The following is a 66,581-nucleotide window of genomic DNA, read 5'->3' on the forward strand; positions in this document are numbered from 1 at the left end:
TTTGGTATCTCTAAGTTTCTTGAAGAGATCTCTAGTCTTTCCCATTCTGTTTTTTGCCTCTATTTCTTTGCATTGATCGCTGAAGAAGGCCTTCTTATCTCTTCTTGCTATTCTTTGGAACTCTGCATTCAGATGCTTATATCTTTCCTTTTCTCCTTTGCTTTTCGCCTCTCTTCTCTTCACAGCTATTTGTAAGGCCTCCCCAGACAGCCATTTTGCTTTTTTGCATTTCTTTTCCATGGGGATGGTCTTGATCCCTGTCTCCTGTACAATGTCACGAATCTCATTCCATAGTTCATCAGGCACTCTATCTATCAGATCTAGGCCCTTAAATCTATTTCTCACTTCCACTGTATAATCATAAGGGATTTGATTTAGGTCATACCTGAATGGTCTAGCAGTTTTCCCTAGTTTAAGGTCAGGAACAGCGGCAATAAGGAGATATCCCTCATCCAAAGTAAGGAGCAGCGGCTGTGCTTTGCTGGAGCAGCTGTGAAGAGATGCCCCACGCCCAAGGTAAGAGAAACCCAAGTAAGATGGTAGGTGTTGCAAGAGGGCATCAGAGGGCAGACACACTGAAACCATACTCACAGAAAACTAGTCAATCTAATCACACTAGGACCACAGCCTTGACTAACTCAATGAAACCAAGCCATGCCTGCAGGGTCTGACAGAATATGGTCCACTGGAGAAGAGAATGGCAAGCCACTTCAGTATGCTTGCCTTGAGAACCCCATGAACAGTATGAAAAGGCAAAATGATAGGATACCAAAAGAGGAACTCCCCAGGTCAGTAGGTGCCCTATATGCTACTGGAGATCGGTGGAGAAATAACTCCAGAAAGAATGAAGGGATGGAGCCAAAGCAAAAACAATACCCTGTTGTGGATGTGACTGGTGATAGAAGCAAGATCCAATGCTGTAAAGAGCAATATAGCATAGGCACCTGGAATGTCAGGTCCATGAATCAAGGCAAATTGGAAGTGGTCAAACAGGAGATGGCAAGGGTGAACGTCAACATTCTAGGAATCAGCGAACTAAAATGGACTGCAATGGGTGAATTTAACTCAGATGACAATTATATCTACTACTGCGGGCAGGAATCCCTCAGAAGAAATGGAGTAGCCACCATGGTCAACAAAAGAGTCTGAAATGCAGTACTTGGATGCAATCTCAAAAACGACAGAATGATCTCTGTTCGTCTTCAAGGCAAACCATTCAATATCACAGTTATCCAAGTCTATGCCCAACCAGTAACGCTGAAGAAGCTGAAGCTGAATGGTTTTATGAAGACCTACAAGACCTTTTAGGACTAACATCCAAAAAAGATGTCCTTTTCATTATAGGGGACTGGAATGCAAAAGTAGGAAGTCAAGAAACACCTGGAGTAACAGGCAAATTTGGCCTTGGAATGCGGAATGAAGCAGGGCAAAGACTAATAGAGTTTTGCCAAGAAAATGCACCGGTCATAACAAACACCCTCTTCTAACAACACAAAAGAAGACTCTACACATGGACATCACCATATGGTCAACACCGAAATTAGATTGATTATATTCTTTGCAGCCAAGGATGGAGAAGCTCTATACAGTCAACAGAAAAAAAGACCAGGAGCTGACTGTGGCTCAGATCATGAACTCCGTATTACCAAATTCAGACTCAAATTGAAGAAAGCAGGGAAAACTGCTAGACCATTCAGGTATGACCTAAATCAAATCCCTTATGATTAAGCCATTAATCATTGTTTATATAAAACTTTCAATGCATAATCATCAAACCATTGTCCCTCTAATTTTACAGGCACCATCAAATATGGTGGTTGCTTTACAATCATCACAGCCTTATAATTATTATAATCATTCCCATCAACACAATTTGGTATAAAACAATTCACACATTTAACATTGTAAACAGTTTCTCCTTCAGAAACTTCCAAATCACTCTGATTTCTGGCCAACAAAAAGGCATGGGAGAATGTACGCAGGCCCATACAATATATCTTTGTTCATTTAACGGTCTATGTAAAATCACAGGTGCCATAGCAGCCAATGTTTTCCATAACTCAAGCTGCATGGGACCCGTTCCATCAAAGCTCACTAAAGGAGGAACCCATCCATTAGCATGCCACCTAGTAGTTACTAAAGGCACAGGGAGAAATGAATTATTCCATGTGGACCTATAAGGTTCTATATAAATCAAGCCCCATTATTGATGCAAAAGATAGGGGCACCCCCATTCAGTCAGAAAATGTCTGGTGGCAGCAATGGGAATAGATAACTTTATGGTGTACATGCATTCTTTCCAAAGAGGAAAGCCAGAAATTCTGCTTATACTTTCCCAGGCCTGTAGTCCTTGTTCATCAGAGTCCAAAGTGGGGAGTGCACAGCTTGGATAGTCCTTTAAATGAGGGGCTCCCTGGTGGCTCAGAGGTTAAAACGTATGCCTGCAATGCAGGAGACCTGGGTTCGAACCCTGGGTCGAGAGGATGCCCTGGAGAAGGGAATGGCAACCCACTCTAGTATTCTTTCCTGGGAGAATCCCATGGACGGAGGAGCCTGGTGGGCTACAGTCCATGGGGTCACAAAGAGTCGGACACGACTGAGCGACTTCACTCACTTCACTTTTTTAAGGCATTAAATAGTCTTTCTTGCACCCCCAGCATCAGTAGCTGTGAAGACCAAAAGTCTCTCTTGCCATCGCTTCTCAGAGAATCAGTAAGCATGCCTTTCAATGAAGTACTAACGCATCCATTAAAAAAATGTCGGGAGCCGCATTAGGCATTACTGACACTCAGGGTCCCCCTCCAAGGTCCGGTCAAAGCTCCTATAAAATCACTGTTTTTCCCTTGGGTCCTGGTGCCCATGAGAATGTGTGCCCCTATTTCCCCCATCTTGTGGAGCTCCTGCAGTCAAGTTCTGCCAACCTTCAAAGCTCAATGTTCCAGAGTCTCTTCCCAGTTCTAGACCCACAGGCTGGAGAGCCTGACATGGGGCTCAGAACTTTCACTCCTGTGGGAGAGTCTCTGTAATATAATTATTACCCAGGCTGTGGGTCACCCACCAGGACTATATCACAGGTCCACTCCTCCTACCTGTGTGCTGTTCCCTCAGGAAAGCCTGGACTTGGGAACTGGATTTCCTTTCTAAACAACAGAGCAAAGAGTATGATTTCACTGTATTATCTTGATGTTTAGGGAGACAAGGAGGAGAGGAAGCACAGCCTTTGTTTCCTGGCAAATGGGCTGACAAGCAGGAGACAGAAAAAGTAGGCTGGGGGGTGAGGAAGCTGAGGGTTGCCTGGAAACTAGACAACAGAAGTGCTAGCAGCCTGGGAAGCATCAAACAGATAATAAACAAAAAAATTAAACCTGCTCTGCTAGCAGCAGTGATTCCAAGCCCATTTTGATAGGCTGAAGTTTTTGCACACATCACAACAAAGCGCTTAGAATGACTCTAAGCAAAAACTTGAAGGCTAAATGCTATCATGGGAATGATGCTGTGTGTTTCTGTTTAAGTAGAAGAGAGACAACTGCCTTTTAGTCCCTAAGAACAAAAAACATTGGATAAAGCAGAGTTTTTACAAACAAATGACTTTCTTGATACTAATGGTTTTCTTCATTTTTTTTTTTTCTGCTAACACAGTAGAGGGATATATCATCTGCAAATTTTTCAATGAAGACTGCCAATTAAAGTCATCTTAGGATTTTGTTGATGGTTCAGATGATAAAGAAAGAATCTGCCTGCAATGCAGGAGACCCAGGTTTAATCCTGTCAACTACAAATTGGCACTTATCAACAGCATTGCCAACAACTGAACAACAAAGGCATTTGCCATCTGCCTCTATGGAGACTGAACCCCCTGCTGCTCTAGCTGTGGCCCTTCAACAGTCCCTGAGGGAGTTCAGGGTGGTGTGAGGCACCCTGTGCTCCAGGGAATCTGGTGGGACAGGTCTTTAGATAGTTGGATGCTTTTAGGAACAAATTTTATTATCTCAATCCTTGCATCTCTTCATAGCTAGAGAGACACTAAATCCCTTCATTTAACATCAGATCCTCATGACTAACAAAAACCTTTTGTAAAATGAGTGCTTCATGCCATTGAACTCCCTCTTCACCAGAACCTTGTGTACTGACTTTCCCCCATTGCCACTCTGGAGCAGTCTCTCAGAGCTATCTCCCGACCTGCAGTCCTCATTTTGCCCCCAAATAAAACTTAACTCACAACTCTCAAGTTGTACATTTTTTGTTAGTTGACAATCCCTAGGTTGGGAAGATAACCCTGGAGAAAGGAATACCCACTCCAGTATTCTTGCCTGGAGAATTCCATGGACAGAGGAAACTAGGGGCTACAGTCCATGGAGTTACAAAGAGTTGGACATGACAGAGAGACTAACACTTTCACTTTAGCCAAAATAAACCTCTTTTTTTTTTTAATTCCCAAGGGCAGATTTGCTTGTGTGAATTATGCAGCTGCTGTTTTACTTTATCAGTTAATATATGATAGACTGTTTAGAAGCCAGAGATTTTGTAAGTGTATGAAAAGGAAATGGTTTTGAAAAAAGAATATGAGATTTATAAGCTTTCAGAAATAGCATTTGGGGAGTTAATGAAGATAAGATTAAGTAGAGAAACATGTAACTCTACAAAACCACCACATAGATTTTTATGGATGGGAAACTCAATTTGTTTGGTCATTCACCAATGCTCTAAGTATACTGTTTTGTTTAATAGAAAGACAAAAAGGCCAAATTCAGGTCAAAGGAAATACTATGACCATTTATGCAACATTCATTTCCACAATCTAGTCAAGGGTCAGCATGCTCCAAAGGAAGGGAGGCTTCAGAATGAATGCATGAAATCTTTATCTTAAGTGTCTTGTTTGAATTAACATAAAAATAATAGCATGCTGGAAGAAACATCAATGACCTCAGATATGCAGATGATACCACTCTAATGGCAGAAAGCAAGGAGGAACTAAAGAGCCTCTTGATGAGGGTGACAAAGAGGAGAGTGAAAAAGCCAGCTTAAAACTCAATATTAAAAAACCTAAGAACATGGCATTGAGCCCCATCACTTCGTGGCAAATAGAAGAGGAAAAGGTGGAAGCAGTGACAAGTTTCCTCTTCTTGGGCTCTAAAATCACTGCAGAGTGTGACTGCAGGCTTGAAATTAGAAAGAGAATGCTTCTTGGAAGGAAAGCTATGAAAAACATTCTCCTGGCAAGAATACTGGAGTGGGTTGCTATTTCCTTCTCCAGTCAAAAACCTACACAGTGTATTAAAAAACAAAGACATCACTTTGCCAACAATGGTCTGTATAGTCAAGGCTATGGTCTTTTCAGTAGTAATGTACAGATGTGAGAGCTGGACCATAAAGAAGGCTGAGTGCCAAAATCCTGATGCTTTCAAACCGTGGTGCTGGAGAAGATTCTTGAGAGTCCTCTGGACAGCAAGGAAATCAAACCAGTCTGAACTAAAGGAACTCAGTCCTGAATATTCATTGGAAGGACTGATGCTGAAGCTGAAGCTCCAGTACTTTGGCCACCTGATGCGAAGAGCCAACTCATTGGAAAAGACCCTGATGCTGGGAAAGATTGAAGGGGGAGGGAGAAGAGGGTGACAGAGGATGAGATGGTTGGATGGCATCACCAATTCAATGGACATGAACTTGGGCAAACTCTGAGAGATGGTGAGGGACAGGGCAGCCCAGGGTGCTGCAGTCCATGGGATTGCAAAGAGTTGGACACGACTTGGAGACTGAACAACAACCATAGAATGCCATGTGAACAAGCAAGAAAAAGTGCAAGTACTGTTTGTTCTATTAGAAATGGATTGTGACAAAAAAAAAAAAAAAAAAAAAAAATCACTGCCCTGTATTGTTAGACAGCCCTGGAAACATTTTCCATAGTGCAGAGAAAATTGTAAGTACTCTTTAAGCATTCCCACCTACAGGACAATTCATTCCTGAAATCTCATATAAACGGGTTCTATATACATAGAGATAACAACCAAAAGTGCTGAAGTACAGGGATAAAAAGGCAGCCACAGTGATAGTTCATACACTTATGGGGACAAGATTATAGAACCATAATTAACCTTTTCTCCCTGAAGTTGCCTACTCATCTTTTTTTCTTTTACAACAGTTAAGCTGTTGTTGAACTTACACTGGAAATATGCCCCTTCCTGATATCTCATGATTAAAAATAAATCCCAAGCAACCCCCAAAACAAGAAACAAGGCTTGTGTTTTTGAGGCAGGGGATACAAACATAGAACGGTACATGAAGGTTGGAGAAGGTGCTCTGCATGCAATCCAGTGCATGTCATCTATGATGAGGAAAAAAAGAGCTATCATCCAGACATCCCTGGCTCATTTTTTCAGGAGGGTAGATAGAACTGAATCCAGCAAGGAACCACAACCTATGCCATCAAAGCCAAGTGTGAATAAAACTGTAGCTTGCCCTCTATCTCCTATTTCTAATGATCTTTCATCTCTACCACCTCCCACTTCCTTTCCCTTCTTCAGTCAGGTATTTGGAAAAACATTATTCTAAGTGTTTTCATAAAGGAGTTTAGGGATCAATTTAAAATTTAAATTGATCTAAAAAAAAGCATATTGCCCTCTCTAAAGTGGGTGGGCCCCACCCAATCTATTCAAGGCCTGACTAGAACTGGAGGCTAACTCTCCCCTTAATAAGAAAGAATTCTTCCTGTTTGCCTGCCTTGAGCTAGGGCATCAGTTTTATTCCTTCCTTCAGGTTCAAGTTGAAATAACAACTTCATGGGTCTCAAACCTGCCAGTTTTTAGCCTGGAATCACAGTATCAGGTCTCCATCACACCCAAGCCTGCATGTGGTAAGCCTCCAGCTTACCAACAGCAGCCTCCATAATTGTATGAGCCAATTATTCATAATGTCAGTATTTCTCCCTCTCTTTCTCTCTCTCTCTCTCTATATATATATATATTTCAAATCATAAAATCAAAATGACATATATATGTAATATATAAGTATATACCATACATAGAATATATGCTATAAGGATAATGTTCGGTTACTCAGTCACGCCCAACCCCATGGATGCAACACACCAGGCTTCCCTGCCCTTCACCATCTCTCAGAGCTTGCTCACACTCATGCCCATTGAGTCAGTGATGCCATTCAACTATCTCATCCTCTGTAATATATTTGTGTATGTATATATAATATAATATATGTAATATATAAGTATATGCTATATACTTATATATGTATAATATATAAGTATATGCTATAAACATAAGCATAATATTATATAATATATAGCATAATTATATTAATATAATATAGTATAATATACAATATGAAATGTGTAATATAAATATAGAATATAACAATAATTTACAACATAATATAAAATATGTAGTCTGACACCCAGGTCTGTGTCCCTCACCCCACCATACCATTCTTCTGAGAAGTAAGACATCTTGGTTTGGAAAAAATAAGGGAGATAAGAACAAGAAGAATCGTGTCCTTCAATACTGACAGATGAATTACCTAATCAAAAACAAAAAGCTGTCTAGAAAATGAGATGCCAAACCATCTCTCACTGAGGCACACAAAGAAAACAGGAACGCTTTTCAGACCACTGCAAAGAATTGCGGCATCTCATAGTGATTATTTTCCCAAACCAACTGTAATGGTTTAGTTGCTAAGTTGTGTCCGACTCTTGTGACCCCATAAACTGTAGCCAACCAGGCTTCTCTGTCCATGGGATTTCTCAGGCAAGAATACTGGAGTGGGTTGCCATTTCCTTCTCCAGGGGTCCTCCTGACCCAGGAATTGAACCGGGGTCTCCTGCATTGCAGGCGGTCTCTGCAGGCAGGCTTCTGCATTGCAGGCCAATTTTTTACTGACTGAGCTACGAAGGAAGCCTCCATCAACAGCGATGGGTAATCAATACTTTAACAAAAAAATTTGCACCAGGAATTCTTAGCAGCTTTACAGCTAAATGAAGAAACAAGAATTTAATGTTCCTTTGTGCTCTGCTTTGATTTGCTGGAAAATCAAATGGCAAGGACTATGACAGCTTCTGTGTTTACACAACGAGAAGTAGGAAGTAATTAATAAGTAGTGTTACTGTGGTCATGCACCTAACATTCCAGGTGCCTATGCAATATTGTTCTTTGCAGCGTCAGACCATCACCAGTCACATCCACAACTGGGCGCTGTTTTCACTTTGGCTCTGTCTCTTCATTCTTTCTGGAGCTATTTCTCTACTCTTCTCCAGTAGCACATTGGGCACCTACTGACCTGGGGAGTTCATCTTTCAGTGTCATACCTTTCTGCCTTTTCATATTGTTCATGGGGTTCTCAAAGCAAGAATACTGAAGTGGTTTGCCATTCCCTTCTCCAGTGGACCATGTTTTGTCAGAACTCTCCACTATGACCCGTCTGTCTTGGGTAGCCCTACACAACATGGCTCATAGTTTCACTGAGTTAGACAAGGACAACATATTAAAAAGCAGAGACATTACTTTGCCAGCAAAGGTCCATCTAGTCAAAGCTATGGTTTTCTCATATGGATGTGAGAGTTGGGCTATAAAGATAGCTGAGTGCCAAAGAATTGATGTTTTTGAACATCAAGTTTCATCATGTTGATGAACATAGTTCAAAATGCTCAATGATGAACATTTTGAACATCAATGATCTTCTTCATCGGTGTTGAAGAAGACTCTTGAAGGCCCTTGGACTGCAAGGACATCAAGCCAGTCAATCCTAAAGGAAATAAGTCCTGAATATTCACTGGAAAGACTGATGCTGAAGCTGAAACACCAATACTTTGGCCACCTGATGTGAAGAATTGACTCATTGGAAAAGAACCTGATGCTGGGAAAGATTGAAGGTGGGAGGAGAAGGGGACGACAGAGGATGAGATGGTTGGACGGTATCACTAACTTGATGGACATGAGTTTGAGCAAGCTCCAGGAGTTGGTGATGGACAGGGAAGCCTGGCATGCTGCAGTCCATGGGGTCGCAAAGTGTCAGACACGACTGAGCAACTGAACTGAACTGAACTGAAGTGAACTGAAGTGAACTATGGTCTTCTTATTCAGTGTTCACAGAGGACTGAAGATCACCTAAAAGATAAACCCTCAGCTTCTTCCCAGGGAGTTGACTATTTCAAAGTTTAGAGCTGTGAGGCAAAGGAGAGGAAGGAAGTATAGACCCACCCCCCACCCCCCACCCCCCCACACCCCCTTCACCCCTACCCCCCCCACACACACTGGCTCTGGCTCTTCAAAAACAGAGCCATTGGCCCTAGTATTCCAGATGCTTGTCTGAGGCTGCTCTGACGAACAGAAGCCTCGCTTCTCATCCTGGGAGACACTGCAATGCCAGGTATCAGTAAGAGGAAAGCAACCTATTAGAGGCATTTACATGCACTTGTTTGAGTCCCTGTTTCCAGTTCTTCAGGGTGTATACCTGGGAGTGGAATTGCTGGGTCACATGGTAATTCTGTTGAACTTTTGGAGGAACTCATTCTCAGAATATTTGGAGCCAATGGTGAACTGAATCTAACTAAAGCTCAAACAAAACTCAGACTCAGCTCAGTTACACAGTAGATGACTGACATAGCCATTACAATGCTGGCCCAACAGCAGAAGGGGTATACACTTTACCAGTCAGCATGATGAGTTACTTCTGGCATTATTTTTGGTGGGTTGTTTTTTTGTTTGTTTGTTTGTTTTTGGCCACACCACACAGCTTGCGGGATCTTAGTTCCCCCAACCAGGGACCCAACTCAAGCCGTCAGCAGTGAAATCAGAGTCCTAACCACTGGATCACCAAAGAACTCCCTTGGTGCTATTTTCACAGCTGTGTTAAGATATAACTTGTTATCGTTCAGTTGCCCAGTCGTGTCCAACTCTATGACCCTATGGACTGCAGCACAGCAGGCTTCCCTGTCCTTCACTATCTCACAGAGTCTGCTCAAACTTATGTTCATTGAGCCAGTGATGCCATCCAACCATCTCATCCTCTGTCACCCCTTCTCCTCCTGCCTTCAATCTTTCCCAGCATCAGGGTCTTTTCAATAAGTTGGCTTTTTGTATCAGGTGGCCAAAGTATTGGAGCTTCAGCTTCAGCATCAGTCCTTCCAATGAGTATTCAGGGTTGATTTCCTATAGGATTACATGCCTTAAAATTCACCCATTGTAAGTGTACGATTCAATCATGTTTAATCTAATAGAGCTGTTGCATTCACCAACCCAATTTTAGGATATTTCCATCAACTCTTCAAAATTTCCTCAAGCTCATTTGCAGTCAAAGCTACTCCCAGCCCCAGGCAACCACAAGTGCTTTGTGTCTATGCTGCCCCTTTCTTGACATTTCGTATATATGGAATCAAGGTATAGGGAGATTATAATCTAGATAGTCTTTGGATCTGGTTCCCAAGTGTGTATATTTTTCTACCAATAGCTCAGACGTGCATTAAAATGTAATATATCTTTACTTTCTCTCCAGCCAGCCCTGGCCCTGTAGGAGTGTAGGAAAATCCACTCTTGAACATCTTGGAGGCCTTGAGTGAAGGCTCTCCTTTCGTGGGGTCATGGAACAATCCAAGAGGACTTTTGGTATCCACTGGAGTTCGGGCCAGCTATTCTTCAGCCCACGTTAACTTGATCAGCCCACCGATGCTGGTACTGTCGCCATCTACCATAAACCTTCTACTAAGGAGAAGGCAGGTCACTCTGTTATCTCCAGTGACAAGCCTGGATTCCAGAACCTGCTGAAGCTGTGAGATCAGTTTCCAGGGTCCAACAGATGCCTCATACAGCTGTGTCACTCCCAGAGCTGGCTATGGTCCTAATACTGTAGAGGTTGAGGCGTCACTCTTTGATGCTCAGAAGACCACCAGCCTCCACCCAATTCCCACTCTGGGGGACTCACTCTTCCCCACAACACCATGAAAGCCCCCCACCCCACCTGGGTTCTCTGCACTCTCCCTCCAGGACACCTGGGGTAGACGATGTACTTACTGGGGTTGGGCTTTTCTCTAAAAACAAGAGAAAAGTTGATCTTCCAAGAACCTTGCAAATACCCCTGTGACAGGAAACACAAAGTGATTAGCTGCCTTCTCCAAACAAAAAGGAGGGGCATCGAAAGCATGAAACAAATGAGTATCTCACTAAATAGCCTACCACACTGCTTTGCATTCACCTACCACAAAACCACATCAGTGAACAGCAGAAAGCATATCATAATTTCAGTTTTCTTAGCTGCACTCAGATTCTATCTACTCCTGGAAGCATGAGAGAGGAAGAAGGCACCCCTCTGGACTACTTAGGCTAAGAAACAGAGTTGGTTCTAGCCGCAGCAGTAAGAATAGCAACTCACATTGTGCATCAGGCATGGTTCTGAGTGTTTTACATGTATTATCTCTTAATCCTCACAGTGACATTAGGCAGTAAGCTCTGTATATCCAAATCCTGTATTTAAAGCCCTTGGCGCAAGCTGTTCCTGAATCCAGAATTTTTTGGATTTTACAAGGTAATAAGGTGCACGTAATTTACAAAATATAATTTCCCGAAGAGACTCTGAGACAGATCTCATACAAGCTAAATAAGATGCCTTCAATGAAACAATCATATCAAGTGGTGCAAATATAGACAATAACTTTACATTAGTTTGGGTCAGTTTTGCCACCAAAAGAACTAGGGAAGGCATTGAATTCTCAGATCTTTCGATTTTGGGACCTGTATTAGAGGCCCCATTTTACAGATAAAGAGAATGAAGCACAGCAAGATTAGGTAGTTTATCCAGGGTCACACAACTATGATGTGGTGGGAGTGCTCAGTGTTTCTGGAACAAGTGGTTCTGATCAGTTTCTCTACCAGAAACTCATCTACTCTCAACCTTCATACTCTACAACTAGGGGCAGTCTTGTGTATAACACCGACCCCCACCAGCCATCCCCCCCACCATCCCACCCCCTTGTTGCCCCTCTAATGAGTATTAGATTCTCTGATACTCATTTTCTCTCCTTGGTGGTTTAGTTGCCAAGTTGTGTGGACTCTTTGGGAGCCCATGGACAGTAGCCCACCAGGCTCCTCTCTCCATAGGATTTTCCTCACAAGAATACTGGAGTGGGTTGCCATTTCCTTCTCCAGGGGATCTTCCTCATCCAGGGATCAAACCTGGGATTCCTGCATTGCAGGTGGATTCTATTTAAAGTAATGGAAGTAACGCACCAGAGTTGACTCGCCCCTAACAAGCCCAATAGGGACTGTCTGGAACTGGGTGTGGGGCAGGCCCTGATGTGCTTGTCCCCTCTACCTTGAGTGAGCTTCCCTGGTAGCTCAGAGGGTAAAGCATCTGCCTGCAATGTGGGAGACCTGGGTTCAATCCCTGGGTCAGGAAGATCCCCTGGAGATGGGAATGGCAACCCACTCTAGTATTCTTGCCTGGAGAATCCCATGTAGGGAGGGGCCTGGTAGGCTACAGTCCACGGGGTCTCAAAAGAGTCTGACACGACTGAGCGACTTGACTTTCTTTCTTTCTACCTTGAGCCGGGGGTTAAATCTCAGGATGGTGTTAAGGGCCTAGTAAGAAGAGCTGGCCTGGAGCAGGCTGTCTAAATAGAGGAGTTGAATCCTTCAAAATACCAGGAGAGGGCGCATTTCCCCTTTTCCTATTTGGATTAGGGTTGTGCGTCGGGGTTTTTTGGTCTGTTGTTTTATTTTTTCCCCCGCTTCTAACCAGCGAGCAGCTTCGATGTGCATCAATGTGCTTGGTATCCCGCTCATTTAAGAGACGTCAGCCACTTCATTCATAAACTAAATTCTCTCTTGTGATGTCCTTCTTGGTCTTCGGCACAAACCTGCCCCCAGGCCCTCTCTCCCTTAATTTTTGTTTTCTTATTTTACACTGGAGGCCTGTTACCGGGAGAACCGGCCGCACTGGCTTGGCCGAGAGCCTGACCTTGGGATCAGACCCCTGTGTCTGCGCCCTTGCTAATCCCTTCTTGCAGTGCTTAGTTTGCAAACCAGGGCGGCTCTCCCTCCTTCAGTGCTCTCCCTCCTTGAGTGCTCTCCCTCCTTCTGTGTCTTGTTTCCTCCCATTTCACTCTGTCGTGTCCAGAGGCATCCACCCTCCTCTAGTTCAGTATATCAGTACCACTGCTTTTCAGATACAATCCAGGTTAATCCAGTAATCCCACCTGTCTGGAGCATTTGAAGCCTCTGAGTGTCAACGGTTGGCCTGTTTCCCGGCAACAAAAGCCTCAGAAACATCCTGCTGGCTCTGTGTTTTTAATTAAAAGTCTGTTTTAAGGGCAAAATCGGGTGGAAAGCAGTGCGTGCTCAATTAACTGTATCTAAATGTAAGCCCTTTAACAAGAGACTGAGGGTTCATCTCCCTCTTTGGGTGGGATGCAGCGACCCCCTGTGACTCGACTTCTAAAAGGACCTTCTTCGACGACGACCGATTGCTCACATTTCATTTACTTAACAGTTTGCTTTAATCAACCCCGTCCTTCACTGCCGTCACACTAACACCTTGGCGCAGTCCGCATTAACCCGGGTCGGGGCCTTGACCACGAGCGAGCCTTGGGATTGGGAGGACGTGGGCTGGTGGAGGAAAAGGGAGGGGCGGAGCGCTGGGGCGGTTCCTACGGGGGCGGGTCCTACGGGGTGGGCCTGCCGGCGGGGGGGGCGCGGCCTGCCGAGCGGCGGGCCCTGATGGGCGGGGCCTGGGAAATTCCCGGGCGGAGGTGAGCCGGCTGGCGCGGCGGTCAGCTGAGCAGCGCTGGGCGGGGTCGCGAGGCCGTAAATCAACCTAAAGCTCCCCAACCCCCGCCGCTGCCCTGGCCGGTCTCCTGGTTGGCGTCTGCATCTGGGTCCGAAGCCCTCTCCCAGCGGGCATCATGCCGAGGAAGCAGTGACCCGAGAGAGGCCGGAGCCCGGGCGCCGGTGAGCCAGGGCGGGGGGCGGGCAGGGTCTCCCTTTCCGCCCTGGAAGCTGTTCCGAAGCCCCCTTCCCTGCGACCCGGAGCCGGTAGGGACCTGGGTGGCGAGGGGTGGGGCGTCTCCTCCAGTGGAGCGGCGGCGCTCGCTAGGAGGGTTTCCAGGCCCTGGCGATTCCTGACCTGGTGCCAAAGGGCAGCAGGGGCGTCCATCCCAAAGCGCCATTCCCCCTTTTTTACCCGCCAGGCTGGCCGCAGATGACTTCCTCTGTAGGTCATGAAGGTGGTTTAAGGGTGACATCCTTCCGCAGATTGGGGATGATTATACAGTCGGTTCCTCATTATAAGAGAAGGGGTTAAGGACACGCCTTCGAAAGCGGTAAAAACTAGCTCCACGAGAAGACCCAGTACACTGAAGAGCCAGTGGCCGCTCTCTAAGGTGATGGGATTACTTACTGAACAGCTGAAAGGAATCTTCATAAACCGTTGTGTCTGGGGGAGCTTGTGTGTGTGTTTATGTGTGTAGGTATAGATACATACGTAGAGAATATGCATATTTGCTGAGGCGAGAACCCCAGAGGGGTTGTTTCTGTTGTGTAAGCAGTAGGCAGTAAGCATCACTAAGAGAAAATGTAACTCAGGTTCCAGCTAGGCTTCTTCCTCCACCAAAAAAACTGTTGTTGGAAATTATGTGCCACAGAACTGTTTAAGGATGAAGTGGGAAACCGAAACTTTGAACATCAAAAGCCTAGGATCTATCTCGTTAAGCGAGCGGCACTGTTAGCAGTGGGTTTCCCTGGTGGCTCCGTGGTAAAGAATCCTCCTGCAATGCAGGAGATGCAGGTTTCTGGAGAAGGAAATGGCAACCCACTCCAGTATCCTTGCCTGGGAAATCCTAAACAACAATTATTAACAGAAGAACCTCTCATGCTTGCTCCTTGACTGAAGGAGAGAAGAGCAAGGGGGCCCTGGCCACCTCCCCCCAATCCAAGATAGGCCCAGTTTGGAAGGGACTGGCCAGGTGTAGTATTTTTTTCTTTTTTGGTAACTGACCACAAGTTGCATATTAGGTGTGGACTCTGACTAAACACCAAAAAAAAAAAAATCAAACGTTATTTTTACCTTCCCATGCAATCCCCCACCTTAGGTAGAGGCACAGGAGTCTTCTCTTCTCCAAGCCTCACTCTTTCTGAATTTAATAAAGACTTGGAGTGTTTGGTATGTTCTTTGGAATTTATGGAATAGTAAATTCAAAGGAAAAGAGGGAAATTAAACTGTGTTTTGAAAATAAAATGTTTCACTCAGAAAAAAATTATATTGTTTTCTTTTTCATTTTGACATAGGTATGAAAATGGGTTGAGTGGTGAAATATGTGTTGTGAAATGACACCCAGATACCTTTGTAGTGATGTTTTTAAAATAGTACTGATTTTCAAAAGTTTAGTTCAAGAATCTGGAAATGAGTGCCATTGAAAAACTGTAGGAAAAACTCATAATACTAGTTATGTTGGATTTGTTGCCTACTGAGCAGAAAGTGTTTTACAAGTGTAAGGCTTTTACCTCATAACTTGATAGTTTCATTTGAGTTCAACAAATGTTTCCTGAGAGCCTGCTCTCAGTGTGCCAGTCTCTAAGAAAAATAAAATAAACACCTTGACTTAGGTTTGATGGGAAAGTTGACTGGCATGGGATAATACACTACTTTGCATAAAAGAACCAAGCGACTGGAATACGTAAAGCACTATTGGGTACTCAGAGAAAAGTGTAGGTCTTTTTTACATAAGATAGCTATTTGAGCTGGACGTTAAACTGTCCAGTAGATGTTTGCCAGGGTAACGGCAAGTCTAGGCATCTCGAGGAAGGATAGAAAAGCAAAAGGCTAGGAACTGTGAACTCTTTAATGTGCCCCAGGCCTGAGTGGTGTTGGTGACAGGAGATGGTACTGGTGGGTAAATGGGGGCCAGACTCTGAAAAGCCGTGTTTGTTTTGCTCTGGGGCTGGAGCTCTGTCTGCATGGGAAGGGTGAAAGGAGGAGGATGCTCTTGTGTTGGGGAAGAAACCATGGAGGTAGTGGGGGCTGCAATGGAAAGAGAAGAGTCAGACAGTGGAGGAAGCTATGTAAACTCATAGAACATCTATTTGTTGAACCCCCATATGTTTCTGGGACTCTTCTAGGTGCTAGAGACAATGCAGTGAACAGAATAGACAAAAGCCCTTTCCTCTATGGAGGACGACATTACTGTAGGCCAGATAAGACAAGAGGACCTGACCTAAACTGGTGGAGATTGAGAGGAAGTGGGAGTGACAGGACTGGGTGACCCATTAGATTCGCGGGAAGAGGAAATAGGCATCATCAAGTGTAGCTCCTGCCCTGGGAGATGAGGCTAAGTCTTTTTCCATTTTCTGTATGTCCAAAAGTCAGACTACCATTTCCGGCATGAAAGGTAAGGCCTCTTTTGCCCCTTAATAGGATGTGTACTTTGAGTTCTTTTTCCAGGATTGTGATGAATTTTGTTGGTGCAATCTTGGAATGTTACTCAATCCCCTTGAAAAGCCAAACCAGAATCTGCCAATAGCCAGCTATTCTCTATGGTCAGGAAATAGGTTTTCACTGTTTAAAACTAATTTTTGCATGTGAGGGGTGAACCTGGGGGTACTTAGCAAATTCAGAGAATCAGCCACACCAGGGTAAGGGCATGGGTTTATTCTGTATTATTCTTGCTAGTCCAATGTCCAGTGGGTGAGTATAAGCAGATTTTTGTTGGATACAAAATGACTTTCTGGCAGTCACAGCCATCCTGGAATAGAATGGGCAGTTGCTTGCTAAGGTCATGTGCCTGTTTTTTCTGTCGTTGAAGTCATTCAAGCCTGGTCTATATGCCCATCTGCCATGGAAACCAGCAGGACATTCTTGCATCAAATAAGAAGTTGGGCTGGGCCGTTTTTAAGACCAACTCAGGAATGCAGTGCAAGCTCATGCCTATAAAGCCAAGTCACTGCTATAATTACTTGACCTCTGGAATTAAGAAGGATTATTATAATCAGGAATTCAAATAACAAGTTTGGCAATAAAATCTAGAGATTTTGTTTTTGATTGCCACCTTCCAGGTAGTTCCCATTCTTCCTCATTGGTGAAATCTTGACATATCCATGCTTAATTATTAATTTGCCCTTCTGCCTAGAAATGATGCATTTCTGATTCAGATTGGTTGGGTTTCTATGAGAAATTCAGTTACTAAACAGGCAGAACCTTGCAGTAAATGGCTTAGGTCCAGTTTCCATTACCTTTGAGGATGTTTGTGTGCAAGGATTTAAGGATTTATAACCTATCTGCATTTTCTCAATGGAAAGTAGTTCAAGGAGATGCTAAACATTTAGAGAATTCAGCTTTCTCTAACTGGCATTCTACCAGTAGACAGTTCGCACATACACTATATTGTGATAGCTTGTGATGATGGCCCCCCAAATATTTAAAATCATAAAATGCACTTTTGAGTCACCAAAAATCAATTAAATTACTTTTAGCAAAAGTTTGGTTACAGTATTTATATGCTTATGTTTGGCATTTATACTAACTTCTTATTGCTATGATGTTTAAATAACCAAATAATTTTTTTCTAGCAATGCTGCATAACAAAGAATTCACTATAATTGGGACGGGCATTTGTGTAAGTGAGAGAGGGCAGCATGGCCATGGGGGTACTGGGATATATGTGTTGGACAGTGGGAACTAGACCGTGATCTTGATAGAACCTTAAGAATACTTTTTACAGCTCTTTTGAGCTGAAAGCAGCCATAATGATTATCATTTGCTCGACAAGTCAGTAAATCATCGCAGGAGGTCTTCTCAAGGTCACACATCTAGTTAGTGTCTTCCAGTCTATTTTTATATTGTCTTCCTTATTATAACCCTGCTTTTTCTTTTTTTCCTCATGCCCTATTAAAACCTGGGCAACCAGAAAGTTGGTAAGTAGAACTGGTTTTAATTGTTATGGTTGTTTCTCAAGTCTTGGTGGAAATATAACAAAAAGTCAAGGATGAAAAGTATCTAAAGGAACCGTACCTCTTCCCCTTCCCGTCCCTCCTTTTTCCTCCCTTCTCTTCATGCATCCCCTCTCCTCATCTTTCCCTCTGCTTTAGATATTTTTTTTAATCTGTTAAATGTTTCCTTTCACTTTTGAAAAGTATAGTCTAATCCTTGAAAACTTGAGGAAATTTAATATTGACAAGTGAATAAAGCATGTTACAAGGATTTTGCCTTTGTCAGGTATTTAGAATTCTCTGCAAAATAAATAGGAGCACTTTTTATTTAGTAAAAACCCATTTTTATGAAATTTCAGCTCCAGCATAGTTCTGTGAAAAAGTGAGTTTTATGGAAAGCCAGAAACTGGCTTTTTCCAAATTATTATCATCCAAATTATTTTATGCAAAATAACCCAAATAATTTTATTGGGGAAAACAAAAGCAGTGTCTTCTGGTGATCTCATGCCAAGAGACATTACACTTCAGCGGTGTACCTCTTTCTAAATAATCAGGATACGTAAAACACAGCTGCTTTCAAAAGACTTAGAAAGCTTTATCCCTGTTTAACACTTCATAGAATCGCCATCCTCATTAAAGAAGTCCAAGGCTGCCTTTCCTGTGCTGGCTGCTCTAGAGAAGTCAGCAGGCCACCAGTGCCAGGGCCCGCTCTCGCCTCAGTAGTAGCACCATCTCTAATCCTACAGGTATCTGGCACCGTCTCTAATCCTATAGGTGCCTTTAGACCGAGAGCAGGTCAGCAGGCTCTCAGTTCTGGGAGGGCTCCAGAGAGCCCAGGAATTGCCTCCTGCCAGCGTGGGGAGGAAGCGGTGCTCTGCCCTCCAAGGGTTTGTTGCATTCATGTACAAGCACTAATAGCTGGTGCTTTCCCCGGCTTCTCCCCTCACACACTGAGGAACTTAACAAAAACCATAACCAAAGTGTCCCTGGTAGTCTCTTAGAGAAACAGTCGTTTGTACTTGGCCCTCCTGCCAGCAGTGCCAGGTTCTTTTGGCACGTGTGGGAGCTACTTACAGGGCCGTGGTTCTTGGGACACAGTGACAATTAAGTTAGTAGTAAGAAACCTGTTTGTAAGCAATTCATTGCTAAGAAGTAGGGAAAAAAAGGCTTCTGGAAGCCTTAGTTATTTAAGATTGCTGGTAGTGCAGGATGGATGGATGAAGTAGAATCTGAACTTTGGGTAAGTTGAATGGGGCAGCCTTCCATGCTCATCTAGGGCACACACCCAGAGGCTATGACAGTGCTAGATGAGAGAGCACTTCTCTCCTGTCAGCTTCCAGTGACCCTGCAGTGCCGCATGAAAAGACGAATCATCATCTTTGTGAAATGTGGAAATGAAAACATTTGCCCACAGTCTTTGATTTCTGTGCTTGCTGAGGTGTAGTAGGCCGTACAGAAATACAGCTGGGATATACCCATCTAATCTTATTTATGGGAAGGGCATACACACTCCAGTAGTCTTGCCTGGTGAATCGCATGGACAGAGGAGCCTGGCAGGCTACAGTCCCTGGGGTCACAGAGAGTTAGACACAACTGAGCAACTAACCCTGCATTTTATTTGTGGCCACGGTGACCCCTTTACAAATTATATGCTTAAAATAGTCTCAGAATATGCAACAACTAAGCAAGATTTTCTTAGTCTTTTTAGCGTGATTTGCAAACGTAAATTCTGAAAGCCCAGATATTCAGTAGTACCTGCATTGTATGATAGGGCTGGGTTTTAGAATCATCCTTAATGCTCGATTGTGCCTTTCATTAAGTGACCTTGGATGAGCTCCATGAATTCAGCTCTGTCACCCAGGAAATACCCATTTAGTTGAGTTTTAGTGAGGATTAGAACTTGACACTCTGGTGTGATGATTGAGCACATAGTAATTATCTAAAATATGTTAGTTCTCCCCTTCCTCTTAGCCAAAAATATGAGATATAAAATATGGAGATTCTGTAACATTTAATTATTGAGATATAATTCACATACCATACAGTTCACCCAAAATATGGAGATTTGAGCTTAAAACATTTTTCTGGTAAAAAATCAACTTCATAATACTTTGCCCACATCTACAAATACATACACAGAAACCCTCTTAAACACCTCTTGTTAGGATTTCTTACCATCTTGATATTATTCCCATCTCTTTCCTCCTCCATCATCCACCTCCTCACTGTATCCCTTTATATATCCTTATGCACAGACATGTACATACAGACTGAAGCAAGGATGTATCTTTCTTGTTTGAACGGAAGAATCAAGGTTGTTCAAAATGTAATGGGAAAGAAAGTCAGCCCCTTCTAGAATACTTATTAGGATTTGTACATGGGTTTGTGGACTCCTGGGGACCCAATGCAGAAGGAGATGGTTATATTTTCAGTTTGTGATTTTTCTATAGGAACTGCTACCATGTCCCACCAACCGCTTAGCTGCCTGACTGAGAAGGGGGACAGCCCCAGTGAAACCACAGGAAATGGACCCCCCAATCTGGCTCACCCAAACCTGGACACATTCACCCCACATGAGCTGCTGCAGCAGATGAGAGAGCTTCTGATCGAGAACCATCAGCTGAAAGGTAAGCAACATCTAGCCCCATGTTTCTCCATTCACCCACGGCCTTTGGGAACACAGTCCTTTGGTAATAGCTTGTAGGTGAATCCCTTTGTCTGCACCTGGTTCCCTGGGGAGAGATACGGCACAGGATTAGCTCTTAGTAAGACTAAAACTGCTTCCCAAGGGGCTCAGTGGTAAAGAATCCACCTGCCAATGCAGGAGACATGGGTTTGATCCCCGGGTCAGGACAATGCCCTGGAGAAGGGAATGGCAACCCACTCCAGTATTCTTGCCTGGAGAATCCCATGGATAGAGAAGCCTGGTGGGCTATAGTCTGAAAGAGTTGGACATGACTTAGTGACTAAACAAGAGCAAGGCTAAAGCTATTCCCATTGTTTACTTTTGGATACAGGTAAGAATAAAATTATATATCTCTGGGAAATGGCAGAATGACATTTAGCCCTTAAATTTAAAAGGGAAAATAAAAAGGCTGCTATTATTACAGAGTTAGTCCTAAATATTACCTTAAGAGAAGGGATTCTAATATCTCCAGCCATGGCTTTTGGCAGAACCAGTGTTGGAATCCAGGAGTGATGGACCTCAGCCTAGCTAGTTATTAATAGACGTTTTGTTAAAATAAATCAATAAAATCAATTTTATATTCTTGAGACTCTTGAGGGCAGTCGGTGACATTAGACCTCCTAGTCCTGTTTGAAAGCAGAAACTACTCATTTTGCTATGTAGTCTTTCCAGCTGACCCTGGAGCCCAGGCCAACCCTGGCATTTTGAGGTTCAGAGCTATGTGGTGAGGTGATCTATGGGGAGGTTCTCTTCATGACCCTAAGTCCCGTCCCCTGGTGTTTTGACACTCTCCCTCTGAACCCCATGCAGAAGCCATGAAGCTAAATAACCAAGCTATGAAAGGGAGATTTGAGGAGCTTTCAGCTTGGACAGAGAAGCAGAAGGAAGAACGCCTTTATTTTGAGACTCAGAGCAAAGAAGCCAAAGAGCGCTTAACAGCACTGAGCCTTGAAAATGAAAAACTGAAGCAAGAACTCGGAAAACTAACAGGGAAAACTGAAAGAGCATTCGAGGTGAGTGGACTAATCAGTTGTAATTTTATTATGCTCATATTTGCAGTGGGATCTTACTTGTCTAGATTTCGAGATCAAAACTTTCAGTTCCAGCTAGATGCTGGCATTATCTTGAAAGAAGAGTGATGAGAAGATTGCTTGCAATTTTAAGGGTCATGTGCAGTCTCTGGTGAAGAAAAGAAATGGATCAAACTTTGACCTTATTGATTATAGTCAAAAGAGTGTTATGGCTATAAATCAGTATTTTGTGTTCATTATAGATAGTACAGAAAGACCTGTGCCTGGAACCATTCAAATGTTGAACTTTAGTCCTTGATATAGAATTACATTTTTAAAATCTGTCTCTCAGAATTTTCACTTATTGACTTTGTCCTTTCTCTCCACCTACAATAGATTCCTCACTTTGTGTTTTACATTTGCTTTTGAAAAATGGTTTGACAGGTATTATTGTGTGATATGAGGCTGTAAGGTCGCCACATTTCCACTAACTCAAAGAACCTGAGAAATGTTCTTTGATACCCTTGAGAACGGATATCAAAGATGTGAATGAAAAGTCCTGTAGGTTTTCCAGAAAGGTCCCAATACTGGAAGAAGTTGAGATCGGAAGCTGGAGCTCTGGACAGCTTCTTTTAGTGTAGAGGATCTGTTGAAGCAGACTATAGGCAGGACTCAGAAATGAGTCCTTGGTACAAAGAGACACAGGATTCTTCAAAACCCGTGGTCACCAGTTTTTTTCTCTACAAGCTGTGCCTCCCAGGCCCCCACCTGCCCCTTACCTCTCTTAATTTTTGTTTCATGGACCACTTGAGGTGTTTGTTCGTTTTTAATTTAGCCTCTTATCTTCCTGACTTACTGAGGCTCTCAAGACCTCTCACTCACTCACGCTGACCTGTCTTTGCTGCTGCTTCTGCAGGCACCCCTCCCCCAGCCCCTCAAGCCATTAGGGTTGCCCCTGTGTTCTGTGAGGCACAGGAAAGGGAGCAGGAAGTTTCCACTGACATCTGCCTTTCAGTCCTCAGGGTGAGGCTGCGGTATGACTGATTCTGTCCTGATTTCACTGAATTACAGACCTGGTGGCTCAGAGGGTAAAGCGTCTGCCTGCAGTGCGAGAGACCCGGGTCCCATCCCCGGGTCAGGAAGATCCCCTGGAGAAGGAAATGGCAATCTACTCCAGTACTCTTGCCTGGAAAATCCCATGGACAGAGAAGCCTGGTGGGCTATAGTCCATGCAGTTGCAAAGAGTCAAAAACGACTGATCGACTTCACTTTTCACAGACATCATGGTGATCTCTAAAGAATCCTTTTTTTTTTTTTTTTCATTTATTTTTAATTGAAGGATAATTGCTTTACAATATTGTGTTAGTTTCTGACATGCATCGGTATGAATCAGCCATAGGTTTGTGCAGTGGTAAGTCACCGACTCAATGGCCATGAATTTGAGCAAGCTCCAGGAGTTGGTGATGGACAGGGAAGCCTGGTGTGCTGCAGTCCATGGGGTCGCAAGGAGTTGGACACGACTGAGTGACTGAATTGAACTGAAGTCACTTCAGTCCTGTCCGACTCTTTGCGACCCTATGGACTGTAGCTCGCCAGGCTCCTCTGTCCATGGGATTCTATAGGCAAGAGTACTGCAATGGGTTGCTATTTCCTTCTCCAGAGGATCTTCCCCAGGGATTGAACCCACATCTTTTACATCTCCTGCATTGGCAGCCAGGTTCCTTATCACTAGTGCCACCTGGGAAGCCACCATAGGTATACATATGTCTAAAGAATCCTTTTTGACTTTTAACTACAGATTGCTAGGCAAAGGTCATTAGACTTGCTTTGTATTATAAAATGACATATCAGCCTGGGTACATTTCCAACACAATAGAAACACAGGAAAAGGGAAATTGTTGTTTCCCGAAGGCTAATCAATGCTAAGTGCTCAAAAAGTGATGAAAGACAGAAATAATTTAGTTGGGCTTGAGATTCCAGAGAATAAACCCTGGGAGTTTCGTCCAGAAAGATGATGGACAGAGCCTTAACAGTGAAATGAAGAGAAATTTTAAGTGTCGCCTCACAAGGTGTTTTGCAGGTCCATAATTTCGCAAGGATAATTAAGTGTTAGTCATTCAGTAATGTCCAACTCTTTGCAACCTCATGCACTGTAAGCTCCTCTGTCCGGCCAGGCTCCATAGAATTCTCCACCCAAGAATACTGGAGTGGGTTGTCATTCCCTTCTCCAGGGGATCTTCCTGACCGATGAATCAAATACGGGTCTCCTGCATTGCAGGCAGATTCTTTACTGTCTGAGCCACCAGGGAAGCCCAAGGATAAAGAAGAGATCCACACAATTGCAAAAAAGAAAATTAACCTGACTTCTGAGACTCAAGAGTCATGGCCTTATATCCCTGGTCCTCAGACACTTGTTTAAAACTCTGTTTCCTTCTTTTGTGGAAAGATGGTTTTTCAAAGTCCATTCCACTCAGTGTTCCGCTCAGTGTTCTCAGGAAGGTCAAGAGGATGGATGTGAAGGTTTCTCACAGGGCATAGTCTTCCCCTTCGCTACTTGCTTCCTGGTTCCAGCTAGGCAATACCTTTCCTTTTTTTCATTTTTATTCCTTTAAATGTATATTTCTGTGGTCTGAATCATTAGCAGGAGAGATTGCACAAGCTTTGAACTTTTCCTTGCAGACCTAACTTCAGTTTTATGAGTTGCTTTTTCCCAAAGCCTGTGAGAGTTTCCTAGCAAGGGGATGGTCCAGATAAAGGCAGAGCATGATTCTACCAGTGTGACGGGCACTTCCATGTCCCAGTTACTACCTAGCCCTCAGTATATTAACGCTTCACGGACTAGCTGGTTTATGGTCCACACACATACCTTTCTGATAATTTTTTGGTTCTGCTATGAGTCTTGGGCCTGTTTACCATTCCTTATGAAATCTGTCAGAGGGTATCTGTGTGTGTATGTGGGTGAGCAGGTGGGTGGGTGAATTTTCAATGATGCAGTCTTCTGGCAATCTCAAGTATACATATTTCCATAAACCCATGAGGGAAGAAATCAGGAGGCCAAGAAGGCCACAGCTGGATGAGACCACAGAGACCACATGGTACCAAGTCTTTCTGATCCAGGAAAACTGAAGCCAAGACATTAAGGGAATCTGTTCAAGGCAACACATGCTCTCATTAGCAGAGTGCAGACTAGAGTCTGTTCTCCCTTCTCCCAAGTAAAAACAACACATGTCAGCAAGCTCTTTCTTTTATGACTTTGTCATATGTGGTAATTGCAACAGGATGAACACAACAGGTGCTCGACATTAGGAAAATATTAATGTTTATTAGTTTATCAAGGGAAGCCCATTAATGTTTACAGAGGCCAAAATTAATTTTCCACCCTTGGTACCAGCCTCTGAATTTTCAGTTTTCTTATTTCTCACCAGATTCACCTTTAGCAACCTTAAAACACCAGCATAGAATATTATAACAACCAACCTACATGCCTGGGAGGATTTTGGACCTTTCATTGTGTTTTGCCATCACTGTACTGTCATGCCCTTCATGCTTTGGCTTCTAAGGAGAAATGACAAGTATGAGGAGAGAAGAGGTGGAAGGAGGAAAAAGAAAAAAGCAAGAGGTTGAGTTGTGGCAGTTCTTTATCCTTATTTTCTGGGATTTGGGTTTGCAGTTTACTAGTCAACCATTGCCAAAGTCTGGTTGGTTATTTTCATGATAATCAGATTATTTCTTTCAGCATGTTGAGGAAACCTTGCTTGTCATGAGTTTATTTTAACTTCCTATTATTTTCACACGACAAAGTAAATTTTTCCATTTTAAATGGTATGTCAAAATAAATTGCCAAGGAAAAACTAGAATTCCCTACTGTAAAGCACAGCTGTCTTACCAGTAGGCATAGAGGCACGCGAGTTTGATGGCCGAGTCCTTGGCTTGATTCATTCATTCACTTTGCTCTGCATTGTCTCCAGGACATCACTGGGGACCCTAAGGTCCCCAAGGCAGAAGTGGAACAAGAAGTGGAACAGCTGAAGACCCAGGTGGCACGCCTCCAAGCTGAAAAGGCAGATCTGCTGGGCATCGTGTCTGAATTGCAACTCAAGCTGAACTTAGGCGGCTCCTCTGAAGACTCCTTTGTTGAAATCAGGATGGCTGTAAGTGTGTTGGTTTTGGTTTTGTCTTAAGCAAGTTACAAAACCTCACCTAGACAACTGCTAGAAATATCACCGCTTCCTTTCAACACGGGGAAAGCCAAACAGTGGGGAAATTTCAGCGTAGTCAGCATAAATATAAAACATCATGCTTGTGGCTATCACAGCTGAAATGGAAAATACTGATTACCTTTTATGACAAGAGATAGTCCTTTTTTCCCCCCAGTACATCCTGAATAATTTATCTGACCTAAAAAGAGGGAAAAAAAAAAGGTATAAACTTGTTCAGCCCAGGTTTCAAAGCTGTGTTCAGCATTTCACTTAGGTAAGCAGAATCATGATCAGATGCAGTAAAATCAAAAGGCTCGCCACTTACTAATCATAGAACCCTCTTTTCAGACAAAGTCTTACGAGGAACGTAGGTATATTAAAAATAAGAAGTGGAGAAAAGCAAGAGCAGAGGTGCTCTGGTTGTAGCCCCGGGGAATACCCGGCTTCTTCCTCCCCTCCAACAGCAGCTGCTAGGGAAGCGCCAAGAACAGATTCTGAAGCCAACATTATCTTACTGGCTTTTATGTCCAGCCCCAAATGAAGCAAGCTGGGCGAGGCAGCACAGGCCGGCCTGTTCTGATGGGAAGCATGTGTCGACGGGTAGCTGGTGTGTGGGCAGTCCTGCTAGAAGGGAAACATCCTTCTTTGCTACTAGAAAAAAAAAAATGGAATACAGATTAAGGGAGATAAGCACAAGAGGGTCCAATCTTTCACTGTATAGTCAGTCCAGCTTTGTCAGAGCACACGTCTGATACAGTAAGAAAGCTTAACTGTGTCTCTGGAAAAGAAAACCCTACATGTAGACAAATGGGGGTGAGGCGGGGTGAAGTGCACCTTACAAAAAGCTCAGCTACTGGATATGTCTGAAATACCAGAGCATGACTCTCTTTACTTTCTCATAAAGATGAACAGAAGTGAAAAATGGCTCTTAATAACCCTGCCCCCCATGCCTGTCAGAAATTTTAGATGACTAGGGGCTGAAGTCAAGAGAAAATACTAATCAGGAAGTACCCTGTGTCAGAGCACTCATTCTGCACACGAGCAAAGATTATGAAAACATTGATCAAAGAGCTTTCACCTTCTGCAAATAACTGATAAAATTCAGGAAGTCCAAGGAGCATATCAGAAGTTTCCAAATGAGGCTTCTTTCTTTGGGGTGCATGGTTACCATAATGTTCCCCCTCACTGATGAGTGACAGTTATTTCTAGTGTAAACATGTTTTTCTTGCCTTGCTCCTATGAACAGAAAAACACTGCCCAAGACTTAAGAACAGTGTGCGCATACAGAACTATCTAGAACCACCTCTGTATTTTTCCACTAGCTCACTGGACTAGAAATGTCTTTCAAATCGTTGAAGTGGTCTTAGCCCCCACTGCTCCCTAAGTGGCCCAAAAAGCAGATGAACTTCAAATGGGAGCCAGCCTTTCGCCCTGTGAGCCTTGCCCACAGAAGACAGCCTTCTTTCCAAGTGGCTTCAGCAAGCTCTAGCATTTTGCATTTTATTTTCTTATTTTTTCAGATTTATTTGTTTATTTCTGGCTGCTCTGGGTCTTTGTGGTTGTGCACGGGCTTTCTCTAATTGTAGCGAGTGGGAGCTATTCTTCTCATTGCAGTGGCTTCTCCTGTTGCGGAACATAAGCTGTAGGTGCGTGAGCTCAGTGGTTGTGGTACATGTGCCCAGTTGCTCTGTAACATGTGAAATGTTTTCGGACCAGGGATTGAACCCGTGTCCTGCATTGGCAGGTAGATTCTTAAGCACTATACTACCAGGGAAGTCCCACATTTTGCGTTTTGAAGGAGTATGTGGGAAAAGTATGTGGAATTCTCATTAGCTGTGTATGACCTTAACTTGTAGAGAAGGGAACTGCCAACGAGAGAGAGAGAGAGAGAGAGAGAGAGAGGAGATAAGCTTTCCTGTATGTGGGGCCAGGATGACTGTGCTGAATGAGAGGAGCCGGGCCTTCTCGTCTTCGTCTAGATATTTATAATCCTGATGGGGCATGCAGGTTGAGGGAAGGATAAACTTGCATTCCGTTTAAGTGACTGAATTGAAGCATCTCACATTTCTGTGTTTGGTAGATTCCTTGGGTTATGTGTCATCCACATTCTTGATCTTTCGCCTTTTTCTCTTTTGCTGGAGAATTTGTCTTACAGGCATGCTATGTTAAATCTCTCTCATTTCTGCTTTTATAGGAGGGCGAAGCAGATGTGGCAGCAAAAGAAATCAAGACAAGTCCTAGGCCCACGAGAACGGATTCCATTGACATGTACGTGAAGACAGAGTCGGGCTGTCAGACAGGCACGCTGGGCAGTCTTGTCACTTTCGGCTCACCCCTGAGAGGCCAAACATGGTGGGCTGAGAAAGCCACTTACTGATTTACACTGGGGCCTTTCCAGAATGTTCAGTTTGAATGCTACTCATATTTATTGTTGCAGCCCACTAGTAGAGAATAAAAGCTACGTTTGGTGCCTTGGTAGGCTAACTAACCCCTCACCGCTATGTGTAGAGGTGTTTCATCTCCATCAGGTGAGAAGTGAAAACAAGCTTGTTCTCAGCTAAGAGACCCATATTTCCTAATGTGTTTATGAGTGCAGTCTGCCCCGGACCAGGCTGCCCAGCTGATACGAGCGATATTTCCTTTTTATCTTCCCTGTTCATTCCCAAGTACTAGGCAAAGTGACTAATAGAGGATAGTCTTCCATAACAGTGACTGTTGTTGCTCTGGGTGATTGCTGTTTTTTTGAAAGTGCCCAGATATCTTACCTGGGGAATCTTCAGTAGACTTGTGCCTAGTAGACAGCCATCTTAAATTGTAGGGGGACCTTAAGGAGGCGATGGCAGGGGATCTGGGCACCTGAGTCTCTTACAAGTAGCTGTGACCCAGAATGTGCTATCACCTCATCCCCTGTAAGCAGGTTAACTACTGTATGAATCTGCTTAAGAAGATTTACCTGAAATTTCCCTAAGCATCTCTTCCTTCAGAGACTTTTAATATCTTTTTTCTATAACTTGATGAATAGACTTAATAAAAATGTTTTTTTTCCCGTCATTTATGCTGCCAAGCCCTTGTATAAGGCAAAAAGTCAGGATTAGATTTCTTTCACCAAACAGGGCAGTTGGCAGAAATGAAAGTTACTCCCTTTTTTAGTTAGAAATAACTACCCCTGCCCCCCATATTGCTTTTTTAATATCAGAAGACTTTCCTGAAAGTGGTGGGAAGAAAGAAAGCCATGTTTGAAATTTCTAAGCCACTTCCTCTTCATGTATAGCTGTGTGAATACCACTTCTCCTTTTAAACCACGCAGCTGTATTTTAATAACAGCTTCTTTACCTTGTTTGAAAGTATTTTAAGGAGTCAGAGATTGATCTCCAGAGTTGAAGTTTGAGCTTTGGTGATGGGAACTGAGATTGAATCCTGAATCCTGGCTCTTTGTTAGATGCGAACTTGGGTAGGTAACTGAAGGCATAGCTGCTATTAGCATCAGCGTAGCTTTCCAGAATGTTTGGTTACTGCAGTGATGGCCGTGGTTGTCTTCATCATTGAACTGCCTCTTGATTTAATCTGAGTTTGAAGTCAAGAAATATATTTGACATACCAACAGTGCCTACATATCTGTGCTCAAGTTATTAGAAACCAAAAGCAAAAATGCTTTTTCTTTTCCTGACTTGAGAATGTGGTGTTTTCTCTCAAGCTGGAGAAAGACCAGCGGTCTGCATGGCACCACAGGCAGCACCTGTGTGATTGTGGGCCTCTTGGAGATGAGTCCTCTAGGAAAGCAGGGCTGCAAAACTAAGGCTCCCTCGGCTCCACTGCCTCTGTGGGTCCTGGGGTCTGGTGCCATGGACACTGACCACGTGGAGGGAGTGAGCATGTGCGGAGTAAGGTGAGCCTACTCATCAGCCTCACCCCTTCTCCGGACAGCGTGGAGGACCCAGGGGCTGGTTGTCACCAGGCCAGCTGTGCTTGGTCTGTAAATGAGAATTAACTGGAGAATGTTCTGGAAAGCTGTTCCTTTTAACTAGTTCCAGTAATACCCTTAGACTCTGACATTTTCATATTCTCTTGAAACCTTTTAACCTTTCTGTTGTCCTGATGTAGGAGCAAATCTGCAGAAGGTACCAAGAATTATGTGGAGTTTGAGGAATTAACTGTGAGCCAGCTCCTGCATTGTCTAAGGGAAGGAAACCAGAAGGTGGAGAGGCTTGAAGTTGCCCTCAAGGAAGCCAAAGAAAGGTAATAAGGAAGGAAATAAGCAACATGGAAAATACATACATTGCTTTTTCAGTGGCTTTCAGTTCAGTTCAGTCGCTCAGTCGTGTTCGACTCTTTGCAACCCCATGAACTGCAGCACGCCAGGCCTCCCTGTCCATCCCAACTCCCGGAGTTCATCCAAACTCATGTCCATTGAGTCGGTGATGCCATCCAAGCATCTCATCCTCTGTCGTCCCCTTCTCCTCCTGCCCCCAATCCCTCCCAGCATCAGGGTCTTTTCAAATAAGTCAGCTCTTCACATCAGGTGGCCAAAGTACTGGAGTTTCAGCTTCAACATCAGTTCTTCCAAAGAACACCCAGGACTGATCTCCTTTAGGATGGACTGGTTGGATCTCTTTGCAGTCCAAGGAACTTGCAAGAGTCTTCTCTGACACCACAGTTCAAAAGCATCAATTCTTCAGCACTCAGCTTTCTTCACAGTCCAACTCTCACATCCATACATGACTACTGGAAAAACCATAGCCTTGACTAAACGGGCCTTTGTTGGCAAAGCAACGTCTCTGCTTTTTAATATGCTGTCTAGGTTGGTTATAACTTTCCTTCCAAGGAGTAAGTGTCTTTTAATTTCATGGCTGCAATCACCATCTGCAGTGATTTTGGAGCCCCCAAAAATAAAGTCGGCCGCTGTTTCCAGTGTTTCCCCATCTGTTTGCCATGCAGTGATAGGCCTGGATGCCATGATCTTAGCTTTCTGAATGTTGAGCTTTAAGCCTACTTTTTCACTCTCCTCTTTTACTTTCATCAAGAGGCTCTTTAGTTCCTCTTCACTTTCTGCCATAAGGGTGGTGTCATCTGCATGTCTGAGGTTATTAATATTTCTCCCGGCAATCTTGATTCTAGCTTGTGCTTCCTCCAGTCCAGCATTTCTCATGATGGACTCTACATATAAGTTAAATAAGCTTTATTGAAATATAATTAAGATGCCATAAAATTCATCCATTTAAAGTGTATGTTTTAATTTTTTTTTTAGAATATTCACAGAGTTATGTAGTCTTTACCACATTATAATTTCAGAACATTTTTTCCCCCAAGTAAGTCCCTTATTAGCACTCATTCCTCTTTCCTCCTGGTAATCTACTTTTCTGTCTCCATAGACTTACCTTTTCTGGACTCTCATACAAATCGAATCATGCAACATGTGGTCTTTTGTCACTGGCTTATTTTATTTAGCATAATATTTTCAAAGCTTATCCATGGTGTAGCATGTGTCAATCTTCATTCCTTTTTGTTGCTGAATAATATTCCATGGTGTGACTAGACAACATTTTGTTTATCTGTTCATGATTTGATGAACATTTGGGTTGTTTCCACTTTTTTCCTATTATGAATAATATTTGCTCTCTACATTCATGCACAGTTTTATGTGTGGACATAGCGTTTTAATTCACTGGGTATATACCTAGGAGTTAAATTGTTGGGTCACATGGTTACACTCTAATATTTTAAAAAACAACCAAACTGTTAACCACAGTGGCTGCACCATTTTACATTCTCACCAGCATCCACACCAACACTTGCTGTTTAACTTTTTGATTATGGCCATCCTTGTGGATGTGAAATGGTACCTCATTGTGATTTTGATTCTGTTTCCCCAGTGATGAATATGCATGTTGGCTATATATGTATCTTCTTTGCCCATTAAAAAGTTTGGATTGTCTTTTAATTATTGAATGATGTGAGGTATATGATTTGTAAATATTCTCTCCCATTCTGTGAATTATCTTTTCATTTCTTTGATGGTATCATTTGTAGCACGAAATTCTTTTTTATTTTGCTCTAGTCCAATTTATCTGTTTGATATTTGGGTCAGTTCTGCTTTTGGGGTTGTAGCTAAGAAACCACCACCTAACCCACAAAGATTCACTCCTATGTTTTCTCATAATTGTTTTTTAGTTTTAGCGCTTACGTTTAAGTCTCTGGTCTATGTTGAGAGTGCATTTTTGTGCATGGTGTAAGGTGAAGATCCAACTTCATTCTTGTATATGTGGATACCTAGTTGTCCTGACACCATTTGTTGAAAAGATAATTTTTTTCTCACTGACACCCTTGGTGTAAATCAGTTGACCATAAACAAATGTAAAGATTAATTCCTAAATGCTCAGTTTTGTTCAGCTGATCTAAGTGTCTGTCCTAATGGCGATACTACACTGTCTTAATTAGTTTTGTAGTAAAATTTGAAATTCTGAAATGTAGGTCTGCCAATTTTGTTCTTCTTTTAAAAAGATTGTTTTGGTGGGTCCCTTGTTTTTCTTATATAACTCTTAGAATAAGTTTGTTATTTTTAAGCTGGCATTTTGTTAGGGATTGCATTGAATCTGGAGATCAATTTGGGGAACATTGCCATCTTAACAATATGAAGTCTTCTGATCCATGAACATGGTTTCTTTCCATTTCCTTAGGTCATCCTTAATTTCTTCCAATCATGTGTTATAGTTTCCAGCATATAGGTCTTACAGTTCTTTTTCAAAATTAATTCCTATGTATTCCAGTCTTTTGGGTACTATAATACATGAAATTATTTTCTTGATTTCATTTTTGGATTTTTCATTGTTAGTGTTGATGTTCAGTTGCTAGGTCATGTCCGACTCTTTGCAACCCCTTGAACTGCAGCATGCCAAGTGCCTCTGTCCTTCACTATCTCCCTGAGTTTGCACAAACTCATGTCCATTGAGTCAGTGATGCCATCCAACCATCTCATCTTCAGTCACCCCCTTTTCCTCTTGCCCTCAAACTTGCCCAGCATCAGGGTCTTTTCCAAAGTGTCAACTCTTCACGCCAGGTGGCCAAAGTACTGAAGCCTCAGCATCAGTCCTCCCAATGAATATTCAGGGTTGATTTCCTTTAGGATTGACTGGTTTGATATCCTTGCTGTCCATGTTAGTGTAGAGAAATATAAGTGATTTTTGTATATTGATGTTGTAGCCTGCAACCTTGCTGATTCACTTATTAGCACTAATCATTTTTTTTAGTGAATTCCTTAGTATTTTCTTTATACAAGACCATGTCATTTGCGAAGAAATAGTGTTACATCTTCCTTACCAACCACCATTCCTTTTATTTATTTATTTATTTCTGCTTCCATGATTGCCCAGTACAATGTTAAATAAAAGTAGAGAAAGTAGATATCCTTGTCTTGTTCCTGATCTTGGGGGGAATGCTTTCGGTCTTTCACCACTAAATTGGTGGTATTAGCTTTGTTTTTCATAGATGCTTTTGTCAAGTGGAAATGCTCTTTTCTATTTCTGGTTGCAATCTTTATCATGAAAAGGTTTTGCATTTTGTTAAATGCTTCTGCTGAGTCTATGAAGATGATTATGTTTTTTTTAAACCTCTATTAATGTATTATATTGATTGATTTTCTGATGTTAAACTAACTTTTCATTCCTGGATAAATCACACTTGGTCATGATATATGATCTGCTTTATGTTGCTGGCTCGGATTGCTAGTCTTCTTAGTAAAGATTTTTGCATGTGTTTTCCTAAGGGGTGTTGGTCTGTAGTTTGCTTGTGATGTCTTTGTCTGGTTTTGGTATGAGAGAAATACTGACCTCATAGAATGTGACATACTCACACACACTTTGGGATAAAATTTATTTACCTTGTAGAGTTCTGAAGTCAATGAATTTCTATGTGTGAATGAACTTCTTAGGAATGCAGAGTGCTAAACCACATAAGACAGGGGGGCATAATGGAACAGTTTTAGGGTTTGAATGATTGCAACATTTAGTCATAAATATACTATATATAGCATATACTAAAGTATACATAAATATAATATACATACATAATTCTCTCAGACATTATAAATGTTTCATTAGTCTTAAAATTATAGTGCTTTCTAACTGAAGCAGTTGAAAAATTTAAGTATAAGAAAATCTGTTCTTAAAATATGAAACAAAAGTTATTTATTCAGAATGAGGGTTATCTGAAAGAAATCAGTGTTTTTCCAATAACTTATTTGATAGTCAGTTTTTTTCAAAGGTGAAAAGGAATGATGGCTATGAATTGTACTGCAGCCATGAAATTAAAAGAGGCTTACTCCTTGGAAGGAAAGTCATGACCAACCTAGATAGCATATTGAAAAGCAGAGACATTGCTTTGCCAACAAAGGTCCATCTAGTTAAGGCTATGGTTTTTCCAGTGGTCATGTATGGATGTGGGAGTTGGACTGTGAAGAAAGCTGAGTGCTGAAGAATTGATGCTTTTGAACTGTGGTGTTGGAGAAGACTCTTGAGAGTCCCTTGGACTGCAAGGAGATCCAACCAGTCCATTCTGAAGGAGATCAACCCTGGGATTTCTTTGGAAGGAATGATGCTAAAGCTGAAACTCCAGTACTTTGGCCACCTCATGCGAAGAGTTGACTCCTTGGAAAAGACCCTGATGCTGGGAGGGATTGGGGGCAGGAGGAGAAGGGGATGGCAGAGGATGAGGTGGCTGGATGGCATCACTGACTCGATGGACGTGAGTCTGAGTGAACTCCGGGAGTTGGTGATGGACAGGGAGGCCTCGCGTGCTGCGATTCATGGGGTCGCAAAGAGTCGGACATAACTGAGTGACTGAAGTGAACTGAACTGAACCCCATATCCTACCACTGTCTTAATAGAAAAATTCAGAGGTTAATTTCCAGGAGACTAATACTATGTATTCTAATTGAGTAAAACATTTGTCCTGCCTTTTTAAGTCCCCGAACTGAGTAATGATGCACAGAAAAATAAATAAGTAGAAGCATTCATTTTACATCTCAGTTATTACAGGGTCAGCTGATTTTTTAAAAGGAGGTTGTTTTGCTTTGGAAAAAGACCTTTAATAGTGATGAGTAATCAGTGTGTTTCTGTTTTGTTGGCGCATTTACCCTACTGAGTTCTGTACAGCATTCGAAGAAGTCAAGTTTAGCTGGTAATTCATCCTTCCTCAGACAACATGATTAGCTTTAATAATAAAAGTGTAAACTTAGGAATTTGCTGATTATACATCCTGATCTTTTATATGATCTAATATATAATTCCTGCTTTCAAAATAATGATAGCTCTCTGTCTAGAAGTGTAAGTTTTCAGATTATAACTAGGAAGTCAGGCCTGCCTTTGAGATGGGTGTTTCCCTCTCTTACCCTTTCTCAATAACATTAAATTTCCACTTTGTGAGTCAGACTTCTCGCAGTTTTTAACACCTGGTAAGTCAGTGATTGGTTGCCAGAGCCAGTGTTCTCCATGTCTATGTTAGGACAACCTCCTGGCTAAGGTCATACTGAAACCAAGAAATAAAATCACTGATATATCACCTGACTTGATTTACTATGCAGGGTATGATGAAAAGACATTACAAGACCTAACATGTCTTTTTCTCAAATACATAAGTCAGTCTTCAACTGTTTTCATTAGTTATGAGAAATAAGAGAAGTTGAAAAATTTTAGGTGATAGGTGGGGAGAGGGGATAGTAGACTTATTTTTCTTTCACTCTTTGCCAGGATTCATATTTTGTGTAATTTGTGCCTTCTGAGCAAACGTAAACTGATAGCCAGGAAGGAAAGGGAAATTGTAAATGAAGTATGGCCCAAGATAACAAGAGGGGACAGGAAAAAGTCAGCCTAAGATGAAAATTTACCCTAGAAAATTAAGTTGAAACTCACATGTGGGTTGGAAGCCTGCATCATATGTGAGTGGTACAGTGAAGACCCATCCTTCCACCCTGCACCAACCAGCTTTAGAGATGGTGCCTATGCACCAGTTAGGTTTGGCAGTTTGCAACAGATACCAATGCTGTTTATTTTGTATTATCATTAAGTTCTTTTTAAAAAATCAGTTTCGCATTCACATAGTTTAAAGAATTGGTTGCTCCACAGGCTTTTTATGGAAAGATAGTAGAAGTTCTTTGGCTAACTACATCCCCCACCCCACCCCCCCATCAGTTCCTTCTCCTGCTTCTGAACCACTTATAACATATTTATTGATCATTTTTTAACTTTTGGCTACACCCCACAGCACATGGGACCTTAGTTCCCCAACCAGGGATCGATTCCATGCCCCCCTGCATTAGAAGACAGAGTCTTAACCACTGGACCACCAGGGAAGTCCTGGCTTACAACTTATTTAGCTGGTTCTTTTGATGCTTATTCCCATATATCAATATTAAATCATTACTCAGAAAAAATTTTCCCCTATCTTAGACATAATTCTATTGAACTCCCAACTATGAAGGATGAGAGTTTAACTGCTTTTGACTCCCACCATTGTCACCACACCCACTTCTGTACCCTTATTCCCATCCCACGCTACACCACCCTACTCCAAAACTGATTATATTGACATTTAGTTAGATCACTACTCAGTGTTTATTGTTATTCTTATGCAAACATAGGCACACATGCGTGCACACACACACAGTTCTCTGTTGAGCTCTGCTCTATCCCTTGACCACTTTTCCCTTCTAATACTTTAAAAAACAAAAATAAAAAACTCTATGCAAAATTACATTTAAAAATTTGCTTAGTTTCACCATACTCTTCCCCAGTGAGAAAATCTCAGTGACATGCAAATGTGTTAGTGGCCTAATAGTTTCCTCTTCTTGAGAGTCGGCCTGGTTGCTGTCTAGGTCCTGTTCTACTGCAGTTACCTTGGGATCTCCCTTTGGCCACTTGTGGAATTCCTTCAGCTCTGATCTTTTGGATCTCCTGTTTTGTGTATCCAGTGTTCTTACTCACTAAATATCTTTAAATATCTCCACTAACTTACTAAGAAAGAATATATGGGGAGGATATTTTCTGAAATCTGCATATGTGAAAATCTCTCTTTCTACCTTTTTACTTAACAGATAGTTTTGCTAGATAAAGAATTCTATTGATATATTGGATATAATTTTCCTGCCAAATTTTGAAAGCATTAGTACTTCATTGTCTTCTGGCTCCTGGTGTTAAGGCTGAGAAATTCATTGCCATTTTGATTCTTGATCTTTTGGCATAAAACTTCTTTTGTTTGTCCTCTCCCCCAAAGGTTCTTTGCTCCGTCCCACGTTTTCTGACCTCTCACATGTGCTTTGGTGATTGGCCCGTTCTCATCCATTCGTTCTGGACTCTCTTGGCCTCATTCATCCTTCAGTTCTTGAAAAATGATCTTGACTTAATTACCCTCAGTTTTCTCTGTTCTCTCATTCTAGCAATGACTATTATTTTGAATTGGACTCCTGAACCAGTCCTCTCATTTTCTTAACTTGGTGTTCCTCTTTGCCATTTGCCTTTCTTTCCCTATTTCTTTCTTCCTTCCCCTGCCTCCTCACCCTTCACTCACACTGTCTTTTTCTGCTTTCTGATGTATTTGACCAACTTTCATCTTCTGTTTTTTGCTGGGCAGGGGTGGAGGGAGGGTGCAGTTCCTTTGAATGTTCTTCTTCCATTCTTCTTTCGAAGTCATTTTAGTGGCATTCAGGGTGGGAGAAAAATTGCATGCATATTTTTAATCTGCCATCTTTAATCACAAGTTTCTTGTTATTCCATTTGTATTGAGGTAGTTTTCATATGATTTTGATTCAGTATAAGAATGTTGCTATATTTGTTTTAGGACCCCATAAACTTAGATGGATCTTCTTATAACAAGTATAAGGATTGCCTCTCTCCTGAATCCTTATAAAGAGGCACCCACTCTCATGTAGCGCACATGCATACACACATAAAAATACAAATTAAAAAAACAGTTCTGTGCATTACAGTGATGTGGGAAAAGGCAGTGTTTTTCAGTGTTCAAGATAAACTATACCCAACTTATCCCCCATGTGCATTCATCCCTTGAATCAGTTCCAGCCAGTGTCTGGTTGAAAGCAAAACCAGATCTAATACAGTACATATGAAGAGATTTTGAAAACGTTCATCCTTTATCCAAATTTTAGACAACGTTCTTTTTAATGCTTCTGTAATTGTTATTCCTCTGGAAGCCAAAGAAAAAGTAACCTTTCTGTATTCTGTAATTTTTTTAGAATTTCTGATTTTGAAAAGAAAGCCAAGGATCATTCTGAGACTGAGAGCCAGACAGAGGAGCCCACAGAACAAGAGAAAGAAGAGGAGAAAGACACCAAAACTGTGGGTACTCAGAGTCTAAGACTGTTACCACACTCTCAGTGGATGGAGGGTAGTGAGGGCACAGCAGCCAAGTCATGTGATGTGTGGCTTTAGAAATAGAGAAACAATTTGTCATGTTGAATATTTTCTATTTCTCTCCTGTTTCCTTGTCCTGATCTGAATTTCATTCACTGTAAATTGCAGTGAGATGTATTCCTATCCCGGTGATTCTAGGAAATCACTCCTTTATCTCTTCTTGACTGATTTCCTCTCCAGAATTCCTAAGTGAACAGACCCACAAATTGAGAAAGGAATTTTGTCCAATATATAATGAAATCATTTGAAGATATGAATCCAGAAACTTCAGGTAGAATTGAAGGGTCTTTGTTCTCTCCCACTACTCATTTGAATATAATAGTTTGAACAAGAAAGACATTTGTTTACATACATATTTATATAAACTTGTGTGACAACTCAGAAACATGCCTTGTAACCTGCGAACACAGTCTGAAGCTTAGGGAAAGGTGATGAGGGCAGGAAGTTGTAAGACCCACAGTAGCCCACAAGAAAGGCATTTACATGAAACACTCACTTTAGCTAACTTATTCAACAAGCCTGTATCAGATGTTTGCTGTATGCCACGCTCTGAGCTGAGTCCTGTACTTTCAAGAGAATGGAGAATGTGTTAAAAACTGAGATGAAGAGACCAAAACTAATGAACTACTAATTAAAGAGAAGTATTGAGACTTCCCTGGCACTGTAAAACTCATTGACAGTGAGTTTTACACTTCTAGAGCTGCCAGGAAGAAGCCAGTACAGTGAAAACAGCTGAGTAAACTAGAAACACACAACAGTCAGGGAATGTGGGCGTGAGTTGCTAGCTGGGTAAAGTAGATTGTGCTTTGACAGCACCAAGATCTATGATCCCCTGAAGTGTGGTCAGGGTCCATTGTGTCTATGATAAAGGCATTATCACAAGAGTATCCAAATTGATCAGTTAATGCTCTATAAGGAAACAGAGTTGTATCCAAAGCTTTTTTTTTTTTTTCCATGCAAGATATTTGGGGCATTAAGTGCCAAAAGTTTAATCAGTTCAGAGTCTTAGTTAGGCGCCAGTGGTTTACACTGTTTCCTCACAAAGAGGTTCATTTAAGTTCTAATAAGTGCATGTTTGGGATTTCCTGGATCACAGATTGGAAGTGAAGTGGAAACACTGAACCTTCAGGTGACAACCCTGTTTAAGGAGCTTCAGGAAGCTCACACGAAACTCAGTGAAGCTGAGCTAATGAAGAAGAGACTTCAAGAAAAGTAAGAATGAGAGATAATGTTTACACCCCCTTCAAAAAGTGTACTATTTAACAAAATACGTTAATATACAAAAACATCATTTGGTTACTGTGTTACTGAGTAAAAGAAAAAGACACCTAATTAAAATACGAATTCAGAAAACACCAATGTTCCGGTTAATATATAACCATGAAGTCCTTGGGGGAATGGACCCAGGGGACTCTGATTCTGCTTTTCAGGGGCATTTTAAGCATATATGAGGACCTGGAAAAAACAGTGAGCCAGACCTCCTGTGACTTATGTAAGCTGACAGCATTGATGTAAACAAACATAAAAGTACAAAGGGCAAGAAGAACCTGAATGAGATTTATTTAGGGGGGAAAAAATAACTTGATTTTCTATCAGTTATGAAGGCTAATGTCTAAATTGAGAGAATTTTGCATCTGCTTGTTTCTCTTGATGTAAGGAGTTGCCTCAAATTTAGAAAAGCTAAGTTGATGCTGTTCTCTTAGATTAATCGGCAAGCATATTTCCAGCACAATATACAAATGTATGTTTCTGTGGAGTTACACTGATCAAGGCTGTACAGTATTACAGATAGCATAGCAGCTGAGGAAAAGGACTTTGAATAAACAGACCCAGGTTGAAATACAGATTTACCCCTGATTTGTGGTATTACCTTGGACAAGTTATTTATTTAACCTCTCTGTGCCTCAGTTTTATCATCTGTAAACTGTGTGTCATAACTCAAACTTTGTATTAAATAAGTTAATGTTTAACATGCTTTTTTCATTGATGCCTTACACACAGCCAGCCATTGGCTCATTTTGCTCTTGTTACATTGAAATTCTCGGTCTGATCTTTAACAGGACTTAAAGCACTTCCTTCTCTCCTACTGAATCTTTATCAGAAGCCATATTTTTTGTACTTAACAGAGGCTATAAATTTCTTTTATAAAAATCTGTATATTTTTATATTCAGTCATAACAGTTCAGAAATACTTCTAGTAAAAAAACAGGAAGGATAAAATATTTAATTTTGTACTGTTAAATTTTTGAAGAATGTCATCATGAAATTCTTTGTATTTGCTACGTAATCTGAGAATCTGTTTAGAAGCCACTGAGAAATGTGAAGGAGCATTGTTTGTCCTCATGAAATTTTGCTCTTTCTTAGATGTCAGGCCCTTGAAAGGAAAAATTCCGCAAGCCCATCAGAGCTGAATGAAAAACAAGAACTGGTTTATAAAAACAAAAAGTTAGAGCTCCAAGTGGAAAGCATGCGATCAGAAATCAAAATGGAACAAGCTAAAACAGAAGATGAAAAGTGAGTGTGCAATGACTGGATGGCTACTTGCTGGAAGAAGATAGAAGAGCAGTTTTATGGGTTGGAATCAGGATTTGAGAATAAATTAAATTTATTTTTTGTCTTTTGTTTATTTATAGGAGAATTAGTAGACTTTTCTGAAGAGATAAAATTTAAGTTTTAACAGTTTTGAAAATTATTTGTAGTCTATCTTGATTATTTGAAGAAAAATCATTTTCTTTGAGAGTAAGAATATGCTAGTAGGTGGTGAGATTATAAAGGTGGAAGAGATTTTGCTACTTGAGTGTTCAGAAGAAAGTTGGGAGGAAAGACTAAGTTTCGATGTATTTTCCCCAAGATTTCCTTTTTAATATTCTTTTTAAATAGGTCCAAATTAGGCACTCTACAGTTGACACACAACAGGCTTCTTCAAGAATACAATAATGCACTGAAGACAATTGAGGAACTAAAAAGGAGAGAGGTACTCATAGAAAAAAAATTACTTTCAGAGCCTAGTAGTGAATGGAACTATTGAATGTTTTATGTAAATATGTGAGGTAGTTGTGTTACTCCTTAACTAAGTCTGGTTTCAAAGGTTTTTTTTTCCATTTATATCAGTAATTGATTTCTTGTGTCTAAGTGTTCATAACTCCTGCTGCATATGTATAATGCGCCATGTAGTTAAAGATGGGATACACGCCTTATGGTCATGGAGTAGGCTGTTAGCATTGCTAATGGTGGGTGAGTTTGCAGGAGAGCTGAGTATGTGCTCCTACATGAGTAATGGATGTATAGTGAGAGTGCTGCTGGGAGTTCTCACCAGGCTAGCTTGCCTCTGTCAGTGAACTTGAGACCCTGGACTTCTTGGGCTGCAACTTAACTTAGTAATAATGTCCCCAGCATGGTGTGATAGTTTAAACACCGTGGATAGATACGTCAGATGAGAGATGAGTTAATTAACCTGATCAGGGGAACCTTTTCACCGTGTATATCAAATCATGTTTTACACTTCAAATATTTTACAATTTTGTCAGTTTTACCTCAGTAATGTGGGAATAAGTAAAGACCAGGGGAGCTTTGAATTAGAAGGGGTCTTTGAGTTTATATTCTTAGAAATATACTTGTTTTTCATTTAATTTTCCTAGAATATGGTTCCTCTCTAAAGACCTAGTAAATTTTTAATTTAAGCCTTCATGTTACATTTTATTAAAATAGGTTGAATTATTTCAAAACCAAGTCCAGAATAAGCTTATCTTTTTCAGTCAGAAAAAGTGGATAAGATGGTGCTGCAGGAACTGAGTGGAAAACTGGAACTGGCAGAGAAGGCCCTGGCTTCCAAGCAGCTCCAAATGGATGGGATGAAGCAGACCATTGCCAAGCAGGAGAAGGACCTGGAGACCATGGCTGTCCTCAGGGCTCAGGTAGGCTTTGTTCCCAAGCGGGAGCTGAGGGAAGCCAACCTTGATCATATTCTCAAACGGGAAAGTGGTGATGCTTAAGATATATTTTTTAGATTTTACACTATTTCTGCTAATATATTTTCAACAAACCTTTTTACTGAAGTTTATCACATGTGGAAAGCATACCACACTTCTAAGTGTACTACTCATTGAATTTATCCATTCTACAGTTGATGGACAGCTGGATCATTCTCAGCTTGGGGCTTGGTGTTTAATGTTGCTCTGACATTCTTATGCAAGTCTCTTTATTCACCTGTGCACTCATTTCTTTTGGGTACACACCTAGGAATAAAACTGCTTGTTCCTAGAGTAGGCAGGTTACTCAGTGTTCATAATGCCAAAGAGGTTTCCAGAGTGAATGTACCTACCAGTTTTCACTCCCATCAGAGAGTTCCTATGGCTCTACATCCACCTTGACCCATACTTGTATTATCAGTATTTTAATTTTTAACCATTCTGTTGGGTTTATAATGGTGTCTCCTTTAATCTGCATTTCCCTGCTGGTTTGAAAGTGTACTTTTTGAAATGTTTACTGGCGTTTTAAGGATCTCCTTTTGTGAAGTACCTTATCAGGTCTTTGCCGAGTTTTCTTCTGATTTGCTAGCTTTTTCTTAATTTTACAGGAGTTCTTTATATATTCCAGACATAAGCCCTTGCCAGTGCTTTTTGCAGATTTCTTCACTCTGTGATTTGCCTTTCCACTCTCATGAGCATATCTTTTGGTGAACAGAATTTTTAATTTTAATGTAGTCTAGTTTATCAGTCTTTTCATTTATGATTATAGTACTTCTGTGTCCTATTTTAAAAGCTTTCATTACCTCAAGGCTATGACTATATTCTCCTGTGTTGACTTCTAAAAGATTTATGGTTTTGTCTTTTACATTAAGATACAAAAATATCTGAAATTAGCTTTTCTATATGCAGTGAAGTAACGGTAACGATTCATATTTTTTTTTCTACATGACTATCCATTTGACACCATTTATTTAAAAGGTCATCTTTTCTTAAAGGACTCTGTTGCCCTCATTGTCACATATTATGTCAATGTACCCACACGTCTATTTCTGGATTCCACACTGTTCCATTGGGCTGTTTGTACATTGCTGGTCTGGTACACACTGTCTCATTATAAATAATCAAATGTTTTGATGTCTGTAGAGTTAGTCTTCCTACCACGTTATTGCTTGTGTAATTAAAACCGGGATCATGCCATACACATTGTACTACTTTTTCATTCCCGATCTATCTTGTATACCTCTCTATGTTATTACTCACAGCCATATGTACTTTTTAAAATAGTTGCATGGTATCCAAAATGTGCATTACCTTGATATATTTAACCAGCCCTCTATTAATGAACATGTAGGTTGTACCAGTATTTTTGCTTTTTATCAACAATGCTGAACTGAACATTCTTGTATGTATATCTTTGTGCATTTGTGGAATCTCTAGCAAGATACAGAAATGGAATGGTTGGGTCATTGGGTTAGATTGTTTTTAAGTTAAATAACTACTTCCAAGCTGTCTTCCAGAAGTGCATAATCAAAATTTTTTGCTCACCAAAAGTAGCTGAAAGCCCCTATTTCCCTACATCCTTGCATTACTCTTTTAAACATTTGCCAAACTGATAAACAGATTATTTTCAATGTAACAATACCAGAAGTTTACTATTCCCTATATACATACTCATTACCTGTTGCCCATAGTGGCTGGCCTACTGAAATATAGGAGTGGCTGAATGGACTTACAGCTTTAGTTTTATTTCTATAGGAATAGAATTTCAACCGGAGCTCTTTTAGGTATTTTCTCTGATTGGATTCTGATACTGTAGTTATAGGCTTACCTGGTAGCGCAGCTGGTAAAGAATCCACCTGCAATGCAAGAGACCCTGGTTCAATTCCTGGATCAGGAAGATCCTCTGGAGAAGGGATAGGCTACTCACTCCAGTATTCTGGGGTTTCCCTGATGTGGGAGACCTGGGTTCAGTTCCTGGGTTGGGATGATCCCCTGGAGAAGGGAAGGGCTACCCACTCCAATATTCTGGCCTTGAGAATTCCATGGACTGTGTAGTCCACAGGGTCGCAAAGAGTCAGACATGACTAGCAACTTTCACTTTTCACAACTTTGGTTTTATTTCTACAGGAATAGAATTTCAGCTTGAGCTTTTTCAGGTATTTCCTTTAATTGGGCCAGACAAGTGTTTTGCTGTCTGGTAGAGTTAGTCTTTGAGCGACTTCACTTTCACTTTTCACTTTCATGCACTGGAGAAGGAAATGGCAACCCACTCCAGTGTTCTTGCCTGGAGAATCCCAGGGACAGGGAGCCTGGTGGGCTGCTGTCTATGGGGTCACACAGACTCGGACACAACTGAAGCGACTTGGCAGCAGCAGCAGTTAATCTTCCTACCACCTAATTGCATGTAATTAAAAGCAATGTTGGGGATATAGAGATGGACAAAACAAAGGCCTAGTTCTTACTGGCTCAAACCTAATGACGTGATGGAAATGAGATTCTAACACAGATTTATGTCTGACTCAAAAAAAGCCCATGATCTACCAGTGAAAACCATAAAATGTTAGAGCACTCTGAAATGGTAGGAAGTCCCTTAAAATGATCTATTTCATACTTTTTCTGGCAACTAAAATTGTGATCAGAATATTTAAATTTTTATTAACTTTTTAAGATAATGGATAAAAAAGTATATCCTAGAACCACTAAATCTGAAAAGGAAAACCTAATTGAAAATATAGAAAGTTAAGAACTGGTATTAAAATAATGCTCAGTTCAATGTTAAGGCATTCATTTTTACTTTATAATTTTATAACAATGAAGAAATTACATATTATAGCATAATAACTTTCACTTTTCACTTTCATGCGTTGGAGAAGGAAATGGCAACCCACTCCAGTGTTCTTGCCTGGAGAATCCCAGGGATGGCGGAGCCTGGTGGGCTGCCATCTATGGGGTCGCACAGAGTCAGACACGACTGAAGCGACTTAGCAGCAGCAGCATAATATTTATTTATTTAGAGGTAACAGATTATTCTCCTAATGAAGCAGCTAAAGCAACAAGCATTTATTGTCTCAGTTGCTATGGATCTGGAATCCAGGAGCAGCTTAGCCGGGTGAGCCTTAGCTGACTCGGGGTCTCATGAGGCTGCACTCAGGATGGCCTTGAAGATCTGTCTTCAGGATGTCTCACTCACATGGTCGTGGTCGTTACACTGGTTTCTAGCAGGAGCATATACTTGTTATTAATATTTGTAAGACGTGTCACCGGACGTAGCACAGCCTCTTCCACCTATCAGCAGATAGGCTGTAGAGAATCCACATTTGTCTGGGTAGTAACTTCTCCTTTTTTTCCCTCTAACAGATGGAGGTTTATTGTTCTGATTTTCATGCTGAAAGAGCAGCAAGAGAGAAGATTCATGAAGAAAAGGAGCAGCTGGCATTGCAGCTGGCAGTTCTACTGAAAGAAAACAATGCTTTCGAAGATGGAGGCAGGTAAATGAGGGAAAGACTTGGAACACAGATCACCTAGGTTGTGGGAGAGGGACCCACAGTGTTTTAGCTGTTTGAGCTACAAGATTCGCTTTGAGTACACCTGGCCTGATGGTGTTCCTGACACTTGGTTTGCTTTAAAAGGCTTGGCAGTATCTTGTGGGGACCCGATTGAGTTTCTGCTTCTAGATAAATTGTGAAAGCCTGATAATATGGGTTCCAGTCATATCCTGCCATTGTCATGGATGAAATATTTCTAATACTTTAAGTAATTCTGTAATACATTTTATAAGAAAATACTGCTAAAATTACTTCTATCTTTAAAAATTTCCTTTTGAGAACAAAATATAGAGGAGTAAGAAACGGAAAAATACAGAGAACAAAATAACACACACCAATGTTTATATGTTAGTTACTCAGTCATGTTTGACTCTGCAACCCCAAGGACTGTAGCCCACCAGGCTCCTCTGTCCATGGAATTCTCCAGGTAGGAAGGAGTGGGTTGCCATTTCCTTCTTGAGGGGATCTTCCTGATGAAGGGATTGAACCCGGGTCTCCTGCATTGCAGGTGGATTCTTTTTTTTTTTTTTTTTTCAGTTTTATTTATTTTACTTTACAATATTGTATTGGTTTTGCATACATTGACATGAATCCACCATGGGTGAACATGTGTTCCCCATTCTGAACCCCCCTCCCACCTCCTTCCCCATCCCATCCTTCTGGGTCATCCCAGTGCACCAGCCCTGAGCACCTTGTGTCATGCATCAAACCTGGACTGGCGATTCGTTTCACATGTGATAATTTACGTGTTTCAATGCCATTCTCCCATATCATCCCGCCCTCGCCCTCTCCCACAGAGTCCAAAAGACTGTCCTATACATCTGTGTCTGTTTTGCTATCTTGCATACAGGGTTATCATTACCATCTTTCGAAATTCCATATATATGCATTAGTATACTGTATTGGTGTTTTTCTTTCTGGCTTACTTCACTCTGTATAATCGGCTCCAGTTTCATCCACCTCATTAGAACTGATTCAAATGTATTCTTTTTAATGGCTGAGTAATATTCAATTGTGTATATGTACCACAGCTTTCTTATCCATTCATCTGCTGATGGACATCTAGCTTGTTTCTATGTCCTGGCTATTATGAACAGTGCTGCGATGAACATTGGGGTACACGTGTCTCTTTCAATTCCAGTTTCCTCAGTGTGTATGCCCAGCAGTGGGATTACTGGGTCATATGGCAGTTCTGTTTCCAGTTTTTTAAGGAATCTCCACACTGTTCTCCATAGTAGCTGTACTAATTTGCATTCCCACCAACAGTGTCAGAGGGTTCCCTTTTCTCCACACCCTCTCCAGCATTTATTGCTTGTAGACTTTTGGATAGCAGCCATTCTGACTGGCATGAAATGGTACCTCATTGTGGTTTTGATCTGCATTTCTCTGATAATGAGTGATGTTGAGCATCTTTTCGTATGTTTGTTAGCCATCTATATGTCTTCTTTGGAGAAATGTCTGTTTAGTTCTTTGGCCCGATTAGGTCGTTTATTTTTCTGGAATTGAGCTGCAGGAGTTGCTTGTATATTTTTGAGATTAATTCTTTGTGAGTTGCTTCATTTACTATTATTTTCTCCCATTCTGAAGGCTGTCTTTTCACCTTGCTTATAGTTTCCTTTGTTGTGCAGAAGCTTTTAAGTGTAATTAGGTCCCATTTGTTTATTTTTGCTTTTATTTCCAATATTCTGGGAGGTGAGTCATGGAGGATCCTGCTGTGTTTTATATCAGAGAGTGTTTTGCCTATGTTTTCCTCTAGGAGTTTTATAGTTTCTGGTCTTACGTTTAGATCTTTAATCCATTTTGAGTTTATTTTTGTGTATGGTGTTATAAAGTGTTCTAGTTTCATTCTTTTACAAGTGGTTGGCCAGTTTTCCCAGGACCACTTGTTAAAGAGATTGGTTTTTCTCCATTGTATATTCTTGCCTCCTTTGTCAAAGATAAGGTGTCCATAGGTGTGTGGATTTATCTCTGGGCTTTCTATTTTGTTCCATTGATCTATATTTCTGTCTTTGTGCCAGTATCATACTGTCTTGATGACTGTGGCTTTGTGGTAGAGCCTGAAATCAAGCAGGTTGATTCCTCCAGTTCTATTCTTCTTTCTCAAGATTGCTGTGGCTATTTGAGGTTTTTTGTATTTCCATACAAATTGTGAAATTATTTGTTCTAATTCTCTGGAAAATACTGTTGGTAGCTTGATAGGGATTGCATTGAATCTATAGATTGCTTTGGGTAGTATACTCATTTTCACTATATTGATTCTTCCAATTCATGAACACAGCAAGTGGATTCTTTACCATTTGAGCCACCAGGGAAGCTAATATGTACCCATCGAGGATTGACAGTTACTAATATTTCTTTTGTTTGCTTCAAGTATATTTTTATAAAAAGAAGAAAAAGAACTGTAGATGAAGTTGCAGTCTCTTTTCTCCCTACCCCTTAGTATAATCCTCTCTCCCTCTCCCACAGTGCCTGGAACTCGTGTGTATCATCTCCAGCTGTTTTGTATTTTTTGCATATATACACACCTATATAATATCTTAAAACAAGGTAATATTAATTTCTTAGAACAAGGTGCATAGGTTACAAAATTGTCACTAAAGGTATTATTGTGCAACTTGTTTTATATATATAACTGATTTTGAACTATATATATATATATATATAAATCTATAGGTATATGCAGATTTAATTCATTGTTTGCTCTGTTGTGTCCTGGTTTAGAAATATGCTACTTTTTTTACAACCTATTCCCCATTTATTGACATTCTGTTTATTTCCTGATTTTTAAAAAATCATATTTACTACATTGTGTCCTAGTGCCAGTGATATTTAAAACTCAAATTGCTCATAAGTTCTGGTTTCTGTGAACTTTGGCTTTGTAGTTTACCTCTTTTTTCTCACACTTCTGTTGAACGCCTTTTTAATGTTGTCATATTTCAAGGTTTCACAGATAACATTGCTTTTTATCCCAGCAGGCAGACCTTGATGGAAATGCAGAGCCGTCATGGGGCGAGAGCAAGTGACGCTGACCAGCAGGCTTATCTCGTTCAAAGAGGTGAGTCACGTGTGATACCAAGTGGTAGAGGTTCCATGGGTTTGCTATCCTGTGAAGAAGTTGCCTGAAGGAAAATTTCACTACATTCTATATACACTAAAATCTCACTACATTCTTTATACACTAAAATCTTACTACATTCGATATATTCCAGGTCAAGTTACCAAAAATACAGCAAAAATCAGTCCTATTTCCAGAGTACCCCAGACTCCATCCATTCCCTCCTGAATCCAGACCAGACTCTCCACACTGGTAGTTAACACCTGGCATAGCCAAAATTCTGAGCCTTCTCTCACTCTGTTCCCCTGTGGATATTAGCCAACAGAATCACTCCCTGTTCCCTGAACTTGTCCTAAACTTATACACCTATGTGCACTTGCTTATGTGGTATCCTTCATATAGAGGCCCTTCCTTATTCATCTCTCTCTTCCTACAGTCTCTTTCCAGTGAACCCTTACCCCATCTTTAAAGTGAAAGTGAAGTCGCTCAGTCGTGTCCGACTCTTTGCGACCCCTTGGACTGTAGCCTACCAGGTTCCTCCGTCCATGGGATTTTCCAGGCAAGAATACCCCATCTTTAAAACCCATCTCAAATACCGTCCCCATGAATCCCACAGAATGTGACCTTTCCCTCCTGAATTTCCAAAGTACTTTATTTCTGTTCCAGTACTTATCTGCTATTTTATAGTTACTTATGTGTTCTAAATATGCACGTAAGTACTCTATTAAATAAGCTCCTGCAGAGCTGATATCTTCACCCAATACCTGGTGTTATGCACATAGTAAGGTTACCATTTATTGAGAGTTTACTATGTGCTGGGGCTACGCCGATCCCTTCATACAAATTACTTCAAATGATCCTCACAGAATTCCATCAGGTATATTGTATCACCATCTTCTGGAAGACAAGGTTCTATTACCCAGGATCACAAGGCTTCTAAGGGGCAGAACTGAACATGGAGCCCAAGGTTATCTTAACTCTTCGCCACTACACAGTACTACATGTAATAAGCCTGTCACTATGTTCTGTATCCAGATTTTAATTCCCTGAGTGAAACTGATCATAATACTTATACAAAATATAGTGCTGTTTATTACATGGTTTTAATACTCCAGGAATAATGTTCTGTCATTTACAGTAAATTATGTCACTGAAAGGGAAGTATTATCCTTGAGTCTAGATAGGAAAAATCTTAATAGTCAAAGCATCAAAGACTGACATAGCTAGATGAAAGGTTAATAGCAATGCCACTAAGATGAATCAGATGTTATCTGATTTGATTACGTTATAAAAAAAAAGATGTTATCTAAATTTTACATAAAACTGATTCTTAATTTTTTTAATGCTAGATCAGTCTGAATCCCTTCCACATACCAACTGACTATTGAAAAGGAACTATCAGTGTTGTTATCAATACCAAAGAAGCAATGTAGTATGTATAGTTAACTGTTAAATTGTAGCAAAATTTTTCTGAGCATCCCTTCTACCACCTGTCTCTGCCAACATGCCGCTGCCAGAGTCCCTTTACAGGAAAAAATAGATTAAAGTAAATATTAGAGGTAGTGATTCAGATTAAAGATACACATAAAAAAAAAGATACATATAGTATTCATGGGGCATATGCAGAAGGAGCACAGTGCATGCTAAGTCACTTCAGTTGTGTCCGACTCTTTGCGACCCTAAGGACGGTAGCCCTCCAGGCTCCTCAATCCATGGGATATTCCAGGCAAGAATACTGGAGTAGGTTGCTATGTCCTCCTCCAGGGTATCTTCACAACCCAGGGATTGAACCCACGTTGGCAGGCAGGTTCTTTACCACTAGCACCACCTGGTGGTGGGCGGTGCAGGGGGCGGGGACCCAGAAGGAGCACAGGGACTGGTCTAAATATTAGCCTTAGGCATTTTTTAGGATCAGAAGAGAAAGCTGCATCTAACCACTCATGCACTGCCAGGCCTTTTCTCTAACCTGAATTTAAATATCCTAGGAATAACCATATATCTATAAGTGCCTCTAAGATTGTCTTGGTTCAAAAAACGGACAGTTCTTACACCTAGATTTCTCGGGAAAATTTTTCTTTCTCGTAACTATATAAGGCAAATATCTATTTACACTTAGGGGAAAAAAAAAAAACTGACCAAACACTCTTTGACTTATATTTATAATCTAAAACTCGCCACAAAACACAAATGTATTCATAATTATCCTAATAAGTTTTTTGGTCATATAAGTAACAATATTCCAAACAGAGATTATCCTAAAATTTTTTGTTTGTTTCCTAACAAAGCAGCCTTAAACAGTGTAACTCCTCTCAGTGTTATTTCATCATGGTGTCCTCTGCAGCCATGTAAGTGTCTTCTCTGGCCTAGGGCACTTGGCTGAGCATGAGGGAACAGGCGAGCATAAAGCACGGTCAGATCCATGAAAGCCTGTCGTCTAGTTAGACAGAATATGCATGTAACAAGATGAATTCATAATATAACAAGTAAGGGACAGAAATAATAGTGCTGGAGATAAGAGGGAAGGATGACACCAAAGGGCCAGGAGGCTTGAGAAAGGCCTTGGAAAGATGTGACTGTAAGCTTCACCTGGAAACCATAACTTCTGTATGAGAATAAAAGGGCAAAGGCAGAAATGAGTGTGGTGCGTAAATAAGGAAAACTGACTAAGCTTATTTTACAGTGAAGAGCCAGGAGGTGGAGGGAACCATTAGCTGAGTGATAACAACAGCCCAAGTCTGCATCTTGAAACCTAGACAAGGTTTCAAGACAAAAAGAAAGTTGCCAACGGATGCCATAAAGTTTAAAGGGATGAATTAACAGTCCCTGATAAGTGGCTGGTTGTCATCTAGAGCAGATTTTGACAAACTGCAGCCTCCAGGCCAAAACTGGTCTGTCAGCTGTTTGTGTAAGTAGTTTTATTGCAACATAGTCATGCCCTCTTGTTGACATACTGTCTGGCTACTTTCTTGCAACAATGGCAGAGTTGAGTAGTTATGCCAGAAATTTATGACCTGTAAAGCCTGGAATACTTATTCTCCAGCCCTTTACAGGAAAAGTTTACTGCCCCTGATCTAAAACAATGAGACCATTAGCAAGCCCACTGCTTCAGAAATAATGCCTTGTGATCAGTATTTCTATTCAAAGTTGCTTCTAAAGTTTGCTGGACACAGACTATTCATAATAGTCTCCTGTGTTATTCAATTCAAATAATATCCTCAGAAGTAGATAATAATGTTAAATGTTATCTCCACTACCATCTGCAAAAACAAACATTTGGGGGGACCTGAACAAGTCTAGAGACCTGGGTGGAGATGCTAAAAAGCTAAAAATGGTTTGTAGCAGTGCAGCAAGGTCAGATCAAAGAGGTGTCCTGGGAGCCAGAAATCATTTCCTGCATGGAGTATGGTTCGCACACGTGGGACCTGCCAACAGTCAAGGCTTGTTTCAAGCATCCTTTTTTTATATATTTATTTATTTTTAATTGTTGATGTTTGTTTTACAATATTGTTTTGATTTCTGTCATACATCAAGCATTCTTTGATATAGACTTGAACTTCAGTCCAACTCCAAAATTGAGGGAAATGACAGGACTCTTTCTTCAGTCCCTTCTCACTTCCTTTGCCTGGATAACTCTTCATTCTTAAAACTCCTCTCACATGTGGAATTGATCTCATCAGGGGAGCCTGTCTGCATCAAGCAGTCTGAGCCCTTCTCTGCCCTCCCAGGAAACCAACTGTGGCGTTTCTCACACACCCTACCCGTCACTCACTTTTCTTGCCTGATGTCCCCATCATGTCTGTATCCCTATCCCCCAGCCCCAGGTGCTCAAACACAACTGCTGAATGACCCTAATTGTTGTCTCCACTTCTGAGAAGGTACCTACTGTTCCCGGATCCCTCTCAGCGTTCTGCTCGCTGTCTTCTCCACATTCTCTCCTTCCATTTAGCTTACATCCTCATCTTTTTTCTTCTCTCAAATATCCTAGTTTTTACTAGAACATGTATTGTCCTGTACCTGGAACTGAAACCACATGTTTTCATATACCTAGAACCTTGAATAGAGGCTAAATCCTAATGTCACAGGGAAGCAGGCACTGCTTCTGGAGATTTTTTTTTTCTGTGTGTATAGATTACTTCAGTTATAGACTGAAAAACCTGTGTTCATTTCCCATAAGATATTGATTACAAAGTTTACCTGAACATTAAAATTTACCATGTTATTAAAAACTGCTTGCACTATGGAAGGAATGGATTAACATTTCATTTAATGCTTCTTTCCAGGAGCCGAGGATAGAAACTGGCTGGATCAGCAACAGAATATTCCAATTCATTCTTGCCCCAAATGTGGAGAAGTTCTGCCCGACATAGATACACTACTGATTCATGTTACGGACTGTATCATTTAAGTGTTGACCTTTTACCTCCCCCAAGCTGTTGGTAAATCTCATTTTTTTTTTCCTCCAAGAGTTGTACTTTTGTGTCATTTGTTTCATGCAACTATTATTTTTATTTTAGAAGAGAGAAAAATCATGTTCTATAAAGGACATTTTGGGGCACATTTCCTTAACTCGCAAAATAGAATCTTTAGCGTACCACTCTCTGATAATAGGCTCGTTGTTTTTAATATTTAGTTGATGTCAGCACTGAACTGTTCATGCAGGTAATGAGCGTGTGACATCATGGACGGAGTAAAGGCGGTAATAAGATGGAAGACGCCTCACTGATTAGAACCTTCTAAGGAAGCAGGAAAAATGAAGTGGTCACAGATATAATCAAGAAAAGTGTTTTTGAAGTATTTTTAAATAAATTATATTGTTATCTTTCTTTATCCAGTTAAGACAGATCTGTTTGGGATTGTGTATATATCTTACAGTTTTATTTCAAGCACACCACCAAAGTTATGATGTGGCTCTTTTCAGATGAGCCCTGTGAGCTTTTGCTTGATCATCAGGACAGGTGAAAAACTACTGGCCTACACAAAGCAGATACATTAGGTTCACTGGATTTTGTGTAACCATCCACAGTGTAAAGTTCCCTTTTCCTTCCCTTGTGATGCAGGTACATGTTATCTACTATAGAGTAGATAGTTTATGAATTTCTATAAAGAATGGCTATCAGTTTCTTCCTGGGTCAGGCCCTATATTCATATTCACGAAAATAGTTACTGCAAAATTTTGCTTATGAGTCTTACACATTTTCATATATGGTTAGCTAATTTCACAGGATGTGTTTTCTGTATTCAGCTTCACATAAATTTAATACATATTCAGATCTGTCTTGTTAATTCCATGAATATAAGCAAAATCTCTTTATTAGAGACTAGTAAGTGTTGTTTGAATTAGAAATTGTTCTTTCTAGGAAAATGGAAAGATAGGGCTTTGCCGTACTTTATAAATATAGTTTACCAAGATGAGCTAATATTGGGCCACACTTAGAAGTTATTAATGTCCTTATGTATCTATATACTGAAACATTTAAGAGAAAAGTTTAAAATCTCCTCTGTTTGGCTTTGTCCTAAGGCTTTCTCCTAGACAAACCTGACTTGTGTGTGTGTGTATGTGTGTGTATATATATATATATTTTTTTTTTAAACAGGAATTAAAACAGGTAATTATAGCTTCATTACAATAGAACACATTGCACAAATTCAATAGTAATTTAGATTCCCCTACTTGACCCCACGGAGAATGTTTGTTTAAGACATTTCTAAAATAACTATTAAATTTTTAATTTCTTATTTATAGTTTCTAGTTTAAAATTTTTTTCCTTATTATTTTATATTGGAGTAGATAAATTTCTATAGTATCCTAAATAGAAAACAAACCAAATGATTCCACCCTTAAGTTATTGGCAATACCCTTTTGCTTTGTTCAAGTAAAAATATTAATCTAATCCCAATGTGAAGTAACAGTGTGAATGTGCTTATTAAGTCTGGGATCAAATTGTTTCCTTGGTAATTAGGACTGCAGGTGAAGGCAAGTTCATATGGTGAAGTTAAATTAAGGCTATTGTTTGGGGGGGACTCAAACAGTTTGGAAAACAACTTGTAAAATCTGCACATGTCTTGTCCCATTAATTTCATCTTCAAAGGCCTTGTTCTAGGTTAAGGTTACCAGTTAACTATACCTCATTGGAATTTTAGCCATGCTGTAGCCTTGTGTGGCTTAATGGGAATACTAGATGGGAACTGTGAAGAAATATGAATGAGCAAATGCAAATGTCACATGTAATAATTTTACAAAATTCAGTCTTCAGATATTACATGTAGAAGTAATTTTGATCTGGTCTGCTATGTAAGAAGTTTGGACATGATCACTCCTATCCTTATAATAAGAAGAAAAACTGAACAGACTTAAAGTCATCAATGCTTTTTAAGTCCTTCAGAGATCTGAGGTCACAGAGCAAACCTCTGTTCCCAAATTGGACAGACAGACAGACAATAGAGCATCAATGATTAGAGGACCAAGGTCTCAGAAGCAGAAACCACGGTAAGAGCAAGTACCTAAGCAGAAAAACTTAAAGCTATTATTGAAGAATTGCTAAAGTCTCACATGGATGAACTCAAAAGTTAAAAACTCTAGAGGGAGCAGAGTCTTGGGGGGACCCCTGAACTTTTGTGAATTTTACTTCCATGAGCCCTACCAGATTCTCACAGTAAAGGTTAGAAAAAAATTCCCCTATAATTGCAGCAGGGGGAGAGGAAAAGTAGACATTCAAAAAGACACCAGAACATTCTACTCTTCTTAAGAAGGTCTGCCCTCAAGGGAAACTCTCACCTGAGCCTAACTTGCTGGGAAGTTATCAGAGCCTAAGAAACCTGGGGAAACAGATATACCTAACTTCTGCCCCCTCTAGCCGCCTTATTCTCACCAAAGGAGGAGGGAAAATACTTGCAAAGGGCACTGCCCAGAGGCACAGTCTCACAAAAAAGAGTGATCATAGACCTATAGAATGCATCCCCTCCCCACTACACCTCACCATCACATCAACAGGGCTCCTGTATAATAACAGTGGGTTACAACAGAAAGAACTGCACAATCTCCAACTTTCTCTAAGAAGTCTGTAAGGAAACCCAGAGACAACAATGGAGACAAAAGCAGACACCAGAGGAAACTTTAGCAGATGACACTTACAGCTGCAGCAAACAACAAACATGGCCCAGCTCCTCACCCGATAAACAAACAAGCTCAAACTAAAGGCCTGTTTACCGTAGTTCTTTTTTACCTAGTACATCACGTTCAGTGTTCAACAAAAAATTACAAAGCATACTAAAGACAAAAATTGATGCTTTTGAACTGTGGTGTTGGAGAAGACTCTTGAGAGTCCCTCGGACTGCAAGGAGATCCAACCAGTCCATTCTAAAGGAGAGCAATCCTGGGTGTTCATTGGAAGGACTGATGCTAAAGCTGAAACTCCAATACTTTGGCCACCTCATGCAAAGAGTTGACTCATTGGAAAAGACTCTGATGCTGGAGGGATTGGGGGCGGGAGGAGAAGGGGACGATGGAGGATGAGATGGCTGGATGGCATCACCGACTTAATGGACATGGGTTTGGGTGAACTCCAGGAGTTGGTGATGGACAGGGAGGCCTGGCGTGCTGCAGTTCATGGGGTCACAAAGAGTTGGACATGACTGAGCGACTGAACTGAACTGAACTGAAAGACAAAAAAAAAAAAAAAAACCCACACAGTTTGTAAAGATAGAGAAGGCATCATAACCAAACTCAGACATAATAATGTAAGAACGGGAATTTAAAGCAACTGCAATTAATATCCTCTAGGCTCTAATGGAAGAAAATGACAATATGCAGGAACAGAGGGGTAATGTAAGCAGAGAGATGGAAACTCTGAAGAAAAAGTCAAAAGCAAACAATAGAAATCAAAAATCCTGTAACAGAAATGAAGAATGCCTATGATGGGCTTATCAGAAGACTAACCATGGCTGAGGAAAGACTCAGTGAACTTGAAGAAATGTCATGAGAAACTTCCAAATCTGAAAAGCAAATAGAACAAGAAATTAAAAAAAACAATATCCAAGAACTGTGAGACAGTTATAAAAAGCATAACAAATGTACAATGAGAATACCAGGTAGGAGAGAAGGGGACAAAGGAATGTCTGAAGTAATAATGGCTGAAAATTTTCAAAAATTAATGACAGGTACAAACCACAGATATAGGAAACTCAGAGAACATGACTTGAGATAAATGCCCCAGAAATCTTCACTTAAGTATATCATGTGCAAAAGGCAGAAATTCAAAAGCAAACAAAAATTTTTTGAAAGAAGCCAGAAGGGGAAAAATCTTACCTGTAGAGGAGCAAGGATAACAGATATATGAGACCTCTCTTCAGCAACCACACAATCAACCATACAATCAAGAAAGCTGAGAGTGAAACCACCAACCTGGTATTCTGTGTGAAATCACCCTTCAAAAGTGAAGAAGTAGGCAGATGGAGTCTGTTGCCAGTAGACCAGCTTTGCAAGAAATGTTAAAAGTTCATCAGAGAAAAAGAAAATTATAAAGACCAGAAACTCTGATCTGCATAAAGAAAAAACATTGTTTTAGTCAATAAATTGTGTGTCTTGGTGACCCTATGGACTGCAGCCCACCAGGCTCTTCTGTCCATGGGATTCCCCAGGCAACAATACTGGAGTGGATTTCCCTTCCCTTATCCAGGGGATCTTCCCAACCCAGAGACTGAACCCATGTCTCCTGCATTGGCAGGCTGATTCTTTACCACTGACCACCTGGGAAGCCCCAAGAGAAAGAATACATGAAGATAAAGTCATTTATTTTTCTTATTCTTAATTAACAGACAATGGTTTCTTCAGAGTAACACTAACTACATGTATTTGGTGATTATTTAATGGATAAATGAAATAAATGATAATAATATTTTAAGGGAAGGAATGAAGAATTGGGGATACTCTGTTACAAGGTATTTTTCCTACCCATGTTGTGATATAGTATTCTTTGAGAGTGAACTTGGATTAGTAGTCAATGTATATTGCAAACTTTAGGGCACCCTCCCTCTTGCAAAAAAAAAAAAAAGTTTTAAAAAAGAAGTAGAATCGATATGCTAAGAGAAGAGAGGGCTTCCCTTGTGGCTCAGCTGGTAAAGAATTCGCCTGCAATGCAGGACACCTTGGTTCGATCCCTGGGTTGGGAAGATACCCTGGAGAAGGGAAAGTCTACCCACTCTAGTGGCCTGGAGAATACCATGAACTAACTGTCCGTGGGGTTGTATGAAGTCTAAAGAGTGAAGTCAAGTGGGCCTTAGGAAGCATCACTACAGACAAAGCTAGTGGAGGTGATGGAATTCCAGCTGAGCTATTTCAAATCCTAAAAGATGATGCTGTGAAAGTGCTGCACTCAATATGCCAGCAAATTTGGAAAACTCAGCAGTGGCCACAGGACTGGAAAATGTCAGTTTTCATTCCAATCTCAAAGAAAGGCAGTGCCAAAGAATGTTCAAACTACTACACAGCTGCACTCATCTCACACACTAGCAGAGTAATGCTCAAAATTCTGAAGCCAGGCTTCAACAGTACATGAACCATGAACTCCTAGATGTTCAAACTGGATTTAGAAAAGGCAGAGAAACCAGAGACCAAATTGCCAACATCCGTTGGATCATCGAAAAAGCAAGAGAGTTCCAGCAAAACATCTACTTCTGCTTTATTGACTATGCCAAAGCCTTTAACTGTGTGGATCACAACAAACTGGAGAATTCTGAAAGAGATGGGAATACCAGACCACCTGACCTGCCTCTTGAGAGGCAATATGTATGCAGGTCAGGAAGCAACAGTTAGAACTGGACATGGAACAACAGACTGGTTCCAAATAGGGAAAGGAGTACATCAAGGCTGTATATTGTCATCCTGCTTATTTAACTTATATGCAGAGTACATCATGTGAAATGCTGGACTGGATGAAGCCCAAGCTGGAATCACGATTGCCAGAAATATCAGTAACCTCAGATATGCAGATGACACCACCCTGATGGCAGAAAGTGAAGAGGAACTAAAAAGCCTCTTGATGAAAGTGAAAGAGGAGAATGAAAATGTTGGCTTAAATCTCAACATTCAGAAAATGAAGATCATGGCATCTGGTCCCATCACTTCATGGAAAATAGATGGGGAGACAGTGGAAACAGTGTCAGACTTTATTTTGGGGGGCTCCAGAATCACTGCAGATGGTGACTGCAGCCATGAAATTAAAAGACGCTTACTCCTTGGAAGAAAAGTTATGACCAACCTAGATAGCATATTCAAAAGCAGAGATATTACTTTGCCAACAAAGATCCATCTAGTGAAGGCTATGGTTTTTCCAGTGGTCATGTATGGATGTGAGAGTTGGACTGTGAAGAAAGCTGAGCACTGAAGAATTGATGCTCTTGAACTGTGGTGTTGGAGAAGACTCCTGCAAGTCCCTTGGACTGCAAGGAGATCCAACCAGTCCATTCTAAAGGAGATCAATCCTGGGTGTTCTATGGAAAGACTGATGCTAAAGCTGAAACTCCAGTACTCTGGCCACCTCATGCGAAGAGTTGACTCATTGGAAAAGACTCTGATGCTGGGAGGGATTGGGGACAGGAGGAGAAGGGGATGACAGAGGATGAGATGGCTGGATGGCATCATCGACTCGATGCACATGAGTTTGGGTGAACTCTGGGAGTTGGTGATGGACAGGGAGGCCTGGCATGCTGCAGTTCATGGGGTCGCCAAGAGTTGGACACGACTGAGCGACTGAACTGAACTGAACTGAACTTATGCAGATGACACCACCCTTATGGCAGAAAGTAAAGAAGAACTAAAGAGCCTCTTGATGAAAGTGAAAGAGGAGAGTGAAAAAGTTGGCTTAAAACTCAACATTTAGAAAACTAAGATCATGGCATCTGGTCCCACCACTTCATGGGAAATAGATGGGGAAACAATGGAAATTGACAGACTTTTATTTTGGGGGCTCCAAAATGACTGCAGATGGTGACTGCAGCCATGAAATTAAAAGATACTTGCTCCTTGGAATAAAAGTTATGGCCAACCTAGACAGTATATTAAAAAGCAGAGACATTACTTTGCCAACAAAGGTCCGTCTAGTCAAGACTATGGTTTTTCTAGTATTCATGTATGGATGTGAGAGTTGGACTATAAAGAAAGCTGAGCGCCTAAGAATTGATGCTTTTGAACTGTGGTGTTGGAGAAGACTCTTGAGAGTCCCTTGGATAGCAAGGAGATCCAACCAATCCATTCTAAAGGAAATCAGTCCTGAATATTCATTCGAAGGACTGATGCTGAAGCTGAAACTCCAATCCTTTGGCCACCTGATGTGAAGAGCTGACTCACTGGAAAAGACCCTGATGCTGGGAAAAATTGAAGGCAAGCGAAGAAGGGGACAACAGAGGATGAGATGGTTGGATGGCATCGCTGACTCTATGGACATGCGTTTGAGTAAGCTCCGGGAGTTGGTGAAGGACAGCCTTCTCCGACAGTCCATAGGATCGCAGAGTCAGATGTGACTGAGCAACTGACCTGAACTGAAGAGAAGAGAGAAAATAGAGTAACTTAAATGTTGCATTAAAACCAGAAAAGTCAGAAATAGATTGAAAGATAACAGAAGAAACCAAGAACAAAGGGAATGAATAGAAAACAGTAAAAATGAGATAGATATTAATCCAATTACCAAGAATCAATTTAAACATCATTGGTCTAAATACACCAGTTAAAAAACAAATTTCTCAAATAAAATCGAAATATTTCAGCTCAAAAAAATAAACTTTGAGAGTGAATAAAAAACAAGACTCACCTATATGCTGCATACAAGAAACCCACTTTGAATATAAAGACACATACACATTAAATGTAAAAAAATGGAGGAAGATATAGCATGCTAACATATAATCAAAAAAAAAGATGGCATAGCTATATTAATTTCAGACAAAGACTCAAAGCAAGGAAAATTATCAGGGATAAAGGGCCATTATGAAATGATGAAGGAATCAATTCTCTAAGAAGACATACAATCTGTATTATTTATGTACCTAAAGACAGAGCATCAAAATACATAAGGCAAAAACTGATGAAACTGTAAGGGGAAAAACATGAATCCAGTAGTGCAGTTGGAGACTTCAAAATCCTTCTGTCAGTGATTAACAGACCTAACAGGCCAAAAAATCATTAACATAGTTGGCTTGAACAGCATCAGTCAACTAGATCTAACTTCATATTCTATATATGACAGAATACACATTCTTCTTAGGCTCACATCCAAGCCATAAAACAGCTTAAAAAATTTAAAACAACAGAAATCATATACAGTGTGTTCTCATGCCATAATGGAACTAAACTAGAAATCAGTAACAAAAATACCTGGAAACTCTCAAAACACTTGGAGATTAAATACACTCTGTAAATAATGCATGCCTAATGAAGTCTCAAGAAAAGTTTAAATATGAACTAAATGGAATAAAATATAACTTCAAAATTTGGGGATGAAATGAAAGCACTGGAAAGGTGTTGCACTCAATGCGTAAATGGAAAAGATGATCGATCTAACATCAATAATTAGAGCTTTTTTGAAAATAAAACTAGAAAAAGAATGGCAAATTAAACACAAAATAAGCAGAAGAAAATAATGGAAAAAAAAATTGAGACCAGAAATCAGTGAAATTTAAACCAAGAAATCAATAGAGAAAGTTAATGAAACCAAAGCTGGTTCTTTGAAACAATCAATAAAACTGATAAACCTCTGCTGCTGCTGCTGCTAAGTCGCTTCAGTTGTGTCTGACTCTGTGCAACCCCATAGACGGCAGCCCACCAGGCTCCCCCATCCCTGGGATTCTGCAGGCAAGAACACTGGAGTGGGTTGCCATTTCCTTCTCCAATGAATGAAAGTGAAAAGTGAAAGTGAAGTCGCTCAGTCGTGTCCGACTCTTCGCGACACCATGGGCGGCAGCCCACCAGGCTCCTCCATCCATGGGATTTGCCAAGCAAGAGTACTGGAGTGGGGTGCCATTGCCTTCTCCTAGTCATGTTAATGAAGAAGAGACACATATTGCCAATATCAATACACTATGAACAAGTGGAACTTGAATTAAAACACTCTTAACGTCTACATTAATATCCCAAAATGAAACGCTTAGTTATAAATCTAGTAAAATATGTATAAGATCTGATGAAAGACAAAGAACTAAATAAATGAAGAGATGCTCCATGTTCATCTCAGGAGACTCAATATTGTGAAGACTGTCCCAACCTGATCTACAGATTCAAAGTAATTCCAATTAAAATCCCAAATTATTTTGTGGCTATAAATAAAGCAAAAGATCCAGAATAGCCAACACAGTACTGAGTGAGAACAGTTGGAGGATGACAGTAACTTCAAGACTTACTATAAAACTACAGTAAAAACCAGTGTGGTACTGGTGAAAGAGTAGATAAATATATGAATGGAACAGAGTAGAGAGCCCAGAAATAGACCCAGAGAGTCCACTAGTCTTTGACAAAGAAGCAAAAGCAATTCCATGGAGAAAAGAGTATTTTCAACAAATGCTGAAATGCTGGCACAATATCCAAATGCGAGAAAAAGATTTTAGACACAGACCTTAGACCTTTCACAAAAACTAATTCAAGCCACAGACCAGGAATAAATCTTTACAAAACATATATCCAAAAAAGGACTGGTATGAAAATATCCAAAGAATTCTTAAAATGCAACAATAAGGAAACAGCCCAATTTTTTAAAGGGCAGAAAGAAAATACATACCTCACCAAAGATGTACAGTTGGCAAATACTGAAAGGATGCTAAACATCTTATGTCATTAAAAGTGAAAGTGTTAGTAGCTCAGTTGTGTTCGACTCTTTGCAACCCCAGAGACTATAGCCCTCCTGGCGTCTCTGTCCATGGGATTTCCCAGGCACGAATACTAGAGTGGGTTGCTGTGCCCTTCCCCAGGGGATCTTCCGGACCCAGGGGTTGAACCCTGGTCTCCTGCATTGCAAGCAGATTCTTTACCACTGAGAAGCCCCTATGTCATTAGGGGATTGGAAATTCCAGCAAGATACCATCACATACTTATTAGAATGGCTACTAATTCAAAACAATACCACCACCAAATTCACCTGGGGAGTATGTGCAACAACAGAAATTCATTGCTGGTGGAACTGCCTAATGGCACTTTGGAAGACATTTCAGCAATTTGTTGCAAAACTAAGCACACAATCTTTGCTGTTTAGCCAGATGAACTGAAAACTTACATCCACACAAAACTTGCACCTGAATGTTCATAATAGTTTTATTCATAACTGCCAAAACTTGGAAGCAACCAAGATGTCCTTCAAAAGGTAAATGGGTAGTCAAACTATGGATATCGTATCCATATGATAGAATATTATTCAGTGGTATTAATAAAAAGAAATAAGCTAGTATCTAACCACAAAAAGACATGGAGGAACCTTAAATGCATATTGTCATGTGAAAGAAACTAATCTGAAAAGACTACATACTGTATGCTTTGAGCATGCACTCTGGAAAAAGCAAAACTGTAAGGATAGTAAAAAAAAAAAAAAAATCAGTGGTTACCAGGGCTTAGGTGGAAGGAGGAATGAATAGTAAGAGCACAGATGATGTTTAGGGCAATAAAACTATTCTGGATAATACTGATGGTGGATACCTCTGTCAAAACCTATCAAATGTATAACATAAAGAGGGAATCTTAATGTAAACTATCTCATCATTGTTCATTTGCTCAGTCATGTCCGGCTCTTTGCGATCCCATGGACTGTAGCACGCCAGGCTTCTCTATCCTCCATTATCTCCCAGAATTTGCTCAAATTCATGTCCATCGAGTTGGTGATGGTATCTAACCATCTTATCCTCTGCTGCCCCCTCCTCCTTCTGCCTTCAGTCTTTCCCAGCATCAGGGTCTTTTCCAGTGAGTCAGCTCTTCACATCAGGTGGCCAAAGTGTTGGAGCTTCAGCATCAGTCCTTCCGATGAATATTCAGGGTAACTATAGACTTTAGTTAATAATAATAATGTGCCAATATTGGCTCACCAGTTGTAACAAAAAGTCTGATACTAAGGCAGGATGTTAATAATAAAACTGTGGAAGAGGCTATGTGGGAACTCTATTCTTTCCACTCAATTTTTCTGTAATCCTAGTTATCCTAAAAAATAAGTATATTATTTTCTTAAAAAATGAAAAAACCTTTGAACTATATATGATTATTTAATATGAATACACATAAAATATATTGTGTACATCATACAATCAAGATTCTGGTAAAAACTGCATAACAATTTCATCTGACCCATAATGAAAGGACTCCGTTGGAATTGGTTTTAATGAGATATCAGATTCATTATGCTATCATTAGTTCAGTGGAAGAAAGCTGACATAACAGCCAGTTACAGCATTTAAGTGTAACAGGAATCAAGTATATGAACCAATATTCAAATGTTTCCATGAAAGAAGGAAAGGTACCAAAACTGCTTTGCTATGAAGGGCAAAAAGTAGAAATAATTTTATATCCTCTTTGGTATCTTTTGACTTCCAGAGTTTGTCATTTTAAAAATTATTGAAGGAACATTATGTTCTCATTGTGAAGATACTAGTCATCACTGAATACCATAGGTGTTCTTCTTTTCTAGCTAAGTAATTACAAAGATATGAAGTATAATACAAAAAAAAAATACTGGCTCAGGAACTCTGTTTATGTAGCAATTTTGTCCTTTAAATATATGGAACCAAAATCATGGATAACATTTATTCCACATACATAATGTATATATTGTAATTAACTCAGCAAAGACCAAGGAAGAAATGTGTTGAATGTTCTTATGAATTAATTAAAACCAGCAAGGCTAGAGAGTTTATTAGCTTCCCTTGTAAAACATCAGTAAAGATGGAGAACATACCCTGTTGCTTAAAGTAACCTCTAGATAGTTTGAAAAGCAACAGACATTTATTTGGGCAACAGAGACAATATTCTATTAGGAAAACTAGAGGTTGGGTTTTCCTCTTTCTTGGAGGGGTCATTCATCTCTCAGTAGAGTGTTGCCTCTGAGGAAGGATACTTTTTTCAGTAAAGAGTTTTGTCCAAATAGCTGGACAAATTCAAGTTTGAGATAAGACTCTAGAGAATTCTGTACCATTAAGCATGAGACATAAAGGCATATGTAAACAGATGCCTACAAGCAGGTGATAGGGTGCTATGGAAACTGGCCATTACTCCCAGAAGATCTGATTTTGAATAGCATTGTTTTCTGCTGGGGCCTATCATCTGGCATGTTAACCCCCGGAAACATACTCTAAGATACTCTGCTTCTAAAATCTCTAGAGAACTCAATAAACCTATACTTGAAGCCCTGATATGTCCCCTTGGCTTGGGTCACAAACCTAAAGGTAGTGCTGAAATCTCCACGCCATCACCTCAGGCTGAACTCACCATGTCTATGCTGTGCAAAGCAAGTTCTGCCTCTATAATTCTGCTGGTCTCCCAGCTATTGCCAATGTGGTGATCATCCTCTCTTCTTCCTGCCAAGGACAACTTTCCTTTGGTGAGTTACCAAAGCAGGTAAGTTTCCTTCATAACATGTTTCCCATTCTTCTCTTCTCTTCAGCTCTCACAGTCTGAGACTCTCACCATCTCCTGTGGAATTTCTTTGCTTCCAGTTTCTGGTATACCCAGTTCCTGAGTACCTATCTTTGTTAGCTTAATCATCCTAAACATTGCCTGATAAAGAAGTAAGAATAAAAGTTAATACACATTTAATACTTACATGTGTTGGGCACACTCTGCATATTTTTAAGTTTTTCTCATGAATTCCCTATGAAATAACTATGACTGTCCCTGTTTTGCAGGTGGGTAAGTTGGGGCTCAGAGAGGTTAACTAATTTAGCCAAGGTTGCATAGTTAGTATGTGGCAGTTAAAAATCACACCGTCTTAACTCCAGAGCCTAAGCACTTAGCCACACCTTCCCCTATCTAGCTCTTGTACCTTCCTCCCCAACCTGTTCAAACATGGTCCTTTTAACACTTACAGAATGAAGTTCTTGACTTGGTATTCATCACCTGCCACACAGTTTGATTTATCAACTTAAAAGAAAATGTTTTCACCTCACCTTTCACCTCCTCCAGCAAAATTGGTGCCCCCTAGTCACCTTATGTAATTTGTCTTTTACGCATAGATCACATCTCCCAAATTAGATGTCTTTGCCCACCCTTGCACAACAGAGGCACTAAGTGATTATGACTGATAACCAGTGTGTAAAAATGTACTGGAAATTCTCATCTGATCCTTCCCCCCTCATCAGCACTCTAGAGACGAAAAAAAAAAAAAAAAAGCCCTCCAAACCTAAGTCATTTGCTAAGGAGGCAATGCTCTCGAAATTTTCTCTCTGTAACATTTCTTGTGTGCCAGGTACAAGCAAGAGGAGAGAGAGGAAGATATAGGACCATGAAGAAGACAGACCCTTCCTTGTCTTCAGATGCTTCAGTCCCTGGAAACAGTCTCTTGTCTTCAGATGCTGACATTTTGATGGGAAGAAGCAGAAAACAGTTACTCCCAACTCTGACGCAATTCCCAGTCTAAGGACCACGCAGTGTGTTAAAGAATATCACCTAGTCTTTCCTTCTCATTTTTTACAGGCGATGATGATATTACTTCCCCAAGATAAGAGAGAGGTTAAAGTGGACCAGACTTTTCGTTTAGTCCAATTATCTCAACACAAGATTGTAAAATAATCACCTAAAGGAAATAATCAACCACATCTGTATACAGG

At 40.7% G+C, this 66,581-nt stretch overlaps 1 protein-coding gene across 5 annotated transcripts; it reads left to right on the plus strand.

The window, feature by feature from the left end:
• OPTN (optineurin) lies at window positions 13,724–54,704 on the plus strand. 5 transcript variants are annotated; one of them, XR_001918996.1, is made up of 16 exons: window positions 13,748–13,946; window positions 20,369–20,545; window positions 21,415–21,617; window positions 25,583–25,765; window positions 28,008–28,081; window positions 29,915–30,049; window positions 38,052–38,154; window positions 39,326–39,441; window positions 40,594–40,743; window positions 41,110–41,203; window positions 41,985–42,143; window positions 45,555–45,685; window positions 48,715–48,797; window positions 53,078–53,233; window positions 53,457–53,509; window positions 53,540–54,704. XR_001918996.1 is itself a non-coding variant. In XM_018057117.1 (15 exons), exons 3-15 carry the CDS (start codon window positions 20,380–20,382, stop codon window positions 53,200–53,202), a joined length of 1,722 nt encoding a protein of 573 aa, XP_017912606.1. In that variant the 5' UTR covers window positions 13,724–13,946; window positions 17,897–17,903; window positions 20,369–20,379; the 3' UTR covers window positions 53,203–53,624. The 5 variants fall into 5 exon arrangements, 4 of the variants coding, with proteins under 4 accessions (XP_017912606.1, XP_017912607.1, XP_017912605.1 ...); XM_018057117.1 differs by adding an exon at window positions 17,897–17,903 and having other exon boundaries at window positions 13,724–13,946; window positions 53,078–53,624; XM_018057116.1 differs by having other exon boundaries at window positions 53,457–54,704.

Source organism: Capra hircus, chromosome 13 (assembly GCF_001704415.2).
Source record: "Capra hircus breed San Clemente chromosome 13, ASM170441v1, whole genome shotgun sequence".
Taxonomy (NCBI): Eukaryota; Metazoa; Chordata; class Mammalia; order Artiodactyla; family Bovidae; genus Capra; species Capra hircus.

Coding starts and splice junctions, on each gene's coding strand:
- OPTN (XM_018057117.1), top strand. CDS start 20,380: ATGTCCCACCAACCGCTTAGCTGCCTGACTGAGAAGGGGGACAGCCCC. Junction 25,766..28,007: donor TTGTTGAAATCAGGATGGCT/GTAAGTGTGTTG, acceptor CTGCTTTTATAG/GAGGGCGAAGCAGATGTGGC. Junction 42,144..45,554: donor TGGCTGTCCTCAGGGCTCAG/GTAGGCTTTGTT, acceptor TCCCTCTAACAG/ATGGAGGTTTATTGTTCTGA.